This window comes from Lolium perenne, chromosome 1, assembly GCF_019359855.2.
Source record: "Lolium perenne isolate Kyuss_39 chromosome 1, Kyuss_2.0, whole genome shotgun sequence".
NCBI lineage: Eukaryota > Viridiplantae > Streptophyta > Magnoliopsida > Poales > Poaceae > Lolium > Lolium perenne.
In genome coordinates, this window is record NC_067244.2 from 71,434,050 (window position 1) to 71,505,642 (window position 71,593).

The window sequence follows — 71,593 nt, forward strand, 5'->3', positions numbered from 1 at the left end:
AGGACTTCTCGCGATTTCAGGAAATTGCAATCGTGGCTATCGTCAGCAGTAACGTCACTTTGGTAGGAGAAAAATTCGACTTCACAGCTTCATGAAAAAGGCGATAGTAAAAAAATATATTGGAGAGCCTTTGATCAAATATAAGTTCTTGATCAAATGCTCGGGGGCTACTTTGGAAAAATGAAAAATTTGAGAAAGACAAAATAGAAATGGCGAGAGCCTATGATCAAATACAAGTATTTGCTCATAGCCTCGGGGGCTACTCCCATCGGGAGCGGCTGTTCGCGCACCCGAGAGATTTTGACAAAATATGTGACAGGAAAAAATATAGCAATATAAGGCGTGGAGCCTACACCCAAGCACAAGTCCTTGGCTGTAGCCTCGGGGGCTACTCCCATCGGGAACGCTGTTCGCGTGCCCGATGAAATTATAAAAAAAAAAGATGGAGAAAAAGAAGAAGAAAAAGTGAGCATATTTCGAGTTATATACATAACTCTACATATACTCCCATCGGGAGAGCAATATAAGTCATCCGTTGACTCAATAAAATGTGCCATTCCAACAGCCGAATAAGCACTCGACAATATATTCTCAGAACGCCAAAATTGCGAACAATTTCTGAATGCCGCAAATTTGCGAAGGTAAGACCCTAGATCCGTTATGTGTGGCGTGGCGCCGTCTCTGACGTCGGTTTGCTACTTTTATCCGTATCAACAGATACGAAGAAAAATCCTAACGGACGCGTTAGGTACCCGATAAATATGACTGGGACTCGACAGAATGGTAAGACCTTAAGCGGCACCTGTCGAAGTTTACACCAGTATCCCGAGATCATGTCCAGGGACGTGATCTTGAAGTAGGTTTTTGCGGATTGCCACTAGAGCAGTTAACTAGTACCTGATCCGTCAGATGAACTAGCCCCAACTACCATTATCCCTGTACAATATAGAAATTCATAAGAAGAAATATAGAGAAGTTTTAAGTTGTCGAGTAAAAATAAACAATGGAGATTTTCCCTGACTCTACGATTCAAGCAAAATCTCGGGGGCTACTGACATAGGCATCCCCAATGGGCCTGCTGAAGATAGTACCCTGGGTTTACTGAAGGCCCACGACCCGAAGAATATGAAGATTCGGAAGCCCAAGTTGATATTAAGGAAAGTTAGAATTGTAATAGAGATGATGTTTGTAATCTTGCGGGATGAATTGTAAACCCTCTCGGACTCTGTAACTTGTACAATACGAATCCCTCGGCTCCACCTCTTATATAAAGGGGAGTCGAGGGACAAAGAAAGCACCGAATCATCGTCTCTCAAACCCTAGTTTTCATAATCGTCGAGTACTTTTCGGCTGAAACCTTCGAGATCTACTTGCCCTCTACTTCCAACTAAACCCTAGTCTACAACCCGTAGGCATTGACAAGTTAATCCCTTGTCACTACGCTCCCGCTTGATTGTGCCTCTGATCACCCAGGTCAACCCTCCCCCCTCCACGTGTGTTTTCCCAATCCAGATCCCATCCCTGATATGTTCAATAATGGAGTGCAATGCTAAGTAAATTTTCAGGATTGTTTTGCAAAGTGTGTTGTCCGACTGCTTATTTTAGGATCGGAGGGAGTAGCAAGTTGAGAGATAAACTTAATAAATTTCTTGACTTAGCCACGGGTTTAAACGCGAGAAAAATGGTGTATTTCACATCCATCAACAAGATGTGCTAGTGCCAAGGCTGTGGCGAAGATACAGCCTACCTTCAAGGGCTTGGCGAAGGCTAGCAGGACAACGCCTTCTCGTCGGCAGCGACCATCCGTTTATTCTCATGGCGGGCCTTTCTTCTCCTCGAACGGAGGCTCTTTCTTCTCTGCAACGAACGACAAAAGTTTCTTCTTCATGGCAGACGGTGGTGTGAGGAAGAGGCGGGACCGTCAGACCAGCCCGCACCGAACCGTCCAAACCAGACCAATCCAAACAAAACTGCGGCACACGATGTGGTTTAAGGAACGGGCAGAACTCGGCTGAGATTTGTCCACATTCCTTCCGTGTCATAGAGAAAGCACATTGACACACACGACCACGTATGCAAAACGTTTATTTTAGAACAAGAACTAGCCAGTTTCCTTACAAGTGATGTGTGCTTTGTTTGACTCTCTGGCCAAGGATTTCCTTAAAGGTATGTTGTTCTTATTTTTGACAAAGAAATATCTTTTTTTTTCATCAATCAACTAACATGACGTTCATAGTCATTCAAGCCAAAAACATCCCAAGCGAGAAAAAGAATCCGACTATGAAAGAGAAAAATGGTACTCCATAAAACTTGAGCAATCTCAGCATGAAAAATCTCGATCATCCAGGGTTAAGAGACGAGCCTCTATTTTTGTACATAGATAGCATAGGAGCCCATACTAAAAGTTCAATTGAGTTTTTTTTAGAAAACATCTTTGCTAGTTGCCACAATAGGCTAGATATTCTAGTAGAGAGAAGTTCAAATTAGGCTCCTAAACTTGTCTCAAAAATTGAATTTACAACCCTAATTTCAAATTCGGTTCATATTTCACTCTTAAACTTTAAAAACCGTTTAGAATTACCCCCTCGAGTGTTTTGACTTGGTTTTTCTCGCCACGTCCCCTTTGTATGCACCAACTCATCATACTAGCAAAATTAACTTACAACATGTGGTGACGTGGGCACTACCCTTTGAGTAACCGACGTTGCCCTATCCTGTATTGACTAATTGGAGGCCCATGAAGACACCCGAAGGCTAGATGGGCCACCTGGACAGCGCACCGGAGGAAACCTTGGCGGGCAAGACAAGGAAGCAGTCAGCAAGGAAAGATTAGATCTAAAAAGTACTGTAAACCTAGTCGTACTCGGTTAGGACCCTTGAGACCCGGCCTCCTATATAAAGGCCAGGAGAGGGGCTGCCGAGGGATAGGAACAATCTTAGCAATCTTAGCCCGGAAAAGCTTATAGCTAGGCAACCCTAGCAATAGCAATCTCGACTAGATCTCAGCTGAAGTATTCGGCACCCCATTGTAACCCATTGTCATCATAATCAAAGAACAGACAGGCAGGACGTAAGGGTTTTACCTCATCGAGGGCCCCGAACCTGGGTAAATTGCTCTCCCCGCTTGTCTGTGAACCGATGTCTCGTGTCAGCCTACAAGATTCCATCAACCCTAAGCCCCTATCGGAGGGCATTGGCGAGGAGTACCCTCGACAATTGGCGCCGTCTGTGGGAACCCTGTCGGCACAAGATCGGACATCGGCTGAACCCGTCATGTCATCAGCAGCTTCATCAGCACCATCATCGCCTCATCTGGGAAGCCCGATCCGTTTTGGCTCCTACGAATTCACCCCGCACAGCGAATCATCTCGCTTCACCTTCTCTGGTCTGCAAGGCAACATGGAGATGGCGTTCGGGAGCGTCCACTACAACGTCAACTCAGAAGGAATCCTCCGGCTGCTGGAATCTCCTATCTCCAGATCAACAAGCCCAAGCGCATCATCGACACCCGACCTTTCGGCTGGTCTGACAAACCCGTCGAGTCCGTCCGCGCCATCGACTCCTCGTTCGGCATCTTCCATGTCGGTCGGATCTGATGACCCCGTGCCCTCGGAGATGACCTCGTACTACTGCGTGAACTGCGACACCAGGCATGGACTAGGGTCAAGCGACACGCCATTCATCTGCAACGCCTACTATTCGTCGGGAGAGGACAGCATCGATAGCGTCGCCCGAGGAGACACCCGAAGAGTGGCGCCCCTCCAAGTCTACGTCGCTAATAGGGGAGACGGAGAACGCACCCCCCGCTCCGGCAGGCGGGCTAGTTTTGGGGATAGCGCCAGCAATGACAATAGCGACCACACCATTACAGAAGAAGAGTTGGCAGCAGCCAAGGCAGCCGTGCTCAACAACACACCGCTTTCGGCGGGAACCACGGTTGGCACACTCAACGCTTACCGCTCCATATTGGAGAAAAATCGGGAGCGCCTGTCTAAGGAGCAAGCCACCCTCGAGAAACGCCAATCTGCGGCAGACCGGTCCAGCGAGCGACGAAGGGGCTCGCAGGGGAGTGCCTCTCGAAGTACCCACGGAGGAGGCAAACATCGATCGAGGATGTCCAGGCTTTCGGAAGATGACGCAAGGGAGATAACATCAAACCTGACCAAGTCTTTTATGACCACGGACACCGCGGGCATGCCACGGCCAAAAACCGTCGCAGGAGCAACAGCCAATCTTGCAGCATACCTCATTAACCAGCGTCCTGAAGGATCCATGGCTCAGGCCCACCGTGGCGCTTTGGAGAGTCTTGCGATACTAGGACATAATCTAGTTCCACCGAAAGAGAAGACCCTGCAGGCCAACGGGTCAAAACATCGCGCAAAAGACGCTCGGGACGAAATCACACAGAGCAGGATCGACAAAGCAAGGCGACGACGCGCCATCAGAGAAGAACTTGATACTGATTCTTCGGACGAGACCCAGGAGAACGACGGCGAGCTTAGAGGAGTCGATTGTTTGAGCTACAAAATTTGGGAGGCGATGCCACCCAAGAAGTTCAAACCTACACCTACCGACGCCGCCAAATATGATGGGCAGCAGGAACCGAGGTCCTGGATAGAGGACTATCTGCAGACAGTAATTCTGCAAAAAGGGAATCAGATAGCAGCAATGCAATGCCTGCAGCTTTACCTAAAGGACTCAACACGAGCTTGGCTCAGAGGGCTGCCGAAGGGTTCCATCAAGTCATGGGATGACCTAGTAGAAGCCTTTGTCGCTAACTTTCAAGCAACCTACAAAAGGCCCGTCGGGATCGAGGAGTTACGGCACTGTCAGCAAAAGCAGAAAGAATCGATGCGCGCATATATCGGGAAGTTCACCAAACTCCTGAATGCTGCGGAAGACGTATCCGTCGACAGAGCAATCGACGCTTTTAGTGATGGCATCCGACGTGAAAGCTATATAGAAGAACTTGGGCGCAAGAAGCCGAAAACCATAACCAAGTTAATGGAAATCGCCAACAGCTGGGCCGATGGTGAAGACAACGTCCGAAAGCCACGACAAATACAGTTGACGATGAAGAGGATGACCAGCCGAAAAATGATTCGGGTGGCCGAAGGGATCGGAACAAGAGAAGGAAGAACCGCAGTTACGATGACAATAACTTGGTGGCCGCAGGTTACTCTGATCGGCAGGATGATCGGTACGACAACAGGCGAGACGATCGGCAGGACGGTAATCGGAACGACTCTGGGAACCGTGGCAACTATAAGCCACGACCTCAGAGAACCCCCAAATTGCCTTACGCTGAACAGATCAACGCCCCTTGCTACCTACATTCTTATACCGATTCTAAGGATGGAAAAGTAAAATCTAGCCACCTGCTCAGGGATTGTCGGCAGTTCCTCGATATGCATGAACTCATCCAAAGAGCAGGCCGAAACAGCTACCACCAGCACCACCGCCACCCCGTCACAAAGATCAAGTACAGCAAGCTCAACCTCATCAACCCAATGAGGCATTTCCACCGCCACGTGGGCAAATGAATATGATCCACAGGACAGGTGTTTCAAGGAGAGAGATGAAGAAGCTCACCCGAGAAATCAACCTGGCAGAAAACGTCATGGCTAACATTCCTGAATATGTCGAATGGTCGTCTCAGGAAATCACGTTCAGTCGAATGGACCACCCGATGACTATACCAAAGCCAGGGCACGCCGCCCTAGTGGTCGAAGCACAGATAGGAGGGTTCAAGATGAGCAAAGTCTTCATGGATGGAGGAAGTGGACTCAACCTGATATTCCTCGACACAATTCAAAGTATGGGGATCACCATGAGAATGTTGGAAGACTCAAATACCCGCTTCCATGGGATACTCCCTACTTCACCAGCGTACTCTCTTGGCAAAGCATACCTGAACGTCGTTTTCGGCAAACCTGACAACTTCAGGAAGGAGAAGATCGAGTTTGAAGTCGTGAATTGGGAATCGCAGTATCACGCCATACTCGGGAGACCAGCTTATGCCAAGTTCATGGCTGTACCGCACTATGCATACCTCAAGCTGAAGATGCCAGGGAACAATGGGACAAACATCACAGTCTACGGAAGCTTCTCGCGCTCGGACAATTGTGATCGTGACTTCCAAAGGATTGCTGCAAAGTTTGGGCCACGGCAAGGGACTGTCGACCCCCCGCCAAAATTGACGATACAAGAAATCAAGGAGGAAAAACTCGACAGGGAGATCAAGAAGAAGCCAACTCCTGAAGCACCAGCAGCAAAAGCATCGGCGGAAAAAGTTTCGGCAGTGGCCAAAGCAGAAGAGATAGGAGGCGGCAAGATGCTAACAATCACTGCCCAAGCACCTGACGAAATCAATAGCGCTGCAGCAACCATCAGCATGGCAAAGAAATCGGAAGATGCCTCTGAAGAAGAGAAGAACCCCTTCCTTGATAAAACTCTTCCTTAGTTTTTAAATTTTTCCTTTACTTTACACAGGGCCTCTTGTTTTTCGCCCTCTAGTTTCGTATTTACCTTATCAATAAGCACTTAAGTTTCGATTCTTCTTAAAGTATTGCAGTAATCTAAAGCATCTATGACCGTGCTACCGCCAAGTAACGGCATAACTTAACGCGCGGCGGAAGATAGCGCCCAGGGCAAAAGCCTCTACGAGCACTGCAAAGAAGAATAAGGACATTAATCCTCCCCTCTGCTTCAGATGCCTCTACGAGTGCCGTACAAAGTAAGAGTTTGGAAAACTTACACACAACCCACGCTCGATATTTCACTTATGGAAATATCAGAGAGCAACGGGCTCATCGGCAGAAACATTACACCCGAAAAATTCGGGAATAACTGTCAAAATTTACAAACGGTTGAAAGCAAAGTTGCGCATACAACAGGTTTAGCAAAACCTGCAACACGAGCTGATCACTCATAATGATTTGCTAACCAACTAGTACACATACATCCAACGGGCAATTAAGCTTCGCTCCTTTGAATATTTGCCAACGGCATGGTAAAAGTACATATTCATGTATTAATCAGATAAAAAGTTTTGGCTCAAAAATCCGAACACTCGGATGGACTAGCCAATACAATTTACAAAAGTAATTTTACACCTTTACATCACCCTTGCGGAGTTTCCCTTTCCTCAGGTACCTTTGACATCTCCTCAAGCCTGTCGACAATTATATGGGCAGGTGCTAAAACCTTCGGGTACAGCTCCTCGAAATCACCAGTTGCATTGGCGATAGATAACAAGCAAGCTGAAGGATAACAAGCAAGCACAAGGGCAAGCGTGCACTTGGCCCCTGCAAAGACTTGAGATCTTACTAGCTCCCGAACCTTCTTGGCATTTCCAAACTCAGACATCAAAGTCAAGAGAGTAGGAGGAACTGCATTCAAAGGAAACATCGTCTTCCAAACTACCCTCATAGCCTTGTAGCACTTGTCGAAGAACTGGTGGACCTGTTGCACTCGATCCTGAAATTTGACGACAGCCGAGGCCCTCGAGTGTTCCCGCCAGAAAATCTCTTCGGATGAGGAAAGCTGAGTCAAAGCATGCACTCTCTCGTATATCTGCTTGTTCTCTTCCGCATGGTTCAAAGCTATGACTGTCAAAAGAATTAGTAAAGACTCAGACAAGAAGTTGCTAGCAAACAGGCAAAGGGATCAGGAAACTTACAGTTTAAACTTTCGGTGGCCTTATGCAGCTCGCTAAGAACGTATCGCTCCACGTCGGCTGCAATCTCGCTCTTTTTATTTATGATGGCAGCCAAGGCATAAGTGCTGCATAAGTCCTTTTCCATCTGCGTGACCCGGTCCTTCATGCGCTGGATCCGGTCGCTTTCAGGAAGGGCACCCGACGAGTCGTCTGCAAACGAGGGTACTGGGAAGACCTGCAGAAAATACTGATTATAAAGGGGTGATGGATATGGTACAGCCGAACATCCAAAATAACTCCCATCGGGAGAAGTGCAAGAAAGTAATATCATAACAAAAGTGTGCTAACAACACTGCTAGCACGGAGTTTATTACAAAGCATGAGTTTTGCGGCAGAGCAATGTTTCGCATCAGCTCAAGGCACAAGTTTGTTACAAGAATCAAGGGAGCTGAGTTTGAGTCGATAAACTGGGGCCAGTCGACGACTTCCTTGATGAAACTAGTTCAAGGAGCTGACGGGCACAAGTAAGAGCAGACGCCTTAAAGGTGCTCAAATCAACAGGCTGCCCGTCTTGCTCTTTTGGAAGCCCCTTAGTCATTTCCTCGATGTCACCCTTAAAGCCGTAACCCATCATAAGTTGGAAGGCAAGGACAGCACCAAAAGTGCGCGATGTACGCTTGAATACCTCGATGACCTCCTTGGTGTCAACCGCGAAGGTATCGATCAGCTGTCCCAGGGTCTTCTCTTGCTTGATCTTGGGGAAGATCATCGAGTGCATCCGCGCCAGGGCACCCTTCCCCTTCACAAGAAGCTCTTGTGTAAGCTGGTGAGAAGCAAGAATCGATGATACAGCATTCGCTGGGGAGTTATTTGGAACTCTCTCCAGGGCATCGACCGGGATGTTTGCTGCCTCTGCAGTGGAAAGGAAGGGAAAAATTCAGTCATTAACAAAAAGTTTGAATCCATAAGTACGTCATTCGATAGAAGTATGTTAGAAATTACCAAGCAAGGCCAAAGAAGATTGACGAAGGACTTCATCCTTTTCGGCTGCTCGAGCCTCAGCCACCAGCCTGGATGCTTTCTCCTCCTCCAGCTTCTCTTTCAGTCTGGCCAGTTCCTCCTTCAGAGAATCAATCTCTTGGCGAGCCGCGGCAGCTATCTTGACTGCGCCATCCAGTTTCGAGGAAGAAGATTCGACTTCCTCTTGCAGCCGAACTTTGTCAGCCTCTAGGGAAGTGAATCGGGAGGCGAAAACCTCCAGAGAAGAAATAACGCCTCGCAGGTCCTTAAGAGAGAAAGAAAAACAATTAACCAAGGCACGCTCCAAGAAATTTGTATTGCGATCAGAAGAGGACTTACAGAAAAAGGAGCCGCAGTACCAGTAGTTGGAGAAATATCCTTCCCTTTGGAAAGGGAAGAAGCAGTCGATGCTTGAGCCATGGGGGCAACCTTGGGAGCCGAAGCTTCGGAAGCCACCACGACCGGCGAGACAGCATCAGATTTGGCCTTTTTAGGCGGAGGCTCGATAAAGCCCTCGTCACTACAAAGGAGAATGGTCGACTATGATTATAAAAAGGGTGTGAAAAGTAAAGAAGGCAAAGCATAACTTTCAGAAAAAAGAACTACTTACATGTCGAAGAGATCATCTTCATCGGCAAAGCCGCCGGTTGATCTCTTCGCAGGAGAAGCCCTGGCCCCTTCCGCAGCTGCATCAATAGAAGTATCACGATCAGTGTCGATGTTACGCACTGATCCATCTGCGACACAAGTGTTATCGGCTGAGGAGGGAAAGTCAGCTGGGGCAACTTTAAGATCCATCGGACCATTATATTCATCCTTTAGACCTGTTTGCTCGGTGGTGTGAAAATCTACGGGGATTGAGGAGCCTCTCCCCTCAGAAGTATCATCCGGTGAATCACGTGTATTTTCAGAAGCCATGGGGATCTGGCGAAGAAAAATGATAAGTAAGAACAAAGGTAATTATGTCGGCTAAGCAAGAAGGCATAATAGAGATGTGAAGAAAGGAAAATACCCCTGATGGTGGATGGTCAACGTCAAGGGGAGCATAAGAAGAGATCAGCGGAATCGAATCTTCCTGGTTGAAGGAAGTAAGGCGACGGACTTCATCAAGCAACTCTTTCTCTGATAGATCGGCAGCATTAATCCTGGTCTCATCCTTTGGACCTGAGTACAACCACATCGGGTGAACTCTGGCCATGACTGGCTGGATTCGGCGCTTCAGGAATACTGCTGCCACCTCCGTACCAATCATAGTTTGGCCGTCAGCCTCTTTGATTCGAAGGAATTTGGCAAACAATTCTTCGGCTGAGGCCCTTTCGTCGGCTGAGAGAATTTTCTTCCAAGAGTCCTTGGGCTTGGCTTCAGAAACATCGGCATAGCGGGGGAGTCGACACTCGGGTGACAAGGAATCCTTGACGTAAAACCATTTCAGCCTCCATCCTTGCACGGACTCTCTCATTGGTAAATTAAAGTAATTGACTTCTGAGCGAGCAACAAAACCTACTCCTCCGGTGACAAAGTACCCATTACTACTGCTGTATCTCTTCACATAGAAGATCTTCTTCCACAGCCCGAAATGAGGTTCAATACCCAAAAATGCCTCGCAAAGGGTGATGAACACAGCAACATGGAGGATAGAGTTGGGGGTAAGTTGCCATAATTGGATTTCGTACGTCCGCAAGAGATGGAGGAGGAATCCATGAGTGGGGAGCGAAAGGCCTCGGTGAAGGAAAGATAAGAACATCACAGAAAATCCAGCAGGAGGATCAGGCCGAGAAATCGCACCTGGAAGGATCACATCTCCCGCGTCGGAGGATATCAATCCTAAGCTTCGGGACCTCTTCTCGTCACGCTTGGTGACAGTTGAAGCTACCCAGTCCCCAGGTTTGACCATAGAGCTTGATGGCGCTGGCGGCACCGGAACTGGGGGAGGGGCGTTCGGAGCGCTCCCCTTCGGAAGAGAAGAGGAGGACTTGGCGGCGGCACCTCCGCTGGTGGAGCTAGCGGCGGCGGTAGGATTCCTCTTCTTCACCATCGTGGGATCTGAGGAAGATTGGGAAAGCTATGGTGGCGGCACGGCAATGGCGAAAGAAGGAAGAAGGGGGAGAATGAGGAGATACTGCGGGAACCGTGGAGAAAATTGGGAATTTTTTGCCCTTTGGAGATTTTGAGGAGAAGTTAAGAGTTAAGTAAGCACGTGACGCTTGAGGAAGGGGAGGAACTGACGGCCCGCTACGCCCACGATTGCGCGAAAATCGAGGAGCCACCTCGATCGTTACGTGTATAGTGGTCAAGCCCTAAAAAAACTGATTGCACAGAGCTAGTTCTAGCCCGTCATGTCAGGACCCGTCAAATCAGCCCGCAACAGTTTGATGTCTACGGGTGCTTCTATTCTTGTAGACAGTGTTGGGCCTCCAAGAGCAGAGGTTTGTAGAACAGCAGCAAGTTTCCTTTAAGTGGATCACCCAAGGTTTATCGATCTCAGGGAGGAAGAGGTCAAAGATATCCCTCTCATGCAACCCTGCAACCACAAAGCAAGAAGTCTCTTGTGTCCCCAACACACCTAATAGGTGCACTAGTTCGACGAAGAGATAGTGAAATACAGGTGGTATGAATAAGTATGAGCAGTAGTAACAGCGCCAGAAAAGTGCTTGCTGGCGTGTAGTTGGTGGTGGTGATATAGCAGGCAGTAGTAAAACAGTAAAACAGTAAACAAGCAGCGATAGCAGTATTTAGGAACAAGGCCTAGGGATTAGACTTTCACTAGTGGACACTCTCAACTTTGATCACATAACAGAATAAATAGATAGATACCTAGACTCTACACTCTTTTGTTGGATGATGAACACCACTAATTGCGTAGGATTACACGAACCCTCAATGCCGGAGTTAACAAGCTCCACAATATTCAATGTTCATATTTAAATAACCTTAGAGTGCATGAAAGATCAACACGACTAAACCAAGTACTAACGTAGCATGCACACTGTCTCCTTCACGCTACGAAAGGAGGCATAGATCACATCAATACCATCATAGCAATAGTTAACTTCATAATCTACAAGAGATCACAATCATAGCCTACGCCAAGTACTAACACGGATGCACACACTGTCACCATTACACCGTGCAGGAGGAATAAACTACTTTAATAACATCACTAGAGTATCACATAGATAAATTGTGATACAAAACACATTGCAATCATAAAGAGATATAAATAAGCACTTCACTATGCCATTCATAACTGTGAATAAGTATTCTGTGAAATATAGCCTAAGAGACCCACACGGTGCACACACTGTCACTTTTACACACGTGGGACAAGGAGTCTCCGGAGATCACATAAGTAAAATTCACTTGACTAGCATAACGACATCTAGATTACAAGCATCATCATATGAATCTCAATCATGTAAGGCAGCTCATGAGATTATTGTATTGAAGTACATAGGAGAGAGATGAACCACATAGCTACCGGTACAGCCCCGAGACTCGATGGAGAACTACTCCCTCCTCATGGGAGACAGCAGCGGTCATGAAGATGGCGGTGGTGTCGATGGAGGAGCCTTCCGGGGGCACTTCCCCGTCCCGGCGGCGTGCCGGAACAGAGAGTCCTGTCCCCCAGATCTTGGCTTCGCGATGGCGGTGGCTCTGGATGGTTTCTCGTACCGTGGCTTTTCCGTATCGAAGTTTTAGGTCGAGGACCCTTAAATAGGTGAAGAGGCGGCGTCAGAAGGTCAACGGGGCGACGACACCATAGGGGGGCGCGGGCCACCCCCAGGCCGCGCCGGCCTATGGTCTGGTGGGCCTGTGGCCCCCCACTGACGACTCTCGGGTGTTCTGGATGCTTCCGGGGATTCTAAGGTGCTGGGCGTTGATTTCGTCCAATTCCGAGAATATTTCCTTACTAGGATTTCTGAAACCAAATACAGCAGAAAACAGCAACTGGCCTTTCGGCATCTCGTCAATAGGTTAGTTCCGGAAAACGCATGAATATGACATAAAGTGTGCATAAAACATGTAGATATCATCAATAATGTGGCATGGAACATAAGAAATTATCGATACGTTGGAGACGTATCAGCATCCCCAAGCTTAGTTTCTGCTCGTCCCGAGCAGGTAAACGATAACAAAGATAATTTCTGGAGTGACATGCCATCATAACCTTGATCATACTATTGTAAACACATGTAATGAATGCAGCAATCAAAGACAATGGTAAATGACATGAGTAAACAAATGAATCATAAAGCAAAGACTTTTCATGAATAGTACTTTCAATACAAGCATCAATAAGTCTTGCATAGAGTTAACTCATAAAGCAATATTTTCATAGTAAAGATATTGAAGCAACACAATGGAAGATTAAGTTTCAGCGGTTGCTTTCAACTTGTAACATGTATATCTCATGGATAATTGTCAATGCAAAGCAATATAACAAATGCAATAAGCAAGTATGTAAGAATCAATGCACAGTTCACACAAGTGTTTGCTTCTTGAGGTGGAGAGAAATAGGTGAACTGACTCAACATAAAAGTAAAAGAAAGGCCCTTCGCAGAGGGGAGCATTGATTGCTATATTTGTGCTAGAGCTTTTATTTTTAACACATAAAGAGAGCATAAAAATAAAGTTTTGAGAGGTGTATGTTGTTGTCAACGAATGGTAGCGGGTACTCTAACCCCCTTGCCAGACAAACCTTCAAAGAGCGGCTCCCATTTTATTTTATTTTTGGGTGGCACTCCTTCCAACCTTTCTTTCACAAACCATGGCTAACCGAATCCTCGGGTGCCTGCCAACAATCTCATACCATGAAGGAGTGCCTTTTTATTTTAGTTTTATTATGATGACACTCCTCCCAACCTTTGCTTACACAAGCCATGGCTAACCGAATCCTTCGGGTGCCGTCCAACAATCACATACCATGGAGGAGTGTCTATTTAGGTTAATTAATTTGGGACTGGGAATCCCATTGCCAGCTCTTTTTGCAAAATTATTGGATAAGCGGATGAAGCCACTAGTCCATTGGTGAAAGTTGCCCAACAAGATTGAAAGATAAACACCACATACTTCCTCATGAGCTATAAAACATTGACACAAATTGAGAAGCATTTTGAATTGTTTAAAGGTAGCACTCAAGCAATTTACTTTGGAATGGCGGAGAAATACCATGTAGTAGGTAGGTATGGTGGACACAAATGGCATAGTGGTTGGCTCAAGGATTTTGGATGCATGAGAAGTATTCCCTCTCGATACAAGGCTTAGGCTAGCAAGGTTATTTGAAACAAACACAAGGATGAACCGGTGCAGCAAAACTCACATAAAAGACATATTGTAAACATTATAAGACTCTACACCGTCTTCCTTGTTGTTCAAACTCAATACTAGAAATTATCTAGACCTTAGAGAGACCAATTATGCAAACCAAATTTTAGCAAGCTCTATGTATTTCTTCATTAATAGGTGCAAAGTATATGATGCAAGAGCTTAAACATGAGCACAACAATTACCAAGTATCACATTACCCAAGACATTTTAGCAATTACTACATGTATCATTTTCCGTTTCCAACCATATAACAATTAACGAAGCAGTTTCAACCTTCGCCATGAAAATTAAAGGCTAAGAACACATGTGTTCATACGAACCAGCGGAGCATGTCTCTCTCCCACACAAGCATTTATTCAAACAAAAACAAAAACAAAAGCACACAGACGCTCCAAGTAAAGTACATAAGATGTGACCGAATAAAAATATAGTTTCAAGAGAAGGAACCTGATAATTTATCGATGAAGAAGGGGATGCCTTGGGCACCCCCAAGCTTAGATGCTTGAGCCTTCTTGATATATGCAGGGATGAACCACTGGGGCATCCCCAAGCTTAGACTTTTCACTCTTCTTGATCGTAGTATATCATCCTCCTCTCTTGACCCTTGAAAACTTCCTCCACACCAAACTCAAAACAACTCATTAGAGGGTTAGTGCATAATCAAAAACTCACATGTTCAGAGGTGACACAATCATTCTTAACACTTCTGGACATTGCCTAAAGCTACTGGAAGTCAATGGAACAAAGAAATCCATCCCACATAGCAAAAGAAGCAATGCAAAATAAAAGGCAGAATCTGTCAAAACAGAACAGTCCGTAAAGACGAATTTTATTGAGGCACCAGACTTGCTCAAATGAAAATGATCAAATTGAATGAAAGTTTCGTACATATCTGAGGATCACTCACGTAAATTGGCATAATTTTCTGAGTTACCTACAGAGAATTTTACCAAGATTCGTGACAGCAAAGAAATCTGTTTCTGCGCAGTAATCCAAATCTAGTATGAACCTTACTATCAACGACTTTACTTGGCACAACAAAACAAAAAACTAAGATAAGGAGAGGTTGCTACAGTAGTAACAACTTCCAAGGCACAAATATAAAATATAGTTACTGTAGCAAAATAACACATGGGTTATCTCCCAAGAAGTTCTTTCTTTATAGCCGTTAAGATGGGCTCAACAGTTTTAATGACGCACTCGCAAGAAATAGTATTTGAAGCAAAAGAGAGCATCAAGAAGCAAATTCAAAACACATTTAAGCCTAACATGCTTCCTATGCATAGGAATCTTGTAAATAAACAAGTTCATGAAGAGCAAAGTAACAAGCATAGGAAGATAGAACAAGTGTAGCTTCAAAAATTTCAGCACATAGAGAGGTGTTTTAGTAACATGAAAATTTCTACAACCATATTTTCCTCTCTCATAATAATTTTCAGTAGTTTCATGAGCAAACTCAACAATATAACTATCACATAAAGCATTCTTATCATGAGTCTCATGCATAAAATTATTACTCTCCACATAAGCATAATCAATTTTATTAGTTGTAGTGGGAGCAAATTCAACAAAGTAGCTATCATTATTATTCTCATCATCAAATATAGGAGGCATATTGTATTCATAATCAAATTTACTCTCCATAGTAGGTGGTACCAAAAGGCTACTATCATTATAATCATCATAAATATGAGGTAAAGTATCATCAAAGTAAATTTCCTCCTCAATGCTTGGGGGACTAAAAAGATCATGCTCATCAAAACCAGCTTCCCCAAGCTTAGAATTTTCCATAGCATTAGCAACAATAGTGTTCAAAGCATTCATATTAATAACATTCCCATTAGCATGCATATAAAGTTCCATGGGTTTTTTAATTCTCTCTTCAAACACATCATGTCCTAATTCAAGATAAAGTTCATAAAGATCTCTCATATTTTTGTTGTTTTCCATTATGCCTAACTAGTGTAAACAAGAAACAAAAAGATGCAATTGCAGGATCTAAAGGAAATAGCTTCGAGCACAAACACAATGGCGCCAGAAAAGTACTTTACCTGGAACCGGAGTATGAGTGCCTTTTACCTTTCCTCCCCGGCAACGGCGCCAGAAAAGTGCTTGATGTCTACGGGTGCTTCTATTCTTGTAGACAGTGTTGGGCCTCCAAGAGCAGAGGTTTGTAGAACAGCAGCAAGTTTCCCTTAAGTGGATCACCCAAGGTTTATCGATCTCAGGGAGGAAGAGGTCAAAGATATCCCTCTCATGCAACCCTGCAACCACAAAGCAAGAAGTCTCTTGTGTCCCCAACACACCTAATAGGTGCACTAGTTCGGCGAAGAGATAGTGAAATACAGGTGGTATGAATAAGTATGAGCAGTAGTAACGGCGCCAGAAAAGTGCTTGCTGGCGTGTAGTTGGTGGTGGTGATATAGCAGGCAGTAGTAAAACAGTAAAACAGTAAACAAGCAGCGATAGCAGTATTTAGGAACAAGGCCTAGGGATTAGACTTTCACTAGTGGACACTCTCAACTTTGATCACATAACAGAATAAATAGATAGATACCTAGACTCTACACTCTTTTGTTGGATGATGAACACCACTAATTGCGTAGGATTACACGAACCCTCAATGCCGGAGTTAACAAGCTCCACAATATTCAATGTTCATATTTAAATAACCTTAGAGTGCATGAAAGATCAACACGACTAAACCAAGTACTAACGTAGCATGCACACTGTCTCCTTCACGCTACGAAAGGAGGCATAGATCACATCAATACCATCATAGCAATAGTTAACTTCATAATCTACAAGAGATCACAATCATAGCCTACGCCAAGTACTAACACGGATGCACACACTGTCACCATTACACCGTGCAGGAGGAATAAACTACTTTAATAACATCACTAGAGTAGCACATAGATAAATTGTGATACAAAACACATTGCAATCATAAAGAGATATAAATAAGCACTTCACTATGCCATTCATAACTGTGAATAAGTATTCTGTGAAATATAGCCTAAGAGACCCACACGGTGCACACACTGTCACCTTTACACACGTGGGACAAGGAGTCTCCGGAGATCACATAAGTAAAATTCACTTGACTAGCATAACGACATCTAGATTACAAGCATCATCATATGAATCTCAATCATGTAAGGCAGCTCATGAGATTATTGTATTGAAGTACATAGGAGAGAGATGAACCACATAGCTACCGGTACAGCCCCGAGCCTCGATGGAGAACTACTCCCTCCTCATGGGAGACAGCAGCGGTGATGAAGATGGCGGTGGTGTCGATGGAGGAGCCTTCCGGGGGCACTTCCCCGTCCCGGCGGCGTGCCGGAACAGAGAGTCCTGTCCCCCAGATCTTGGCTTCGCGATGGCGGCGGCTCTGGATGGTTTCTCGTACCGTGGCTTTTCCGTATCGAAGTTTTAGGTCGAGGACCCTTAAATAGGCGAAGAGGCGGCGTCAGAAGGTCAACGGGGCGACGACACCATAGGGGGGCGCGGGCCACCCCCAGGCCGCGCCGGCCTATGGTCTGGTGGGCCTGTGGCCCCCCTCTGACGACTCTCGGGTGTTTTGGATGCTTCCGGGGATTCTAAGGTGCTGGGCGTTGATTTCGTCCAATTCCGAGAATATTTCCTTACTAGGATTTCTGAAACCAAAAACAGCAGAAAACAGCAACTGGCCTTTCGGCATCTCGTCAATAGGTTAGTTCCGGAAAACGCATGAATATGACATAAAGTGTGCATAAAACATGTAGATATCATCAATAATGTGGCATGGAACATAAGAAATTATCGATACGTCGGAGACGTATCACAGTTACACGTCAACAATGACGTCATAAATTGGAAGCATTCGAAGGAAACATAAAAAGTCATCGGATGAAGGACTTGAGTCCACGCACGGATTGCAAGAATCCGAACCTGGACTCGGGGGCTACTCCCATCGGGAGCGCTGACGCGCACTCGATAAAAGAAGACTCGACAGAATAAGCAGTCGAAGGAATAAGGTTTGAGTCTCTATCCAGACTCGACGTTTACTCCCATCGGGAGGACGCGGTGCACACCCGTTGAAAGTTTTTTGCACTCCAGGATCATGCCCGGGGACTTGATTCTGTGTAGGGTAACGTTGTTTTGCCATCGGCAGTTACCAAAACAAAAGTTGGGCACGTTGCTCATTATCCTTTGCGTAAAGAAAATGTATCGGATGACCCATGAAGACCTGCGAGAAAACTCGGCAGAGGAAAGTATTCGAGTAGTACAACTTGAGTCTACGCACGGATTGCAAGCATCCGTACCTAGACTCGGGGGCTACTCCCATCGGGAGCGCTGACGCGCACCCGATAAAAAGAAGATGAAGCAGAATCAAGATGAACAAGAACAATGAAGGAGAAGAATATCATGAGAAGACATGCATTAGTCTCTACCCGAATTAACTTCGGCTAGACACTCGGGGGCTACTGACGTGGGCACTACCCTTCGAGTAACCGACGTTGCCCTATCCTGTATTGACTAATTGGAGGCCCATGAAGACACCCGAAGGCTAGATGGGCCACCTGGACAGCGCACCGGAGGAAACCTTGGCGGGCAAGACAAGGAAGCAGTCAGCAAGGAAAGATTAGATCTAAAAAGTACTGTAAACCTAGTCGTACTCGGTTAGGACCCTTGAGACCCGGCCTCCTATATAAAGGCCAGGAGAGGGGCTGCCGAGGGATAGGAACAATCATAGCAATCTTAGCCCGGAAAAGCTTATAGCTAGGTAACCCTAGCAATAGCAATCTCGACTAGATCTCAGCCGAAGTATTCGGCACCCCATTGTAACCCATTGTCATCATAATCAAAGAACAGACAGGCAGGACGTAAGGGTTTTACCTCATCGAGGGCCCCGAACCTGGGTAAATCGCTCTCCCCGCTTGTCTGTGAACCGATGTCTCGTGTCAGCCTACAGGATTCCATCAACCCTAAGCCCCTATCGGAGGGCATTGGCGAGGAGTACCCTCGACATGTGGTGTACATGTACTCTCTACCTAGAGCACATGCTCCCCTTATACATGCATACGTGCCAAGCTAGAGTATGGAAGCCATGATCTAAGGAGAAGGGCGATGCCCTGGGAAGGACATCGACGAATGCTTGGGAATAGGCACAACAACATGCTGGCAGGGGAACATCATCGGCGACCTATGATGTAACACGACTAAGGCTTAGGTTGAAACACGATGGCGGTCTGTGTAGTGGCACGACGGCGAGCAAGGATGCAGCTATTTGGCTCGAGGCGCTGCCTATCCGTGAGGCACCTGAAAGCAAGCAAGTAGAGAATTAATTGGTAAACTCCATCCGTTTCAAAATAAGTGTCACAACTTTATTTAGATACGAATGTATCTAGATAGATTTTAGTGTGTATATACATCTGTATCAAGAAAAAATCATGACACTTATTTTGAAACGGAGGGTTATGATTTGAATGCATGTACACATGGATTGTACAATTCAATCGTTGAACTAGGAGAACTCATCTAGGAGAAGAGCAGACGAGAGTAGCATAAATCTAGAAAACTGACATAGCCGTGCACAACTAACATCCACAAAGGAGCATCTCCCCAGTAACCCTTCGATGGGGACACCACTATATGGTTTTCTGTGCGTCTTGTCGGCGTTGCCGCTAATCTGCCTTGCCTCTTATGGTTTTAGGGTCATGATCCCGATTCTTGACAACAGGAAGGCTCCGTTTCTTCACGTTTCTTGCACTTTGGTTAGGATTTGTGTCCTACTCAGAAAGGCGTGGCGGTGGCTGCTTCTCGAAGATGGAATAACTTCCTCCCGTCTATCTCCCATCCCGACGATGCGTCTAGCATTGTCGGAGGGCGTGTGAAGATGTATCTCTAGCGGATATCGATTTTGTTTGTGTTCCTTCTGATCTACAATTTCTCTTCATCGGCGACGGTTGTTGCTTTCATGCGTTGGTTTTTTGGTGTCGTGCACTACGACTTCCCGTTTGTCTACTAAAAGAGATCTACTATGACAAGCTTTGCTCGGATCCAGTGAGACAGGAGCAACGATGGTGCGCCTTCGGCTCGTTCAAGTGCTTGTAGTCATCTCTAGGTGGTCCAAGGTGTAATTTTATTACCTTTGGGAGTTCTTGTGCTCATGTTGAAGATTATGAATAGATCGGTGGATTTAAAAAAAACATCCATGAAGGAGATCAACACTAACAAGGACGGCAATCAGGAGACCACCATTGCTGATATGTAGGTGCCGGCCATGCATCAGTGTCACGGTGCAAGGGAATCCCAACCCTAGCGAGTATCTAGGCATGGCAGGAACATCGTGGAGGCCAGACTGGGCCTGCACTAGGCTCCTGCCCAGTCTTTTGAAAGTGCAAAAAAATATTACTAGGGCCTATGGCCAAGCCCATCCTCCCATCTGGCCACCACTACGACCGACTAACTTAGTCGTGTTCTCACACGCATTGCCACATACATGTGTTTTCCTCTCACTCCGCTCTAGCTCTCCCGTCCCCCAAACCTCATGTTCTTCCCTCAAAACCTCATGGCCTAGCTGGTTAACTCTCAATCCTTCTCCTGCTAGTTGAACTGGCCCAAACCAAAGCAAGTTGTATCTACAATTTCAGATCGTGTTGGACTTGGTTGACTGGCCGTAGCAATGACATCGTCTGCTGCTGTGGATTAGTGAAACATAGAATCGATCAAGCTATGCACGAAATCAAGTTATGTATTATTTAATCCTCTTGCTATATAGTCGATCTGAAATTAGAAAATCATCCTACTTTATTGGATTCGGTGCGTGGTCAGATTGCACATACCGATTGTGAGATTTGGAATTTTTTTTATTTTGGCTACACATAACACATACATATTAATTGAGATGTTTTGGTTTTCGTAAACTCATCTACCATTTTTTTTTTGGTAATTCCATTAGGTGGGTTCACTTGGTTCAAGTTTACAAGATAAAGCCATGGAGAAATATTTCAAAAGAAAAAGAGATGATGCATTTTGCTCATGAAGCTTCCAGTAGTGGAGATTTGAAGAAAAACCTGCATTTTGTCGATGCCTTGTTGTGATAGGACGTCACATGATTTACAATTTACTTGCTAGATTGCTTTGCTTGCTCGTTACTCTCTCGGTTTCAACAATTAATGATGAGCTGGCATTCTCTATTGGCTCATTTACATTTTCTTTTTTTGCAAGAACTGCATGTGATTTGTGTAGCATTATAGGCAATTAGCCTTCCCTTTTGTTTTGTGTCACCCTCCGCCACTGCATCGTAGGGCAACGACCTGGGTAGGTGTCGTGCTCAACAACAACGAGGGCTAGGTAACGCGAATAGCCTGGTTGTGGGCATGTCGACAGCGTAGGCATGTCCAGGATGCGACAACGACCAGGCACAACCTTAAAACAATTAAAGGGGTATTCCAACCTGTTGTTAGAGTTTAGGGGTGAAATTTGAACCAGAATAGATAAGGTTGTAAACTGAAGTACTCATACGAGACAAGTTGACAAGTTGAGGGGGGTAAATTGAACTTGTCTCATTCCAATGCCACAATTAGTCGTACTTCGCTTGTTCACTAATGTAAAACGTTTTAAATATTTCAAAGTGAATCTGATACAGACAACCTACACGCTAAAAGCGTATCTAAATATATTTATGAAAAACAATCCTAATTTATTTTTATATTAAAGGAAGGGTGTATCTAACTTTTACTACATGCATGGCTTCACGGAAAGGCTTTCTTCCAAAACAGGCGCAATCCCAGCGTGGCAAGCAAAGCCACCACCAACCAAGTCATACCGACCACGCCACACGTCCTGCTAGCGAGCGCCGCACACAGCCAACCACAGATCGTCGCCGCTCAGAACATCCGCGCGCGTGCTGAAAATCCGCACGCGGAGTTATTGGTAGGTAGAGCCAACCCCGTGAACCCCTTCCACTGACAGTGGGCCCGGCCTTGACTTGCCCGCGCGTGGGTGGCTCTTCCGGTAGACGTAGCCTACCAGTCCCGGTAGCAAATCTAGTCGTCGTCGTCACCGCGCGAAAGAAAATACGGTGTCACGTGCGGGCCTGACACACTGACAGGCGGGTCCAGCGCGGTAATCCCGATGCCAGCGGTCGGTGGCGGGGCCCACTCGCCAGCCGCCCCGGCACAGGACTTATGTCCCTGCTTCCGCCCCTGCGCATCGCTACGCGCACGCAGCCCCGGCCCTTGACTCGCACACCTCCTCCGACTCGCCGCCCGGCCGCCGCTCGCCGCCCATTGGCCGTCGCCATGGACGCCGCCGAGTGCGTCCCCCTCGCCGCTCCCGAGAACCGCCCGCGGATTCCGTCTCTACCGATTTCTCACCGGGTTTCTCGATCTGCCGCAGGTACCCGCTCGCGCAGGCGGGCGCGCCGTCGCCGTCGTCGTCCTGCCGCGCCGCCGACGCCGCCGCCTGGGACGCCGTGCAGAACCAGAAGCGCCAGCGCTGCCAGGTAACTCGTCGCCGCGCGCGCGCGGAATTTCCGCCCCCCTAACTCCCGCGCTATCTGGCTGGGGTTTGTTGCTATCCGGGCGGTTTCCGCGCGATCCGATGCCGTTGCGCTCGTTTGATTCCGTAGGGCGCCGATGCGGGCCGCCACGCCACGCGGCGGGTTTGTCGTGATCGAGATTTTTCGGGGGTTTTGGTTTTTATTGGGGATTTATTTAGGGGCGTGCTTTAGATTTTGATGAGGCGGAACGGAAATTTCGTGACGCTCGCGGGGCAATTTGGCTTCGAGTTTCGTCAGATGGATTGATTGTTGGTGGAATTGGGGTTTTCTGACTCAGATATTGGGTGTGCTTTACTTTCGCAGTCAAATTTGTTTACTGACCGGAATTGGACGCTATGGTCTGCGTCTGCCTGCCTGCCTGCAGAGTGTCTAATAGTATTCGTTATAGTTTCGCCGTGTTTATAGAATTGGGCTCTGTATATGTTGTTTGCCATGAGGAAGATTTCATCTATCTGCTTCATGTGGATTCAAGGATGATCTATCTGCTTGTGGATTCAAGGGAGCTCCTCGTGCACATTGAATCACATTCAAGGAGATACAAGCATATTGCTACAGCTGTTAGTCTTGAAGCCGCGGTTTTCATTATGGGGGGCGCTTGCGTCTTGAGAATCTCATAATTTGCAATCTCAACTCTACAGTTGTTGCTTCTTCGCCTTGCCAAAGTTTGCTCTAACATGTCCATAGTTTTATCTTACGTTTGTGCTTGTGATTAGTGATTTGGGCTTGGCGCTATGTTAAATCTTGATGCTCCATTGGTAAGCTGCTGGTGGTGGTTTGAGCAATAATACACGTGAATTGCTAGTAGAGCATACAAGAGTGTCAGAGCTACATAAGTATTGCTTACTATGCCCCCCATGTTTGAACTGTTTCTCCTATTATTTATTTACTAGTTAATAGGTGCAGACACAGATAGACATTTCTTAGTTTGATGTGGGTGAGGGTCGTTGTATGTGCTTATTTGCTTCTTGACCTTACTAGTTGGTACTCGAGGGAGAGGAACCAAATTGTTAGTTGATGATGCTTCAACTCTTGCACTTGTTTCTCCATTGGTCAATTAAGTAATCTCCTTATGGACCCTACGCAGGAGGATTTAGTATACTTCTGAACTTTGTTCTCTTTGAAAATTCTAGACACTGCCTTCTCTCTGGCAGAGCTTAAGCTTCTTGCGGGTTTAAATTGAAGATTATGCCCAGACAGGGTGTTTTGTTGATAAACTAAAGTATCTACATGCTTACTACTTACTAGTGATGTTCTAGCTGTACTTCCTTGCATTATTGTTTTATCTTTTTTCCTTGATTCAACTAGAACCGTTAATTTAACTTTAGGTCATATATTAGAATGCCAAAGCCAATTTTACACGGCTGTTTCTATCAATCTACATTAGGCATTCACTGGGACCAGAGAGTAGGGCCAGAATGTTGTTTCTGGAGACTTCGTTACAAAAATCTTGTGGATTACTCAGGCAATATACTTCATGCCGTATGTTGGCTGTGAAGAGCAATCTTGTCATGATCTGTGTGGCTATATTTAGAAGAAATTTATGGTTGACTTACGTTTACTGTTGAAAGGCTGTCTTTGTTTACTACTATGTTGACATATTTTACAGGGATCCTCATCCAGTGATAAAGTTGGATCCTGTAGAGAAAACAATTCCATCCAAGCATCTGAAGCTGAGTTGCAGAATGTTGACTCTAGTGAAATTGAGGACGAAGATTATTATGTAGATGATGATGATGAAGGCTGCTATGATGAGGACGAAGGGTCTGACTATGAATTTGATGACACTGACTTCAATCAGCATCTGGCTGATAAATTTGATGATTTAGATCTGCCTCCAGGTGTGGAGGCTACTGTACCTTGGTTGCAGAAACCTGATGATGGACCTGGCAATTTTAAGACCATGGAAGAAATAGAGGATGAAATTGGTAAGAGATACAAGTTTTTCAAGCAGTTTGACACTGTTGAGGATTTCTCTGACCATAAATATGCTGATAAACCAGTTGGAAAGGTAACATCTTGTGCATATAAGCATATTGCTTCAGTTAAACCCTTTCTCCACTCAGATGCTTACTTCTTCCGAAACTTAACTCCAGACAGGGAAAGACTGGACAAAAAGAATCCAGCATGACTGGAAACTCCTGGAGAACGATTTACCAGGTCAGCTATTTCCAAAAGAAATTGTAACTAAGATTTGTTTAGATGCTCCCCTCAAAATGAAAGATACAAATTTTGAAGCACACTGAGGACCGGATTTGAACCACCCAGTTCTCCAGTTTTCAGTGCTGCTTCAAAGATTGTGCAATTTAGTTTTTTCTGATGGCATAGGTAGTTGTTGAAGAAAGCACTTTTAGTATTGTTTTTTTGCTACTTTTAAATTCATCATCCTGTTACTACTTCGATACTTTCATGGTGTCACTTGCACGGTTTAGAAAGCCTGCAGCTCATTGCTGAATCTCCTGGGTTACATTTGCTAAAGCTTAAAATGCACTTTGCTGTACAATGTACATGATCGGTTATTCTGTTGTGCAGGGTCCATATATGTCCGTGTAGCAGAAAATCGAATTGATCTTCTTAGGGCGGTGATGGTTGGGCCTCAGGGAACACCCTACCATGATGGCCTCTTCTTCTTTGATGCTCAATTTCCTGCTACTTATCCTTCCACTCCTCCAGTATGTACTGTCATATTGATAACTTCATATATAATTCATTTTCATATTTTGATTGAAATACCTGTTCTGGTGCTTTTGCAGGTGGTACACTATCACTCGGGAGGACTTCGGCTTAATCCGAATTTGTATGCTTGTGGAAAAGTTTGCCTTAGTCTCCTAGGCACCTGGGAAGGTCATGGCTGTGAGAAGTGGAACTCAGCTCACTCAACCATGCTACAAGTGCTAGTATCCATTCAAGCTCTTGTATTGAATGAACAGCCATATTTCAATGAACCAGGATATGAAATGTATGCTGACAAGGCTGTTGGACAGAGGAGTTCCTTGGAGTATAATGATACAACATTTGAGTACTCCTGCAGGACAATGTTGTACTCGCTTCGTAGGGCTCCACAGGTAACATACTGCTAATTATCATGCTTTGCAGTTCCCCTACGGGAATGCAAGGATGCTCATAGTTGTGAAGATTAACTTGCTGAAATTAACGCTCGTGATGTTATTTTATCTGTAGGGAAAATGATAGAAAAGAAAAAATTCACTTTTTCAACCCTTAATTGTAGAGTTTCAGTTTTCAATCTTGAACTGCAACCTCTAGCTACAGAATACCACATGTTTGCCATGTCGCAGCAAGGAGCAAACAAGAACTAAAAGATAATCTAAAACAAACACCATAATTCAAATAAAATCTTCCAGCAAAAGCTAGGAACCATGGAAATTTTGGTAGAAACGGATCAGTAAACAGACCATGGTGGCATGGTAGTGATTCGGTGGGCATGGGGCATCCCTGTCATCTAGAAACGACTGTGAAACTACCCAAGGTTGTGAATCAAATGATTTTTGAGTTTAGGGTTGAGAAGTGCACTTGTTAGAGAGAGCGTCATCAATTGTACTCCCTCCATCCACAAAAGGATGTCTCAACTTTGTATAATTTGCATGTATGTACACACTAACACTTCTAGACATGCATATTTTGACAAAGTTGAGACATTTTTGTGGACGGAGGAAGTAGGAACCTTGAAATATCTCAACATGATGGATTCATATTGGTTGGGGTTTCATTTGTGTTCTCTAAGGGTAGAAGGTACAACACATGGGCATTAGCTTGGACTCATCATCCTGAATCCATGCCAGTGAAAATCACTAAGAAGGATGGACACTGATAACCAAGTATCCACAGCACAATTTTTAATATTAAGGGTTGAAAAGTGGACCTATGCCAGAGTTCACAGTTTGAAAAGCTGTTTTCTTCCTCTTTTGGATTATTGTACTGTAGTAATTTTTACTAGTCGAGACTCGAAAGTATAAATTTTGGTGCGATAACAGCGAAATCTTCTAGCATCTGTAAAGGTTGATAGATTCCGACCACTTTGCACTGTGTAACACAGCATAGCAACCACAAGGTCACACTTAATTTGTTGTATTATGGTAATTGTTATCTTACAGTGATGTGTAGTGCACCGAGAAGCTTAGATCATATACTCTGATGGTATACCAGACTGACGTATAACCTTTATTGCTGGTTACTGCTTGTTTCAGCACTTTGAAGATCTTGTAGCCGGCCACTTTCGTGAACGTGGCCGTGCCATTCTGGCTGCATGCAAATACTACATGGAGGGTAATAAAGTTGGGTGCGTAGTTCCTGAAGAAGACGATGAGGGCAAGGAACTAGAGAGTTCAAATGCAGAAGGATCCTGCAGCAGCAGCAGCAGTTTAGTGAAACCACATAGTAATAAGGTAGAGCTAGCTGCAGCTGCAGGTCGCGCCGTAACCTTCAAGGCACACATGGAGGTTCTGTTTGAAGAGCTCCTGATGGAATTTAATGTGAAGGGTGCTGACACCAAGAAGTTTTGTGCTGAGAAGCTGAAGAAGAGCCAGCCGACTTCTTCTTGAAGATATCTGAGGTTCCGTGATGAAGTGAAATCCATAAGATGATGTTGATTTCGCTTCTTGCCTTAACTATAGGAACGATATCTCTTTTCCGCCTTTTGCGGTACAGATGGTGTGGTGACTTGAACTATAATGACTGATGTTTTGTATGCCGGTTGAAGTATCCACCCCCTTACTGTGGTGTGATCTTAAAACGGACATCTACATAAGGGCGTGTACAATTGTAAACGCTTGTGTGGGCGCCTAGGGAGGAAAAGAAAAGGAATGTTACCACGCAAGAGTTTGTTGCTCCACTGGGAATAGCTAATTGGGGTGCTTAATCAGATTTGTTCCTGTACAATAGCGGAGCGTCGACGCAAGATCTAGCTCCTGGTTTTTGAATCACATAGAAGCATACGCTAATCTTTTTCTGAGGAGAACCTACATGAATACCAGTTCTCCTGTGCTGGGTTTGGGCTATCATCTCACCCCAAGTAACGGCTGGAACTGGCTCCTCTAACGGGAACGAGAGAAGTCAGAGAATGACTTTGTTTCTCCAAACCACCGGTATCTTTGCTTCAGAAAAAATAGGAGTAGAAAAGAAAGCTCCAGAGCCCATCAGCGCACGGCTTTGCGGGCGGGCGTCGACTTGGTCCGACGGCTCACTCGCATCTGTGATTCGCGCCTGGGCACGCTTTTGCCACAACACCAAAAAACCAAACCATGCTCCGCCGCGCGGTCTCCTTGCTAAGTGGGCGCGCAGCCTGGCTCCGCCGCCAGCCGGTGACTGCCGCGGCAACATTGATCCGCCGCCACCCGGAGACCCGTCTCGGCGCCGTCGACGCTCGTGGCTACCGGCGCATGGCGCGGCGGATCCCACCCGCGAGGCCTGACGGCTACTCCACCTCTGACGGCGAGGACGACGAGGTCCTTGAGCCGGCCGCCGCCGCCGCGGACGGCGAGGAGGAGGAGGACGAAGACGACGAGGAGTTGGAGGGGTTCACGCTGGACCTCAAAACCGGAACTATCGAGGACGCTTTCGAGGACGATGAGGAGGAGGAGGAGGGCCATAAGTAGCGCGAGGAAGGTGTTCGTGGAAATGACTAAGAGGAGAAGCTGTCCCTGCACAGGCTCGTTTACATGCTCGCTGCTTTCATAGTTTGATTCTCGTTCGCACTGAATGTTAATTTCTTTGTAGCATGCCCCGTACTTTTGGTGGTATTTGTAGCTTTGATGAGCCTTTGGCAATTGACATCGTGGTAGACTGGTACTAGTACTTTTGGTTCTATTGTGGTATTGAACTGATTTTAAGAGCTTCACTATTTTGTCATACTACGCTATTTTAAGGACCGATGCTACCATAAGAAGAAGAAACATCCGCTTCTTTGACGCAATCTCGCCATCGTCCGAGGAAGCAACCAGATAGAGGATGGCCACGGCGGGCCTTGTTCTAGCTCTAGACTCAGTTTTGCAATGCTCGCCGATGTTGCTGGCGACATTTGATGACATGTTCTAGCAAGCGAGGGTGGTGTCTGTGGCGTTAGATTCACGTCTGGTGACTATTTGAGGTCACAAGTAATTTGAGGAGTTTATTCCTTGGGTTCGCCTTGTCTGGTCGTTGTATGGACCTGGAGCTCCTCGTGCTCAATCATCTAGAGGGTGATTCTGGTGGCGAGATATCTTCAGTTTTGTTCATTCATAACAAGGATTGCGAGTCGACGAGTCGACAGGTCGTTCTGGGGCAGCGACTCAGAGACTAGTCAAGACTAGTCTTGACTCAGCAAGACTCATGTTTAACACTAAATTACTAATGTGTTTAATGTAGGATAGAATATAAGGCTAGGGATAGAGGAGTGGGGGAAAACCTGGGCAATTCCTTCCAATGGCCAAGGCCTTCCTCTTGTCCATGAACCAGCAGCCTACAGGTTGGGGACAGGGGAGTGGGGGAAAACCTGGGCAATTCCTTCCAATGGCCAAGGCCTTCCTCCTGTCCATGAACCAGCAGCCTACAGGTTGGGGACAGGGGAGTGGGGGAAAACCTGGGCAATTCCTTCCAATGGCCGGCAGGTTCTTGCAGAGGCGGCGGCCAAGGGAGAGAACACCAAGATGTGTTCTGGCTTTTGGGTTTGAGCGGGGGAAACTGTCTCTCGATCTTGGTTTCACGGGGGGGCATGGGGAAAATGGTAATGGGAGGAAAGAATGGAAAAAATTATAACATGTGGGGTCATTTTTTTAGTCGATAGACTCACAAACCTGGACTAGTCGAGACTAGTTAAGACTAGTCGATCGACTCGATCGACTCATCAAATGAGTCGAGTCGACTGGCCGAGTCGACCTTGCAAATGCGACTCGTAGGCTAGTCGTCGACTAGTCTCGACTAGTCTTTCGACTTGCAATCCATGATTCATATAGAAGCATCACCACTTGTAAAATTGGCAATGGAAGATCGGTTCTATTTTGGAAAGATTTCCGGGTCCAAAGTCAAAATCTGTGTGATGTGTACCCTCAGATCTTCTCTTATGCTCTAGATGAGGACATTACCATATAATCATTCATCTCTGCGCCCTCGTTGGAATCAGTCTTTACTCTACCATTGTCAAATCAGCTTTCGAAGAGTTACAGCAAGTTCAGTCTATCTCCGCTGATCTTCAATTATCGGATGAGGATCAGGACGTGAGGTCCTTCCCTTGGGGTTCATCTCAGTTCATGGCTTCCAGGTTTTACAAATTTATTTTCCAGCGTCTACCAAAGGATCCGGCTATCAATTCTATTTGGAATTCTAGAGCGCTCCCGAAAATGAAAGTGTTTGATTGGCTTTTGTTTATGGACCGTTTAAATACAAAGGATATGATGCTTAGGCGTTATTGGCATGTGGAAGGTGGCCCGAATTGGGTGCTGTGCTGAGACGAGGGATCATTTATTTTTTGACTGCCCCTTTGCCAAATCTTGCTGGGATCTGCTGAAAATAAATTGAGACATAACTTTTGGCATGTCTCAGCGTATTTTGAGAGCTTCGGAAAATTTCGCCGGTCCTTGCTTTATGGAGATCATCTCATATGCAGCTTGGAATATGTGGAAAGAGCGCAATGAAATCATTTTTAAAGGGCTACGCCTTCCTTCACTAGATGGAAAGTTACGTTGCAAAGTGATATCTCGGTTCATCAATATAGGATCAAGCCAGCCTTTGTTCAAAATCTTTTTGATTGGCTGTTGAGTACTTTTGCATAGTTTTTTTTTTCTCCTTCCTTTAACCCTGTTGGTTAGCCTAGCTTCCTGTCTCATGTAATTTTTTGACACTCCTCTTTTGGAGTCTAAACAGATTGTTTGGGGCTGAACTAAAAGCTAAACAGATTGTTGTGATAATTGTGATGACGTGGGAGCTAGCTTAGAAGAAGGTAAAACAAATTGTTGTGATAATTATGATGAGTGTGGCTGCATAAAATTGTAGAGGATTCTTTTTTTACTTTCCTTTTTCCCTTTTATGTTATATATTCCCCTTGTTGTACCCCTTTTAAATCTCGATGTTTACATTGCAGGGGTCTAGAACACATGTAGCCTGTCCAATGACTACCCTTAAGGGAAGTCATGGTCATGGTGTTACATGTTTGTAGGTTGTTTGGCTCACGCTTGTTTACCGTGCAATGTGAAAATTCGGGTGAAGGAGATTTTTTTTTTTGGGTGATGCCTAAAAAAAAATCACATGAAACATTATACTAATAGGAATCCAGAATGTACTTGCGAATTATAAACTAGTCTGTCCGTTCTGAATTATAACATGAAACATGGTGTGGACGTGTACTACATATAGACTAAAATAAAATGTGTGTAGATACAGAAAGACCTACTCAAACGTTTTACGATTCCGAAGGGACTGATAGTACAAAATACTAAAGGAGGAGAAAGATATTCTGAAAATAACATAAAAGAAAGCCCATGTCGACGTGCCAGCGAGTGATGCGGGCTTGTACATGTCTGCAGCTATGGCATATCAAAACTCAGTCCATTCACCACAACCCAACATGGGCCCAAGAACGAGGCACCAGACCAGGGTTAGGGCGACTTCTTTTGGGCTCCTGCTTCTGCATAAGCTGGCTTATGCGAAATTGTGGGGAGAAACTGTGGTGGGAAGAAGCTCCTAGAAACTGGTTCCTCCTATTCTTTCGGGCTTCTAAAAATTTGGCTTATTCATGTGTTGAGTTGTAATATGTCTATAATGCCCCTAAATAATTTATGTGCCCCAAATAAACAATGATATCATATGTATGATAGTTTTTAGTATAAAATGAGTTAGAAAAGGATCACGAAAATTATATAAAAATTTCCATTAAGCTGAGCTCATTATTATGTACCAAATTTTATACCAAAACCTCCCACATAGCATATATAAAAAAAGTCCATGCCCAATTCATATCACAAAAATTACGTTAGTATTCACAACAATAGAAATTTAAACTTCTTATGTCTATAAACTTGGACGGATTCAAGCTAATTGCAAACATTACCGAGCTAATTGGAAAAAATTGAGCAAATTACAAGGAAGGGGAGCTACTGTTCACGGTTGTGAGGAGGACATCACGCAGACGAGGAAGGAATCGAGCGGTGGACTGGAACGGCAACCGTGGTCGCCGAGATGGACGTCTCCTGCGGGGTAGAGCTTGGCCGCCGGCGTGGAGTGCTTGGTCGTCGGCCACGGTCTCCTGATGCGGGTGGGCGGCAGCTGCGGGTGAGCGGCGGCTGCAGGTGAGCGGCGGAAGAGGAGCAGCGCCTGCAGGGAAGCGGCGGAGGCGCGGTTGCGGCGTGGGGTAGCGGCGGCGGCGCGGCCAATGGGTAATGGCGGCGGCGGCGGCGGTGGGTAGCGGCGGCGGCGGTGAGTAGCTGTGGCGGCGGTGGAAGGAACCTTGCGTTGTCCTGGAACGGATCGATTCGGCTCGCCTAGTTTTTTCTTTTTTTTGACTTTGACCGAACCCTTTTTTTAGGGAAGTGGCATTCCGTTGTAATTAGAACTGAAATGGGGGGCAAATTCCTATACCGTTTCGGGTTTCTATCCAGAAGCTCGGGAAACTGCCTCTCATCAGTTTCTGGATTTACACACGATGGGAGCTTCTCTGTGAAAATAAGCAAGTCACCAGCCGGAGACTTCTTTTAGGCTTTAGCTGTCCACAACCTAGAAGCCAGCCCAGAAGCTAAAAAGAAGTGCCCCTTAGCAGGTCACCACGACACCGACCCGCGTGCACCCGGCCCACAGAGCCTATGTTCTCCTCACGCGGTGTGGCCCGCACGCCAGAGACAATCCGGCGCGACCGGTGCACGGACTCGGTCCATACAATCCCTCCAGGCTCCAGCCCGTTTTTGGCGCCAAGAATTGGCGCCAAGCCGCCACCATATTCCCGCCAACAACACCCCCAGCGCCGCCTCCCCTTCTTCCCCAAACCCAGCAAACCCTGGCTGCCTCTCATCCGGGCGAGCACTCGCACTCGCACTCGCACTCAGACTCCCAATCCCTGAACCCGCCTCCAGATCCGGAAGGTTCTAGAAGACTCGCCCGCCATGGAGGCCTTCGGCGGGTTCTTCGTGGACGAGAAGGCGGCGCGGGTGGAGAACATCTTCCTCGAGTTCCTCAAGCGGTGAGACGACCGCCGCCGCCGCCCCTCCCCTCCTCCCTCCATCCTAGGGTTCCCCGGGGCGCGGTTTGTTTGATGCGTCGTCCGATTTCATTCCCCCCAGGTTCAAGGAGACGGAGGATGCGGCGGAGCCGTTCTACGACGTCGAGATGGAGGCCATGCGGTCGCGGGAGTCCACCACCATGTACGTCGACTTCGCGCACGTCATGCGCTTCAACGACGTCCTCCAGAAGGCCATCTCCGAGGAGTACCTCAGGTGAGATTTACTTTTGTGTCTTTGCGAGCCAGATTTGTGATGAGGTCCGGGTCTGAATGCAAGTTTTGTGGTTTTTTTACGGTTGGAATGGGGACGGAAAGGCGACAGCTTTAGTGAGTTAGCTCGAATTGACAGCAAATTAGTGCGGATTTTAGATTTTCGGCTGGATGGAATAACTATGTAAAGGGTGGGGATGTGAGCTTTTTAGAATTCTTGGTTGCTTTATCTGTCAATAGATTCCAACTGTCGAAATATCCAGCTTTGTTTGCAGTACTGTTTAGTATCTAGTTAGTAACACAATTGGTTCGTTTATCTGTTGCAAGGAGGAAGGGGATGCTGATATGATACATTTGATTGCACCAGGTTTGAGCCATACCTTCGGAATGCGTGCAAAAGGTTTGTGATGGAGCAGAGGGCTGGTGAGAACCGTGCACCAATTATCTCTGATGATAGCCCCAACAAGGATATCAATATTGCCTTCTACAACATCCCCATGCTCAAAAGGTCTGCACTTACTCCTCTAGATGTATGTGTTAGCCATCAAACTAATAAATTGTGTGATGTTATATGGGTAGACTACAAAAGAGATTCTAATGGCTGAGAACTTAATAATGGTTCTGTTCCCTTATGCTGGAGTCTAGAATTTACTTCCTTTAGCAGCAGCTTGCTGGTGCACCTTGAAAAGCTCCTGCACGAGTTTATCCTGGTGTAATCTACAACTTCGTTTAGGTTTAAGTTTCCTCGTTTATTTTTATTCTCCAAAATTGATGGTTCTTAGAACCTAGCTGAACTTTGTTATGGTTTCGTTTCTTCAAATGGAGCCGGGGAGTGATCCCTGATATTCTATTTTTTTTTACTTCAGACTGCCATCATAGATACTAAATGAATTCTGATGGACGACATTGTTTGCAGAATTTAAGTTTCGATTAATCTGGTTCTGTTGGTAGATAGCGCAGTCCAAGACTCATGCCATTTTACAGTCCTCTGTTAGATCTTAGGTGTAATATAAATTTCTTAATGATTGCCAAAATATGAATTGACTGAAAATTTTCTGCTCTGGTAGGTTGAGAGAGCTTGGGACAGCGGAGATAGGTAAGCTCACATCTGTAATGGGGGTAGTTACAAGGACGAGTGAGGTCCGACCTGAGTTACTGCAAGGTACCTTCAAGTGCCTTGATTGTGGAAATGTGGTAAAGAATGTAGACCAGCAGTTCAAGTATACTGAGGTTGTGACTCTGAACCATATCCTGTGTAAATTTCATTTCTCACGTCATGTACCTAATACTTGTTCATGTACCTTACCTCCAGCCAATAATATGCGTTAATGCAACATGTCAAAACCGATCAAGATGGGCCCTTCTCCGTCAAGATAGCAAGTTCACAGATTGGCAGCGGGTCAGGATGCAGGAGACATCAAAAGAGATACCTGCTGGGTCACTGCCTCGTTCCTTGGATGTCATTCTGCGTCATGAGATTGTTGAGAAGGCTAGAGCTGGAGACACGTGAGTGGTTGAAGCAATTTTCAGCATTACTGCATACTGATCTGGTTGACTTCGTTTAAACGTTTTGTTTTGACCTTTTCAGGGTTATATTTACTGGGACGGTTGTTGCTGTTCCAGATGTTATGGCATTAACTTCACCTGGTGATAGAGCAGAGTGTCGCCGGGAAGGTCCTCAGCGGAAGAATGGGTCAGGTGTCCAAGAAGGTGTTAAGGGCTTGAAGTCACTTGGAGTGAGAGATCTCTCATATCGCCTTGCTTTTGTGGCCAACTCAGTGCAGGTATGAACTTTTTTTTTGCAATAAAGTTTTGGTTTGACTAAAGTCTAATTTTGTATGCCTTTCTTTAAGTTTTCCTTTATCTCTTCAATGCTGTTAGGTGGCAGATGGAAGGAGAGATGTGGACATTAGGGACCGTGACATAGATGGTGATGGCAGTGAGAGACAGAAATTCACTGTAAGTTCTGTTTACAGTCCAAGATACTGCTCTTTTTACAAAATGGAAAATGTGTCCTTAAAAAATGACATACAATTCAAACAGGGCCTTGCCCTTTTCAATAAGAAAAAGCATGTATTGAAATTACTTTTCTGTCATGTTGGTTCAATCACAGCTGTTTGCTGTTTTTCTTTTGAGCATGCATAGCAATCAAGCGCCTCTTAATAATTGTATCTCCTGAAGTGTTGTTTGAACCTATTACATAATTAACTTTGTGATTTCATGCAAACACAATAGATGTTAGATTACAAGATGGGTCTTATTGAGCAGCAATGCAAGTTCCTGTTTTGTGGGGTATCACCTAAACCATTAATTGTCTCTTTAACAGGATGAGGAGGAGGATGAGGTTGTTAGGATGAGAAACACTCCTGATTTTTTCAATAAGATAGTTGATAGCATATGTCCTACTGTCTTTGGTCATCAAGAAATAAAGAGGGCACTCCTCCTTATGCTTTTGGGTGGTGTTCACAAGATAACACATGAAGGGATAAACCTTAGAGGTGACATCAATGTCTGCATTGTTGGCGACCCAAGTTGTGCAAAGTCGCAGTTCTTAAAGTAAGCTTTCTTCTATGTTCTCATTGCCACGTTTGTTATCTCCTGATTCTCTAATGAACCAATCTAATGTCCATTATCTCTTTTCTATCAATGCATCAACACTAAATGCCTTTTGCGTTTTCATGAAAAAAGTAAGCTGTCAATACTTACATAAGTTGCATATATGATACCATGACCAGTGATAAGAAGGATGGTTCGGCACAGTATCACAACTTCATTTAGTGTGCCATACCATTGGTGTATATTGCCCGAACATGTTTTGTCAAATAATGATTTCGCTTTTCTGATGGTATATTCTACTACTGGAGAAACAGTACAAATCAAATATGGCCATTTGTAGCTTGGGGTGTAATAGACCTTTCCTTCAGATATATTGTTCTGTTCTGCTTGTAATATTAATCCCTCTGTCCTTGGATTGGACTTCTCTTGTTTCTTAAGTTCTTGCTTCTTCAATGATAATGGAACTGAAATGTTCCTTTTTAATCCAATCTTCAGATATACTGCTGGTATTGTTCCACGATCTGTTTACACATCTGGGAAGTCCTCATCTGCTGCTGGTTTGACAGCAACTGTTGCGAAAGAACCTGAGACTGGTGAATTTTGTATCGAGGTAATATCAGTTTTTGGTAACTTAGTCCATTTTTTGTCATTAGAACAAATAATTTGGATGCAGGCAAGACCTTTAGAAGTCAGCTGGTGAAACCATTATATTTATCATTGTTTGATAGAGCTCTGCTTTGGTGAAATAATTTTTGTCTTTTCAGAACTTCTATTAATAGAAGCATACAACATGTGTACAACAACTATTAGCTTCTGTTGAAGCATTTCAACATATTTGTTTTTTACTGTAATCTGCTGGCTAGGTGTTTCTTGCTAGTTCTGATGTCTTCTCTTTCTATCTCCTGCAGGCAGGAGCACTCATGCTTGCTGACAATGGTATATGTTGCATCGATGAATTTGATAAGATGGATATTAAGGATCAGGCAGGCCTACTGAATTTTTAGCTATTATTCCAAACCTCTTTTCTCATTGTGATGTGAAAACTTGAGTTCCAATTTTATTTGTCCATTGAAGGTTGCTATACATGAAGCAATGGAACAGCAAACAATTAGCATAACAAAAGCTGGGATACAAGCAACTTTGAATGCACGGACTTCAATATTAGCAGCAGCAAATCCCACAGGAGGACGTTATGACAAGTCAAAACCACTTAAGGTATGTCGGACAACTAAAAGTTAATTCATCTTGTATTTCTGAAAGTTTGCATGCCCTATTGCCTTATTCATGAGATCTTTTGAGGTGAAATTTGAAGTTAAATCTAATATTTTTTCTGTGATCCTTGCCAGTACAATGTGGCATTGCCACCAGCTATTCTTTCAAGATTTGATCTGGTATACATCATGATTGATGAACCTGATGAAAATACTGACTACCACATTGCTCATCACATTGTGAGGGTCCATCAAAAAAAGGAAGAAGCACTTTCCCCTGCATTTAGCACTGCAGAACTGAAGCGCTACTTTGCTTTTGCAAAGTCTTTGAAACCTCAGGTTTGCCTCTTCATGATCTTCAAAAATTGAGTTATGCTTTTCATCAACTTATCATGATGGTCTGTCATTGCAGCTGAGTTCAGAAGCAAAGAAAGTTCTAGTTGAGTCGTATGTTGCCCTCCGTAGAGGTGACAGTACTCCTGGTACCAGGGTTGCTTACAGGATGACAGTTAGGCAACTAGAGGCATTAATTAGGCTGTCTGAAGCTATTGCCAGAAGCCACTTGGAAAGAATTGTAAGTAATCTTCATGCATATGTGTGTAGTAGATTATTAAATTATCTGTAGGTTTTTTTGTGAAGGGCCCAACTTCTGTGTGTGTAAAAGTAAATGAGCTTTGCATCCAGAGTCACTTAGTGTGATAATTTATAATCTGCCTTTATTTACCTCAAATTATTTATTCACCTCCACATAATGTTTTTCTGTCAACTTACCTTTGGTATTAATATCTTTAGGTTCTCCCAGCACATGTCCGCTTGGCATGTAAATTGCTCAAGACATCCATAATAAGGTGAGTTTGTTGACTATTGTATCTTTTCATGCACTGATATTTTCATGACAATGTCACTAAGAAGCCTATTGATTTTTGTAGCGTGGAATCAAGTGAAATTGATCTCTCTGATTTCCATGATAATGAAGATGCAAATACACCTGCTAATGATCCTGCACCGCCAGGAGAAACAGGTGTGTTTTTTTATCATTTCTAAAATGTCTTTCTGTTTTTTTCTTATGTTCTTTGTTTTGTTCTAATAATTGGTGACCCTTATTTTAAATGTCAAAACTCTTGAAGATGACGAACCAGCAGATGCTGGTAAGAAGAAACTGGTTATCACTGAAGAACATTTCCAGAGAGTCACACAAGCTTTGGTTATGAAACTGCGGCAACATGAAGAATCACTCAAGAAAGATGGTACAATACATACTTATGTTCTTGATTTTGCATTACTTTCTAGCTTTGGTTCTATTTTTGTATTGGTAATCACAGTGCCAACTTCACATCAAGAATGGAAGTATGCTCTAGTTTCAATTAAGAAAACAATTCCAAATTCCATCACCCATCTCAACTTAACATGATATAGCTGACCCAGGAATTCAATCTGACATGTTTGGATGTTGTCTCACTTTTGTGCTGCAGGGGATGGTCTGGCTGGCATGAAGCAAGGGGATCTAATAATCTGGTACGTTGAGCAGCAGAATGCCCAAGGTGCATATAGTTCAACAGATGAGGTGAAGGAAGAAGTGAAGTGCATCAAGGCCATCATAGAGGTAAAACCTTCTGCAATCATCATATAGGCTGTACATCACCGGGGTCCTTGTGGTGTTTACTGAAACCTGTCGATGGGTTTGCATCTGCAGAGGCTGATACAGAGGGAGGGCCATCTTATAGTGATCGACGAAGGATCAGCGGTAGCAGACGACGGTGCTGCTGCTGTGCGGAAAGTAGAGCACAGGATCTTGGCAGTTAACCCAAACTATGTCATCGATTAGTCATATGAAGATGCAACTAACTCAAGGATCCATTTTATGTGGTTAACCACCGGAGCTGAGATTCTAGTGGAACCCCTGGTGTGCAATTTTATCTAGAAATGTTGTACCATCACCGTCTCTGCTGTACCTGCAGGGAAACACATGATCTGCAGAGTTCAGAACCATGGCACTGCGTTAGCGCCTGTAGTGTAGTCTGATTGTGTAATTTTCACTGCTTCAGGGTTTATGTGAATTGTAAGAGAAGAGCACCTTAATTTTCCGAGCTTCTGAATTCATTCTGTCTAAGCATTGGTTTTGCCGGTCCTGATTGTTTGCCAGTTCATGAGTAGTGCGATGTTTCTTGTGTATTTCCTTTTCTCGTTTAACCATGCTGTATCGACCCCTCTGTATTTTGTGTTCGTGGTTCTCCATCTTCTGGTAGAAGAGGCAGCGGTTTCTACTTGCTGGCTGATTTCTCTGGAATGAGAAGGGCGTGCTTGTGCCGTTTGGTGCAGGGTGGCACAATCAAGCCACGATGATAGCTCGAGAAAATCAACAAGCTAACGGGCATTCGGGCTGGCAGGGTGGAAAGGTAATCCTAGTGCGGTTGGTGCTCTCGGCAGCCCCCTTTAGCTATGTAACTAGCATTGGGATAGTCTGCATTTAGCATGTGATGCGTACAACCATATTAGTTATCTATGGTACTTGGAGGCTAGCCTAGTAAGCACACCTTCCTTTGTAGCCCGCTCTAGGAGATGATGCAATGTATCCATCACCATGTCGATAAGCAAGGGGGAGAGGCCCCCATGCCTCAGTCCACGTGGCCGTCTGATCCACTTGGAACTAGATACTGATTCAATGGGCACATGTATAAATAAACTACAAATAAGAAGAAAAATCTTTTCGTAAAAATACATTTAAGAAATTTTGAACGGTCCAGCAAATAAACGAATGCATAACTCCAACGAAATTTCAGCTGCGCCTCTAGGCAGACAGATCCATAAACTCGGATAAGCCATATTATTAAACCATAAGAAACAACAAGTGATAAAATCAAAGATGGATAAAACGAGAGTTGTTCCTATAAAATGAGATTAGATTCCGCAAGTGAGATGTCCAAGTCTCAAAAATGAAAATTTACTATTTTTCATATGTTTGTAAGAAAGGGTGAAAAGAACGGAGAGACTTGAATTAGCATACATTCCGTTCTAAGCATGATGTGATAACTAAGCTTTGTATGTATAAACCTCCAAGGAGGATAAAAATTAGAAGCAACCCAAACGATAAACCATACAAAACAAGTGGATTTGTATTAAGAAAAGAAATGTCCAATTGTCTTAAAATGATAACAAAAACGACATTGTTTACTCAGGCCCCATAGTCACCTAGTGTTGGCTTGGACCTAAAAAGTCTTCGTATTGAAATTGAAATTACTTTAAGAAAAAAGTACAAGAATTATTATATCATTAAAAAATTACGAATATCTTTTCCATCACAGATGTCAAAATTACCATGCAATTAAGGTGAATTACCTGCTACCCAAAGAACACTTTGTCAGACTCCATCCATGGCCTCCCTCTTCGCTTTCAAAGGGACGAGGGCTTGACTCCCTCAGACTTCATGCTATAAGATTCACTGAAAGTTGGAATTATATGTCTTGGAATTATATGTCTTAGTTGACGAGAACCAATCTAAGGCTGGGTGGCTAGTAGGGTGGTTGTACCCTCAGCCCACCAGAGTTCAAACCTCAGGTTTGGCATATGTTTGTCTCATAAAGACGGAACATTCATTCAGTGGAAGGTGATGTTCCCGTCGACAGCGAGGCGTCCGAAGATGCTCATAGGGATATGGTGTGCCGCTTAGGCCCCCAACTCACGCACACGTGCCATTCTCTTTGTTCTTCTCTTTGACTTTGCACCAGCGTAGTTTGAATGTCCCACTTTCTCCGTTCTTATTTACAATCATAATATCAAATATATATTCCTATTCCGCGAGGTCCACCGCCTCAGCGACCACCGCCCCTGATTCACTGTCGCTTTTTTTTTGTTGCTTCGCACAGGGCCTCCGTTTTCTCGGGTACAACACTGTGTGCATTCATAGGGGTGAGTGTATGCACGGATATGTGAGCGTTTACGTTTGTATTGTGTTTCTAAAAAACAAGAATATTTGAAAGCCTTACATTTTAGATTATTTTGCATTTTCATCTGTTTCTTATTAGTGGGAGTATGTCAGCATTGCTATCTCGGCGAAAGTAAGGCCATACTGAAAATATGTTGTAAATTAGGTTACGGTTTGATAGCCAAGACATTTTAAAATCTAAGTTAAAACGAATTTATCGATGATGTCATCAGTTTTTGTCCTTCTACACACAAGTTTTTGTCCTTTTATACGATTAATGCAAATAATCAAGGAAAAGAGGCTGGGGCGGATGTGGATCAAACGTGGCCTCTGTCAAGAAAACATCGCTCCCGTGTCACTCTCGGGCGGCACCGGAGCACCCCCTTCACCGTGCCGCTGGTTCCCCCGCACCCTTCCCTTCCCATCCTTGCAGTTGACGACGCCCCCCTCTGTGCAACCTCATCACCATGATGCATGAGCACCATACTGCGAGGGTCCCCGTTGCCTCGCTGCGCTACCCGGCATGCGCCCTACTTGCGGGTAGGACGCCTAGATCCTCAGGTGGATCTGACGAGCGGTCTGGGTCAGGGCTCCTGATTTCGTGGGTATGGATCTCTCTACCGCGGCTGTCGTTCTGGGTAGTGTGGTTGCATGGTCGCACTGCTGGTAGTGTGATCTCTGTGGTGCCGCCAGATCTAGCGTCGTGGTGGCAGTGTTTGGATCTAGGTCGGGCCGGGCGGCCGGGCTAGCCTCGATGGCATGGATTCCCAGATCCGGTGTGCGTCTTGCGAGTGACCTAGTTGGGGCTAGGTCACAACGTTTCTCGGGTTGGTGGATCAACAGTGGTGTTTACTCTGCATTTTTCGCGTCCTCGCGGCGATGGTCGGATTCTTGATTTAGTTGGGTCTCGGCCAAAGCTTCGCATGGCTTTGGCCATTGTGATGACGATGTCACCTACATGTGTCGTTCCCTTGTTGAAGGTGACTCGATGGTGATCCTTTGCTTCTAGATTGATGGGCTCCACCCCTCCGCTTCATTCTACCCCTCTCGATGTCCTCATGTGGGCTAAGCTCTTCTTGTTGTGTCATGTGAATCACCCTTTTATCTCGCTCCATTGTCGCGGTCCTCTTGTGACGCCAACCTCGTTGCTTATTCACGATGTCGCTTTTGGTTGCTAAAGGCCTGCCTAGTGTCTTGGAGGGCTTGCTAAGTCGTGTTAGATTGTAGTTGATGTTGGTGATTTGTTCCTAATGCTAATGGTTGATGTCCGATGTTGGGACTAGACCAAGCTCTAGGGTCGGTGGTTTGGGGTCTGGCAAAATCTTTGCAAGACCTTGGTCTCTGCCGGCGTTGATGACACACTTTAGCATCACACACCTTCTTGGAGGCATCGTGCAAGCCGTCAAGCTCCCACCTGCTTTGGACTCTCAAGTCCTACTAGGTTGCCAGCCTGTCGTCAAGTTTCCTGTGAACAACAAGGTTGGTGCAGTGGAGGTCTGTTGGTTCGTACAATTTTGATGTCGCACCCACTCAGCTGGACTCAAAATTGTACAAACCAAAAGACCTCCACTGAACCAACCGAGTTGCTGGAGACAGTGCGCCCTCAACTTGGATCAAGCTGTCTAAGTGCAATTCTGCTTGGCAACGCGGTGTAATCTTCGGTTGTTTTTCTCTTTACTTTTTGTATAATTAGTAACCCAACATGTGTAAATTTGTTGTAACTTCTTGTAGGTTAATAACTTGGTTAATTCATATTCAGGCTCACTTCAAGCCTTCCGGTTTAAAAGCAAAAGAGACGAACATCAAACTCAAATACCATCATCCAACATAAGTCCGCCCAATATTTCTGTCTTGTTTGACTTTCTCAAAATAGCTAATTCATTGAGAAATTCCATACTCCGTATAAATTTCATACGATACCCACAACCTCGACCAAACATGTTTCTTCAGAGAAAGTTTCTACATAACTTGAAATCGTACAAAATTGCTGTAAAATATTTATCCGAAATATCCAAGGGTCCCTCGGTAAAAATGTACCAAAACCTCCTCAGGCCCCCGCTTCCCTCCCGTGCAGGTGCAGCCCGAACCGCTCTCTCTCAGTTTGAACTGCGAAGCACGCCGAAAGCCCCCGTCGCCTCCACTCGCCACCGCCCAAAGCCCTAGCCCTAGCGTCTCGCCGCGACGTTCCCTCCTCATCTCCGGCGAGCTCAGCCCTTCCACACCCGCGCGCGGCCGCCGCCTCCGATCAAATGTCGAGCCGGGTCTCCGGCCGCCGCTCGTCGGCGTCGGCCACGGCGGCGAGCACCGGCTCTAGAGCCCCCAAGGCGACATCCAAGGAGAAGAAGCGGGTCGCGCTCGGGAACCTCACCAACGTCGGCGGCGGGAAGGCCGGCGCGGCCGATGCGGTATGGCTCGTTACGAGATATGTTCGCGAGGGCGATTGCTTCGGTTTCTCGTTGGTTAGGAGGGGACGGCATGTAGAAACGTCTCCTCGATGCGATGCGTACCGCGTTTACTGAGCGATTCCCTTCATTGAATGACCCGCTCTGGCATTTCGGGGGATTTCTAACCTTTTTGAGCAATTTGATGCAGGATTCATTCGATTCCTCAGTATTTATTACTAGCCCATGTACGATTCCTCTATTACCCCCCGTCAATTCCGCAACGCCTGCCAAATTAGTTTGGATGGGGATCCATTTTTCACGAAATTTCCTTTCCCGAACAATTTCATTTGCTTATCCCGCCGGTCCTGATGCAATATTTCATTGGAATGTTCGGTTTCATCTGCTTCTCGAATGTTTTAAGGTTAGGTTTGTTGAAACAATTTTGGCGGCCAAGTGTTCTGAAACTTAGTAGATTGCCCTGGATGTCAGGCTATGCTCTTTAGGTTGGTGACTCGTTATGTATTACTTGTCTCTGATTCACTGAGTGTACATATTGCAGGAATTGAGGTCTTCCAACTCAGTAGCGTATGTGAAGAAGGGGAGTATTGCGAGCCTTCCCAGTGTGAACAAGGAATGGGGTTCTGTCACAAAACCAACTTCAAGCCAGTTTGATCGAGCAATAGCACACCACGGCAGTGCTCTTCCGAAGGAGAATGCTTGTTGCCCTTATGCACCTGACATTGTGCCAACGTCGGTGCCCCCTGGCAGCTTGCCTGGTCTGTCTGATGATTCTGTTTCTATGGAGGTGGAAAACCCTGAACTTAAATACCTTGATAATCCTGAATCTTCAGCGGCAGATTCCTTGCAGCGTCGTGCGAATGATAAGCTCCATATATCTGACAATAGGGATTTCACAGGTTTGTTTTCTTCAAAGTGGGTAATCTAGTTAGGATGTTTAGTCCATTGTGTTGTATGGTTGTTGATTGTTCTTCTTTGTTTACTGTACAGTATCCAGCTGGAGTTGCCCCACCCCAATGGAAAATGACAACACCTTTGACATTGACGCAAACTACGAGGATCCACAACTGTGTGAACCTCTTGCTTGTGATATTTACAAGCACTTGCGGGAAGCTGAGGTGATTGGTTCTTGTTCATACGACAGTTCTTGTATATGCCAGCAAAGTAAATGCATATTGATATTGCTGTGTAACCCAAGATGTTACTTGGTATGTTTAAAGTGCATACTTCACCTGGGGGTTGGAGAGAATGGAATGTTGCATCTAATGCAGCGAACCAATAGCACTCACATCTTTTCATTTTTCTTGTCTCTGAACAAGAAATTACAGTAACTTAACAGATGTTTCATGTCTGATTCACCCATATCAGTATGGAACATACCTATATGTGTTTGCTTTCTTCCTAAAGTAGTTGCTTACTTTCTATCTATATATGTTTCTTACTGTAATGTTATTTTTGCCTTTTGGCAGACCAAGAAAAGGCCTTCACCAGATTTTGTGGAAACCACCCAGAAGGATATTGACACAAGCATGAGGGCAATACTCATAGACTGGCTTGTGGAAGTAAGCATATCTACTTAAAAAAATTCTGGAAGCAAAAGTTACAGAAACGATTCTTCTAACCCATTGCCTTCTTTCCCTTTATCAATTAGGTCACAGACGAGTATCGTCTTGTTCCTGAAACCTTATACCTCACAGTCAGTTACATCGATCGGTACCTTTCTCACAAAGAGATCAGTCGGCACAAGCTGCAGTTACTTGGTGTTTCCTGCTTGCTTATAGCTGCGTAAGATCCATTGAGTTCATATTTACGTCTTACTTTATATTGAAGTTTTTTTTGTCGTGGTTCTTTATCTGATATGCTGTAAATTTTCAAATTTCAGTAAACATGAAGAGATATGTCCACCCCAAGTAGAGGAGCTCTGCTACATTACTGACAATACATACATGAAGGATGAGGTCCATGGCTCTGTCCAGATTGACTTTCTTTCCTCTTCGTTTTATATTCTTGTTTTCTAACACAGTTAAACAGGTTTTGCAAATGGAAGCTTCTATCCTGAGTTGCTTGAAGTTTGAGATGACTGCACCTACAGCAAAATGTTTTTTGAGGTAGTATTATCTTTTTTTTTGTGATGTTTATTAAAATAACCATATGCACTGACAAAAAAAATCTTCTTCTCTTTGACAACAGGAGATTTTTACTAGTTTCTCAAGTATGCCATGAGGTACTTGCTTCTCGATGAATTACAGTTACTGCCAGTTCTGTGTGCAAGGTGCTGTACTAGCTTATTCAACCTTTTCTTTCTTCAGGGCTCAGCTTTGCATCTTGAGTTCCTAGCCAGCTACATTTCCGAGTTATCACTTCTGGAGTACAGCTTACTTTGCTATGTACCTTCACTGATAGCTGCCTCTTCTATTTTCTTGGCAAACTTTATCCTTAAGCCAACCAAGAATCCTTGGGTATATGCTTTCAACCTTCTAGGTTTTTAAGGATCTTCTTTGCAGTGAACTTATGTCTTAATTAGCTAAGACTTGATTCTTTTTCAAATTGAAAGCAGAACACCACTCTTTCTTATCACACTCAATACGAGCCATCCGAGTTACATGATTGTGTAAAGGTACTGCACCGGCTTTTTCGTGTTGGCCCTGGAAGCAAGCTCCCTGCAATTAGAGAAAAGTACAGCCAACACAAGGTGATTGTTGTCAACTTCAACTGGAAGCATTTGCTTTATTTTATATTTTGATGCTAAATTTGTACTGCACCTCTCTCTATATGATCTGCCAGTACAAATTCGTAGCGAAGAAGTACTGCCCACCATCAATTCCAGTCGAGTTCTTCCAAGATGCTAGCAATTAGAAGCCCAGATTGGTTCTGGTTACTCACTGAAGTCTTCCCATGGCCGGTGGCCCCAAGTTGCTAGACTGATATGTACAGATTGCTGTGCATGCAGGACATACATACACACTTGTTGTTAGCTGATCGGTAATGTTGTACATTGTAGGCGAAATGTGCAACTGTGTTCATTTGCTTGAGAGGTGGCAATGTTCGTGTTGGGGTTTGTGCCTTGTCCCAACATATAATGCTTAGCTGCTGTTCCGTTTTGAAAAAAAAAAACTTAGCTGGTGTAGTCTTTTTTGTATGTAATGTACATCATAGTTCAGTCATATCTGATAACACCTTGCTTGTTTGATATGTTTCTTGTAGTGTTACTTCAAAATTAAGATGCATATGTTGGGTAAAGAAAATGGCCTAATAATCTATTTTGATGGTTGTTATTCTGAATACCTTATATTGTGATGTGAAAATTTAACATTCCAATGAACACCGTCAGTGTTTGAATCATCTTTGTTTTTCTAAGACATCAGCTTAACTGTAGCATCTAATGCCTCTCCGGCCTTCCGCAGTTTGCTATGAGCCTCTACCTGCTCTTTGATAGCACTCATAAGGCCATGGACAAACCGCGGTGCCGCTTCTTCTGGGAAGGAGTGGGCAACAAACGCAAGTACCACATGATAGACTGGGCTACGGTGTGTAAGCCTAAAGCGTTTGGAGGATTGGGAATCCTCAACACCAAACTCATGAACATCGCTCTGATGCTCAAATGGATTTGGAAACTTTACCAAGACGTCGAGGGTCTCTAGGCGGACATCATTCGTGCTAAGTACCTGTAATAACCCAGAACATAGGAACAACGAAGGGTAGATTTAGAAATGGGATGTGCATTTCATCGCAAAACGGGGGAAATTTTCGCGCCTTATTGCAACTAAACCTAAGAGGGATCGAGGTTCTCTCTCATTTTGCACTTAGGGTTAGGCAATGTGAGTTAGGGAAATTTCGACATGATCTCTTTTGTATCTTGTTACTTTGGGGGAATGATTGCATTCGATAAGTGTTAACACATTTAACAATAAACATCACATAATATAAACACTGAATTCATAATTCAAACACAAGATATAAATTCAAATCACTTTGAATTTCAAAGTGAATATCAAATACAATATTTAATCAAGAATATAAACATTACATAATACAAAAGCTCATAAACAAAACTTGAGCTTTATTGATATACAACACAAATTACAAAGTCTTTACAATATTCTTGATACAAGAATTGAGAAATAATGAACAGAAATAAAAAGAGGAAAATTACAAGTTTATTCTAAACTAAAACCTAGACTAAGTGGCTTGAGGATGATCTTCTGGCCATAATTCAAACCTGCAAAACAAAGAACAAGAACTAGCCAGAATGTAAGTGTTAGAAATTCAGTTTGGACAGTTAGCAAAATAACACAGAAATTCAGTTTGGACAGTGAAACTGTCACTGCACACTTGTGCTTGTCCAAATTCTTGGACAGCACAAGATAGGCATAGGCAGACCAGAACTGAGCAAGCCACAGGGGCTCAAGTTTCAGCATATGAGGGCTGTTGCTAACCAAGCAACAGCAAGGCAATGCAAGGGGTGAGTCATAAAGTAACCAGGCTTGTGTGTCATGGCCAGGGTAGAAGTAGAGACCATATAAATAGCACACAAACCCTAGAACCATGACAGTCGACCAGATAGAGAATTCACCAGGTAAGGGTGAAGCCAGAACTAACCCAAGTTCATCCAGTTCATACTCAAGAACAGAAACCAACACACAACCACTTAGCCCCAGGAATCATGGTGACCTAAGAAGCTCAACCAGAATCTGGAGGTGAAGGGCTGTGCACAAAACCCCAAGTCTGCAACAACCAAATATTTCAATCTAGGAGCTGGAACAAGGTATACCAAGTTCCTGGACAGATCCAATGGATCTGATCCATACAATATGCATGATACAAGCATGGGAATGAGCAGATGCTCAAGTGGGTAGATCATCACTTGGTTTTCACCAAGGATTACTGCCAGTCTAAAAGCCACTAAAAATGGAAAGCATCTAGATACAGATCTTGTACACAGAAGCTAGCAAACATGCACAGATGCACACACTAGCCAGATCAGATGCACAGATAGCACCAGTAGATGTATTGCAAGGATTAGCAGCTAATACAGACTACACATTAAACCCTAAGCTAGTAACCATCAGTAAACCCTAGATTTCATCAGGCAAGCATATTGGCATTCATAGCTAGTATGATCCCCAAATATGCAAGCAAAGGTTGAGTAGCCACAAGATCCAACTAAATAGGTGAGCAACCAATCAGTAGCAAGGCTACTCAGGTCACATCACACTTAGCACCATCTAAAAGAAAGCCAAATATAGCACATCATTATCCAGGAATGGATTCAGATTCATTTGCTTGCTAAACAATCATGAATATCCAAATCATTTGCAAGCAAGTCATTTAAATCATTACTGCATAAGCAGTTCATCATAACTTAATTAATACAAGCATGAATTTATCACAGATCCATGTTTAGTACTGACAGTAGCATAATATAAGGCAACCCAGTTTAATCACTGCACAATAGCTACTGGATCTAGCCCAGTTAGTTTGAATGAGCAACAGCACAAGTAAGCAGCAGCATAGTGATGCTTGAGCATCAGCATCAACAGGGAAAGTGAATCACTTAGCCACAGAATTAATCAGTAAGCCATCACTGACATTTAATTGATCAAATGGATCAATTGAATCAAGTCAAGCTACACAGGGAAGCTAGCCAACAAGCAAAGGATGATCCAATGGATCATTAGCTTGCATAGGAAGCACAGAGGCATTTCACAAACACCACTGGCACACACAAGTGTCACAAATGCACCACAGTACACCTAGACAAGCAAGTATGACATGCCAGTAAGCACAAGCAAGCCATACGCAAATACAGCATGGGATAGCAATCTTTTAAGCAAGCACAGCAGAGCATATCAAGAACAGAGCATGCTAGGAGCAACAGATAAGCAAGCAAATCATGAATCGCAAGCAAAGCAACACTGGCCAGTACCAGAAACTGGTAATTTGGCCATGAGCTTGCAGTAGATAGAAGCACTGGAAGATTAAGCAACTATGGCATAGCTCTGTGTGATCACAGGATCACCAGAGAGCAACAGAACATGAGGAGGAAGAAGAACAGTAGCAAGGGAGGCGCACAGACATGGAGAAGAGAAGGAGGAGGTGAAGCAACTTACACGCGCCTGGAAGCAGAAGCTAGGGCATGGCGAGGCAGTGCTCGCGCGGCCATAGCAGCTGCAAATCCAGGGTAGGCGCCGACGTTACGCCGGCGAACACGAACACCACCGTAGCAGAGCACCTGAGGCGACGGCACGAGTACTGCGAGCAGCACCCGCGCCAGGTCAACCTCAGGGGCGCACCCATCGTCAGCGAGGACGCGAGCTCGTCGGAGTTCGTCAATCGCCAGAGGCGATTCTCCACGAGATCCAGAGCGGAGGTGATTCGCCAAGAGAGGAAGAGAAGGGGGAAACCACGCGGACAGATCGATAGATCTGCATGCGGCGGTCCCAATTTGGTAGGTGGCTATGGCAGAGGAGCACGGAGCTGGCCGGAGCGCGGCGGCGGCCATGGCGGCGACGCCATCGCCACAGGCGTCACGGGAGGATTAGGGTTAGAGACGAACGAGTGAGAGAGGGCCGAGTGAGTGAGTGAGGTGGGCCGTTCAGCGCCACCGACCCATAAGGGACAAGCCTTAATGGGCTGTCCCTGGGCCTTAGTTAAATGGGCTGGCCCAATAGGGGCCAGGGGGCATTTTGGTCTTTTAACAATTTAGAAAAGGCCAGAATTTCACCAATTTTTAATAAATAAAATACAACTCTGAAAATCCATTAAAAATTGGATTAATGAATGAAAAATAAATCTTAACAAGAATAAAATATGAAATAGAATTTATGAAACAAATTCAAAATTATGAATTTTAAGAATTTAAATAATAACTTGGAATTTTAAACTATTATTTCCTTGTATTTAAAATTCAAGGAAAATCTCAAATAAGTTCAAATACTTATTTTCAAACATTTCAAAATGAAATTCTACTATTCCAAGTCATTTCTATTAAAAAGGGTATTTTTCCAAGAAAAATACTATATTCCTTTATTTCCAAAAACTATAGAGATAACTCTATGATTTCAAAATTTTTTTTGAATGATTAAGGGAATCACCAAGTAAAGTAGTTTTACTTTGAAATATGTTACTGTATGTGAATTAAAATGGTTTATACTTTTAAATCAATTGCAAGTTACTGTCAAAGACATAAATCTTAAACGCAACCCTAAATTGCTATAACTCAGTGGGGTAAAGGGATTCAACATAAAATAATACATCCATGATTGCATTATTTGGATTTTATAACATTGTCCTTACCGGACAATGATGCTTCTTACATAAACCGAGGTCCAGGTTCCATAAACTGCATTGAACTGCACTATCTCGCACTACGTGCAAGTTCACCCTTGCTCATGTCAACTTGATTATTTTCTACTACTTTAATGCAAAGCTATATACTTATCATTCCTGCATCGCAAATAAAATGTTACTTTCCAACTATGAATATGACTATGTGGTTGGCAATGGAACCATGGTATGTGTTGATATGGTGGAGGTTCCATTACATGGGTTATATCACCCTAGGATTAATTACCAATGCCGTCCAGTGATTCTAGCGCCGTACAAACCGCGTTGACCATGAGATCTATAATGGCTCTGGGGAAGCCAGCCGGATCTTTTCCCTTCTGCACGCCAACGGATTGGTAGAGCCGGTGGGGTGTTGGAGGCACTGCCGCAATAGGTTGGGATATCCTTTTAAATCCCCATCCATTAGTGATGTTAAGCTCTACCATCTATGAGGGATTGTCCGGAGTACACCGTGAGTAAAGCCGTATTATCGGGGGAAGTCTACTGGGGGTGTACGGTTGGACAAAAGGGTGGGTTTGCAGTTGCGGAGAAGGCGGTGTGGGCTTGGATCTTTATACCTGGCCTCACACCAAAGGAAGTGTGAACGGGGGCAAGTCCCTGCGGATGGCAAAAAGGGTGAGATCTCTTGTAGGAAAAGTAACGCACCTCTGCAGAGTGTATCAAATTGTGGCTGTCACTCCCTGTTCCGGGAAGGGAACTGTGAACGCGGCAGGAAAGGAACTCCACGAAGTTCTAGTCAACCTGTGAAGACTGACGGGCATAGTTTTCATAATAAAAGCAACCTTTTGAAGAAATGATTTCAAAACATGCATTGACCTGCGATTTCCTGATCAATGGTCGTAGCTAGTGCATCAAACACCTTTTTACTCTTTTAGAACTTGCTGAGTACCCCTGTACTCACTTTCTTTCGACACCCTTGCTAGACTGTGATCCGGAAGTGGAGGCCATCAACGATGGAGCACCAGAAGGAAGTTACGAGCTGATCTACGAAGAACCTGATCTTACTGGCGGAGTGGAAGGAGTAGACTATGGGATAGTCTACGGACCAGATGACACGGAGGTGGAGGAGTAGTGACATACCCTAGCATCATAGAGCCGAGCAACGTAGAACTTACCTAAATAAGTTGTTGAGCTCTCTTTATATTTGTTATGAGTTGTAATCATACTTAAGTAGTATCTTAGGGTGTTCTCATAGGACCTGTGAGAATACCAACTTGTTAAGACAATGTTTGTAATAAAGTATGGAGTGTTATGACCTGCAATGTTTCTGTTGTACCACTCTGAGGGATATGGCAAATTGTGAGGAAGTCCCTTCACAAAGATCATATCAACGACTTGTATACTACAACATGCAGTGGTATGCTGGGTCACCGCAGCTGGTATCAGAGCAAATGTTGCGACCTTAGGTTGGAAAAACCTAGTATAGGGAAGAAACTTGTAGGAGTCTAGTAGAAATAGTAAAGGATTCTCTAGAAATATGGTGATTATTCACATGAGAATAGCAAAACCATATATTTTAGTGCGATAATTCTTTATTATAGCTATTATGATGCATTATCACTACTAATATTCTGCTTTCGTATACAGCCATAATGGCGAACACTTTTCCTAAGAGGACTTTGAGGAAGGTTGAGGGATGGCTCGGTGATTATGATGGACCAATCATAGCTCTCCTGTGTGGGATGCTGAAGGAACTTCATTGTGACCCACGGATACCTGTTATCAAGTATACCTACTATGATGGGGAAATCCTAGCCAAGTGCAGAGTATCGGTCCAACTACCGACAAAACTGCTGATGAGTCGTGTAATGCCATACGGAGAAGCCAAAACCATCACCACAGCCTACCACATGGGCCTATTCAAGGCAATCCTTGAGATAAAAGGCAGCACAAGTCAGTAGAACTGCTATGTTCAGAGTTTTCTCATATACCTCATGCCGAGGAAGATGAGGATCCCACTCTGAATCATTTGGTGTTAGCACACAGAAGTCCTGAAGCCGCAAAGACAAAGACATGGATAGCTGTAAGTCTTTATTGACCACGATGTACCTTTTACACATGAAGATGAGGGGTGAGATTGACCACATGCTAGCTGAGTTCACGGACCCTGATAAAGTCCAAACTCGGATGCGTGATCTGAGGGCACAACCACAACATACTACACCTTTCTTTAGCCTAGACAGCTATGTAGATTTGAGTGACTAGTTGTCCCATAAAGATCCACTCACACCCAATTTTGTTCCACACTATCCACATGTGTCAGCATCATATGAGTCTGGATATGGGGGAGATGATTCCAGGAACCTAAACTGCTCGGAGTCACCAATCGAGAATTCGACTGGTTGGCGTTTCGGGGAACCATTTGGAGATGAAGGAGAACCCATCACATGTGAATCAGAGGATGAAGGAGGCGCGGTTAACCAGAATGTTAACCAAAGCTTTGGGCAGGAAGAGAAAGACACCAACTCCATTTCTTTAGATCTGGAGATGGGATTACCCAAAACATCCCAGTACGTTGTAGGTGAGAGTTCTGGAACCAAGAAAAAGAAGAAGAAGATGAGAGGTCAAGTGAGTAGGAATCCTCCATGGATGGCAGAAGAAGGTGAGCTGTATTCCACTGGGGATACATATGAGTCTTTATCCAGCTACTTTGGCATGACAGATCTCTGTCTCGGCACTTCGTCCGATTCAGACTACATACCTACTGGAAGGACCTTCATTCCGGACGGGGTTCGGAAGACAAACCGCTGTACCGGATGGACCCCAGGGATGTACGCGGAGGCGAGCTATGATGACGAGGAGTAGAGCTCCAAGGAAGAATAAAGTAATCTAGGTGGTATTGTAATAGAACGTATTTTAAATTCCCGTTGGCTTGGGCTTTGAGCCAAATAAGTGGTTTATATATACCACATGTAATATAAGTTTGTGTGTGTGTTATGTATTATACAAAGTATATGCATAATAAATGTTTGTTTTGTATTTGCTTCTTGATTTCATTGTGTGACTAGTTCTGGGCATTGAGTTGAGCTCAGAAAGCATTTGCATGGTGTAATTATGAGTAATCGCTCTTTGTTACAGGACTAGGGGGAAATGGCGTTAGTAGAAACCGAAGAGGCTCGCAGAGAGCGGGAGGCAAGAGAAAAAGAGGAGGCAGATGCAGCAGCTAGAGCAGAGAATGCACCACCACCACCACACCCAATGATGCACCCAGACTTCCAACAGTATATGAGGGCAATGGAGGAAGATAGGAGGCGTTACTGTGAAAGCGAGCAAGAACATGCAAGATTTCTTTACCCACGTCATCAATGATAGGGGTAATGAAGGCAAGGGAGTAACTCTATCAGACTTCCAAAATGCAAGACCACTACCTTTTACATCAGCTCCAGAACCAATGGACGCTGAAGATTGGCTTATGGATACGGAACGGAAGCTGAAGACCGTTGGTTGCAACGATGAGGAGAAGATTAGATACACAACTTATCTGTTGTCAGGACCAGCAGCGTCATGGTGGGAGAACCTTGTAGCTATACACCCTCCAGATAAGGTGTTCACCTGGGAGGAGTTCAAGAAGAAGTTCTGGGATGCTCATGTTCCGGACAGCGTGGTGGAGCTGAAGAAGAGGGAGTTTGAAGAACTACGACAGAATACTGCACCTATCATGCAGTATGTTCGGGATTTCAACCGGCTATCCAGGTATGCACCTGAGGATGTTGATACGGAGGAGAAAAGGAAGAAGTGGTTCATGAAAGGCATGAATCCATACATGAAGATGCAACTAAGGTTGGCACGGACTACCGAATTCCAGGAACTGATTGACTCGGCAATCACTTTCGAGGATGATTACAGGCAAGTCCAGGAGGACAGGAGGAAGAGGGCTCGTATCGAGCCAAGGAAGTACCCAATTAGTAAACCAACACCTGATCGGAGTTTCAAACCCCGATACCGACCTACTACTGGTAATCAATACAACCGGGGAGGTCAGAGTTAGAATCCAATCAACCAGATCATCTGCAACAATTGTGGCCTAAGAGGTCATCTGCAGAAAGATTGTCAGAAACCCAGGATCATTTGTTATGGTTGTGGGAAGGAAGGACACATCAAGCCGGATTGTCCAAACAAGGCGTCTTGGAGCGGACAGAGCTCTGCAGGACGAGGTGGAAACAACAACAACAACAACCGCAACAACAACAACAACAACCGCAATTACAACAACAACAACAACAACAAGAGGGGAAAGCCTTATGGAAAGCTGAATTGCACATCTTTGGAACAAGCGGAAGAGTCGGATCAAACAGTCTTAGGTACGCTAAGCATTCTTACTCATCCTGGCAAAGTATTATTTGATACTGGAGCAACCACATCATTTCTTGCATTGGAGTTTGTGGAAAAATTTGGGCTTAGATGTTCTAAGTTAGAAACTCCTATAACTGTTCTATCCGCGGGGGGAACGATCTTAGTAACCCACGTGAAAGAAGCACAAGTCCTAACCATATGTGACTGTGTGTATTTCGCGGACCTATTCATCATACCCATGAAGGACATATCTGTCATCCTAGGGATGGATTGGTTGACAGAGAATGGAGCGGTGATTAACTGTGGAGACAAAACAGTATCACTTCGCAACTCCATCGGAGGTCGAATAGTGTTCCAAGGAGATAAGTACAGTGAGTTGGAGATCGGATTGGAACTCAATAGTCTGAAGGAGGTGAGAATTGAAGATATTCCTGTAGTGAATGAGTTTCAAGATGTATTTCCTAAGGAACTACCGGGGATGCCACCCGATAGGGAGATTGAATTCACAATCGATCTGATTCCAGGCACTGCACCAATAGCTCAACCACCATAAAAGATGGGGCCAAAGGAATTAGTGGAACTGAAAGCTCAGATTGATGAGTTAGAACAGAAGGGATTCATTCAAGAAAGTGTGTCACCATGGGGTACACCAGTTATTTTCGTGGATAAAAGAGATGGAGGAAAGAGAATGTGTGGAGATTACAGAAATTTGAACAATGTAACTATCAAGAACAAGTATCCTTTACCTAGAATCCAAGACCTTTTTGATCAAGTTCAAGGAGCTGGATTCTTCTCGAAGATAGATTTAAGGTCAGGATACCATCAAATCAAGATCAAGAAGGAGGATGTACCAAAAACAGCGTTCGTATCAAGGTATGGACACCATGAATATTTGGTTGTACCATTTGGACTAACAAATGCACCAGCAATTTTCATGAATTTGATGAACAAGATATTCATGAAGTACTTGGACAAGTTTGTGATAGTGTTCATAGATGATATTCTAATCTATTCCAAAGATAAAGAAGAACATGCCAAGCATTTGAAGATAGTTCTGCAAATTTTGAGAGAACATCAGCTATATGCAAAGTTTAGTAAGTGCAAATTTTGGTTAGATAGTGTTGAATTTCTTGGACATGTCATAACCAAAGAAGGCATAGCGGTGAATCCAAGCAAGGTTCAGTCCGTGTTGGAATGGAAATCACGTAAAAATGCTAAGGAGATACGAGGATTTCTTGGTATGGCAGGCTATTATCGGAGATTCATAGAGGGATTTTCGAAGATTGCAGGACCAATGACCAAGTTACTCAAGAAAAATACTCCATTTGAGTGGACCGATGAGTGTGAAGCCAGCTTCCAAACACTCAAAGATAAGTTAACCACAGCAACGGTGTTAGCAGTTCCTGAACCTGGAAAGGATTACACGGTGTATTGTGATGCTTCCAAGAATGGACTTGGATGTGTTCTTATGCAAGATCGGAAGGTAATAGCTTATGGATCAAGGCAGTTGAAACCACATGAACACAACTACCCAGTACATGATCTAGAGTTAGCGGCAGTTGTGTATGCTTTGAAGAGTTGGAGACAATTTTTGTATGGATCTAAGTGTGAGTTATACACCGATCACAAAAGTTTGAAATATTTCTTCACTCAGAAGGAATTAAACATGAGACAAAAGAGATGGTTAGAGTTGATTAAGGATTACGACCTTACAATCAACTATACACCAGGCAAGGCTAATGTAGTAGCAGATGCTTTAAGTAGGAAGAGTACGGAGAATCAACCTACGGAATGGGAGATTCCAAAGGAACTTCGGAAAGAGCTAGAGGATGCTCAGATTTTGTTTATTCAAGGTGATGTTAAGGGAAGTATAGCAACCATGAGGATTATGGATGAGATGTATTCAGATTTGAAGTATGAGATTATCCGAAAACAAGCGGATGATTTGTTCATACAAGAAGAAATCAAGAGGATTGGAGAAGGAAGACCATCGGAATTCCATCTAGGGGATTTTGATTCATTATACTTCCAGAAAAGGATATGTGTACCGGATGATCCAGAAGTGAAGTCAATCATATTAAAGGAAGCACATGAAACCCCTTATTCAATACATCCGGGAAGTACTAAGATGTATATGGATTTGAAGGAGATGTTCTGGTGGAACAACATGAAAAGAGAAATAGCACAATATGTCTCGGAATGTCATACATGTCAACGAGTGAAGGCAGAACATCAGAGTCCTGCGGGATTACTCAAACCACTAGAGATACCGGAGTGGAAATGGGATGAAATCGGAATGGATTTTGTTACTGGTCTACCAATGACTAGTAAGAAGAAGGATATGATATGGGTAATAGTGGACAGGCTTACCAAGAGTGCTCATTTCATTGCCGTAAATACAAAGGATACTGCAGAGAAGCTTGTGGATATATATGTGAAGGAGATTGTGAGTAAGCATGGAGTACCCAAGAAAATAGTCTCAGATAGAGGTTCAATTTTCACATCAGCATTTTGGAAACAACTCCAAGAAGCTTTGGGATCCAAGTTGGATTTCAGTACCGCTTATCATCCACAAACCGGAGGACAAACCGAAAGAACCAATCAGATACTTGAGGACATGCTTAGAGCTTGTGCTCTGAACTTTGGAGGCTCATGGGAGGACCATTTACCTTTAGCGGAATTCTCATATAACAATAGTTATCAGAGTAGCATCCAGATGGCACCGTACGAAGCATTGTACGGAAGGAAGTGTTGATCACCAATTTGTTGGTTTGAAACCGGAGAAAACAAGGAGTTTACACCGGACTACATCAAGGAGAGACAAGAAGTCATCGAGGTGATCCGGGATAGACTCAAAATAGCTCAGAGTCGTCAGAAGAGTTATGCCGACCTGAAAAGAAGAGATTGGGAACCGAAAGTGGGAGATATGGTTTATTTAAAGGTTAGCCCAATGAAAGGACTTAAGAGGTTCGGAGTGAAAGGAAAGTTAAGTCCTCGATATATAGGACCATTTAGGATACTCAGTCAGAATCGAGGAACATCTTTTGAGTTGGAGTTACCAGCACAACTAAGTCAAGTTCACAATGTGTTTCATATTTCACAACTCAGAAAGTGTTTGAAGGCACCGGATGATCCTATCACATATGAAGAAATGGAATTGCAATCTGACCTAACTTATGTAGAAAGACCGGAAAAGATCTTAGAAGTACAGTGGAAGAAGTTAAGAAACAGAGCAATCAAATACTGCAAAGTTCAATGGCAACATCATCCTGAGCGAGAAGCAACTTGGGAGACGGAAGAAGAATTAAGGAAGTCTTACCCCGAGATGTTCAGGTACCAATCTTAACTTCGGGACGAAGTTTCTGTTAAGGGGGAGAGGCTGTAATAACCTTAACATAGGAACAACGAAGGGTAGATTTAGAAATGGGAAGTGCATTTCATCGCAAAACGGGGGAAATTTTCGCGCCTTATTGCAACTAAACCTAAGAGGGATCGAGGTTCTCTCTCATTTTGCACTTAGGGTTAGGCAATGTGAGTTAGGGAAATTTCAACATGATCTCTTTTGTATCTTGTTACTTTGGGGGAATGATTACATTCGATAAGTGTTAACACATTTAACAATAAACATCACATAATATAAACACTGAATTCATAATTCAAACACAAGATATAAATTCAAATCACTTTGAATTTCAAAGTGAATATCAAATACAATATTTAATCAAGAATATAAACATTACATAATACAAAAGCTCATAAACAAAACTTGAGCTTTATTGATATACAACACAAATTACAAAGTCTTTACAATATTCTTGATACAAGAATTGAGAAATAATGAACAGAAATAAAAAGAGGAAAATTACAAGTTTATTCTAAACTAAAACCTAGACTAAGTGGCTTGAGGATGATCTTCTGGCCATAATTCAAACCTGCAAAACAAAGAACAAGAACTAGCCAGAATGTAAGTGTTAGAAATTCAGTTTGGACAGTTAGCAAAATAACACAGAAATTCAGTTTGGACAGTGAAACTGTCACTGCACACTTGTGCTTGTCCAAATTCTTGGACATCACAAGATAGGCATAGGCAGACCAGAACTGAGCAAGCCACAGGGGCTCAAGTTTCAGCATATGAGGGCTGTTGCTAACCAAGCAACAGCAAGGCAATGCAAGGGGTGAGTCATAAAGTAACCAGGCTTGTGTGTCATGGCCAGGGTAGAAGTAGAGACCATATAAATAGCACACAAACCCTAGAACCATGACAGTCGACCAGATAGAGAATTCACCAGGTAAGGGTGAAGCCAGAACTAACCCAAGTTCATCCAGTTCATACTCAAGAACAGAAACCAACACACAACCACTTAGCCCCAGGAATCATGGTGACCTGAGAAGCTCAACCAGAATCTGGAGGTGAAGGGCTGTGCACAAAACCCCAAGTCTGCAACAACCAAATATTTCAATCTAGGAGCTGGAACAAGGTATACCAAGTTCCTGGACAGATCCAATGGATCTGATCCATACAATATGCATGATACAAGCATGGGAATGAGCAGATGCTCAAGTGGGTAGATCATCACTTGGTTTTCACCAAGGATTACTGCCAGTCTAAAATCCACTAAAAATGGAAAGCATCTAGATACAGATCTTGTACACAGAAGCTAGCAAACATGCACAGATGCACACACTAGCCAGATCAGATGCACATATAGCACCAGTAGATGTATTACAAGGATTAGCAGCTAATACAGACTACACAGTAAACCTTAAGCTAGTAACCATCAGTAAACCCTAGATTTCATCAGGCAAGCATATTGGCATTCATAGCTAGTATGATCCCCAAATATGCAAGCAAAGGTTGAGTAGCCACAAGATCCAACTAAATAGGTGAGCAACCAATCAGTAGCAAGGCTACTGAGGTCACATCACACTTAGCACCATCTAAAAGAAAGCCAAATATAACACATCATTATCCAGGAATGGATTCAGATTCATTTGCTTGCTAAAAAATCATGAATAGCCAAATCATTTGCAAGCAAGTCATTTAAATCATTACTGCATAAGCAATTCATCATAACTTAATTAATACAAGCATGAATTTATCACAGATCCATGCTTAGTACTGACAGTAGCATAATATAAGGCAACCCAGTTTAATCACTGCACAATAGCTACTGGTGAAGGAGATATGCCCAAGAGGCAATAATAAAAGTGGTTATTATATATCTTTATGTTTATGATAAATGTTTATATATCATGCTATAATTGTATTAAGCGAAACATTAGTACATGTGTGATATGTAGACAACAAAGAGTCCCTAGTATGCCTCTTAACTAGCTTGTTGATTAATGGATGATTAGTTTCATAATCATGAACATTGGATGTTATTAATAACAAGGTTATATCATTATATGAATGATGTAATGGACACACCCAATTAAGCATAGCATAAGATCACGTCATTGAGTTATTTGCTGTAAGCTTTCGATACATAGTTACCTAGTCCTTATGACCATGAGATCATGTAAATCACTTATACCGGAAAGGTACTTTGATTACACCAAACGCCACTGCGTAAATGGGTGGTTATAAAGGTGGGATTAAGTATCCGGAAAGTATGAGTTGAGGCATATGGATCAACAGTGGGATTTGTCCATCCCGATGACGGATAGATATACTCTGGGCCCTCTCGGTGGAATGTCGTCTAATGTCTTGCAAGCATATGAATAAGTTCATAAGAGACCACATACCACGGTACGAGTGTCGAGGGTACTCCTCGCCAATGCCCTCCGATAGGGGCTTAGGGTTGATGGAATCCTGTAGGCTGACACGAGACATCGGTTCACAGACAAGCGGGGAGAGCGATTTACCCAGGTTCGGGGCCCTCGATGAGGTAAAACCCTTACATCCTGCCTGTCTGTTCTTTGATTATGAAGACAATCGGTTACAATGGGGTGCCGAATAGTTCGGCTGAGATCTAGTCGAAATTGCTGTTGCTAGGGTTACCTAGCTCTAAGCTTTTCCTGGCTAAGATTGCTAAGATTGTTCGGGGTCCCTCGGCAGCCCCTCTCCTGGCCTTTATATAGGAGACCAGGTCTCAAGAGGTCTAACCGAATACGACTAGATTTACAATAGTTTAGATCCAATCTTTCCTTGTTTGTTCGCTTCCTTGTCTTGCCCGTCAAGGAATCTTCTGGTGCGCCGACCTAGTGGCCCATCTAGCCTTCGGGTGTCTTCATGGGCCTCCAGTTGGTCAATACAAGATAGGGCAACATCAGTTACTTGAAGGGTAGTGCCCACGTCAGTAGCCCCCGAGTGTCTAGCCGAAGATAATTCGGGTAGAGACTAATGCATGTCTTCTTATGATATTCTTCTCCTTCATTGTTCTTGTTCATCTTGATTCTGCTCCATCTTCTTCTTATCGGGTGCGCGTCAGCGCTCCCGATGGGAGTAGCCCCCGAGTCTAGGTACGGATGCTTGCAATCCGTGCGTAGACTCAAGTTGTACTACTCGAATACTTTCCTCTGCCGAGTTTTTTTTTCCGCAAGTCTTCGTAGGCCATCCGATACATTTTCTTTACGCAAAGGATAATGAGTTACGTGCCCAACTTTTGTTGGTTAACTGCCGATGGCAAAACAACGTTACTCTACACAGAATCAAGTCCCCGGACATGATCCTGGAGTGCAAAAAACTTTTAACGGGTGTGCATCACATCCTCCCGATGGGAGTAATTAACGAGTCTGGGTACAGACTTCAAACTTTTTCCTTCGACTGCTTATTCCGTCGAATCTTCTTTTTATCGGATGCGCGTCAGCGCTCCCGATGGGAGTAGCCCCCGAGTCTAGGTGCGGATGCTTGTAATCCGTGCGTAGACTCAAGTTCGTCATCCGATGACTTTTCCTGTTTCCTTCGAGTGCCTCTAGTTTTTTTTATGACGTCATAGTTGTGGGCCGATTGACGGGATTTGACTTGACGTATAACTACTGTGGGCCAACTGATAGGACTTGACCTGACGGGCCCACCCTAGTCCTGCGCAGGCAGTTTTTAGGTCTTAACTAGTGCACGCGCGGCGATCGAGGCGTCTCCTCATTTTTCGCGCGATGTGGGAATAATGGGCCGCCGGTTCCACTCCTTCTTCTAGCGCCACGTGTACAGTCAGATCCGCTTCTCTCCCCACGACGCTTTGTGGAGTTATGGCCACGTCTGGGCTCAAATTTTTATGGGATAAATAGGGAGCCTCCTTTCTTTTTACCTTTTACCCCGTTCACCTCTCATCTTCTCCTTCAAGCCTCCTGTTCCTCTGCCTCTCCATCAGAAGCTTCGTTCACCATGGGCAAAAAGAAGAGTGGCAGCGCATCGGAGGCGGCCAAAGTTAGCCGCGACTGGAGCGCCTCTGCCATTACCAACCGCGACATCAACAAACTTCACGCCCTCGGCTTCATCTCTGCATCTGAGGATGACGTTCGTCTCCCAGGTCAGGTTTCTCGCCCGAGTCCCCCAAAGGGCTTCACCGTCATGTTCGTCGCTTTTCTGTTCCGTGGCCTCTCTCTTCCGGCGCACGAGTTCCTTCGCTCCCTCCTTTTCTTCTATGGGATTCAGCTCTGGCAGCTGACCCCAAATTCCATCCTCCACCTTTCCATTTTTATCACCGTCTGCGAAACCTTCCTCGGCATTGAGCCTCACTGGGGCCTTTGGAGGAAGATTTTCTATGTGAAGCGTCATAATGATAGCAACGGCCCCCCCGTTGTTGGCGGCGTTGGCTTCGTTGTCAGAAAGGAGGTCGACTACTTCGATTATCCGATGAAGGAATCCGTCCAGGGCTGGCGCAACAAGTGGTTCTACCTTCGGGACCCTGCTGTTCCTGGGCGGCATTCGAATCTCCCTATTTTTGACGATGTCTTGATAGCTCATAAGAAGAAGTCTTGGAACAACGCCCTTTCTCCCGAAGAAAAGGCGACAGCCGACGAGCTATTCAAGCAAATTGTCACTTTGAAGAATTCAGGAGGCCTGACGATGTGCGGTACTGAAGTAGTTTCAGTGTTCCTACAACGTCGAGTGCAGCCGCTAATGTCTCGCCCTCACCAGCTGTGGCTTTTCACTGGCAAGAACGACAAGTTGAGGGTCAACTCCGCTGACCTGTCGGCAGAGGAGCTCCAGAACGAGGTTCGTCGCTTGACATGCCTCAGCACCAAGGACACTATTGTCTTGACATCGGCGCGCCCTCCTTATGATTTCAAGCATCTTCCGTCCGAGGTAACCTTGTCGTTCTTCGTTTACGGCCATTAGTTCTTCTTTCTTTTTGTGCCTTACATGTTTTCTATCCTTCTGCAGGTCCCCGCTGTTGCCCAATGCTATCCTCCCTCGCCCGAGAGCGGCGCGGTATTAGAGGATGATGACGACGATTCTGAGGGAACCGAGGATGCCCAACACACCCTTGAGGACAGCGATGTCCAAGAAGAGGAAGCTACTGAAGATGACGCCTTTCTCAAGAGCAGACGTCGCAAGCAGGTACATGATGATCTTATCACTTCGGCTGAATCAAGTCCCAAAGGAGGAGATAATGATGCCGACGAAGCTTCTTCGCCTCCTCCTGCTAAGAAGGGTTCAACAAGCTTCTTCGTGGACGAAGATGATCTGGACCTGTGAGCGTTTACACTCTTGTTACTTATACTTCTTGTCACCTTGTATGCTAACCGCGCGCTGTTTTTTTTTTCAAAAGCTCTGCCGATGATGATGACGATGTTCCTCTCGCAAAGAGGGCTAAACTAGCTTCTAAGAGAGCAGCATCGGCTAAAGAATCGAACCCTTCTCCTGCCAAGTCAACACCTCCATCCCGAACGGGTGTAGAGAAGGTCCCAGTGTCGAGAGTTATTCCTTCCGATGATGCTCCCACCCCGCCGGCTGGCCGTGATCACGTAAGTACTTTAATCTGTCAAGCTTTGCTGAATTTCCATCACCTGACTCCTCTTGACTTTTTCCTGGCTGCAGCCAATTTATGCTACAGTCGATGCTGTGGCGGATTTTGCTGAACAATTTACCCGCCTCGAAGCCGAAAACTCTCAACTTCGGAAGGCCGTCAAATCTTCGGCTGATCAGGTGGTTGAAGCCAACAGGCTTGCTGCCGATGCCAAAAGTGAGAATGCCTCGTTGAAGGAAGAAGTAAATCGGCTGAAGCGTCAAATGGAGGATGACCAAGATGCCAGGCGTGCAGCGGCGGCTGCGATTGATGAGAAGGAGGGTGTCCTTCGTGAATCCATCAAGGATTTACTGGGTAAAAATCCTTACGGTGCTCCGCCCCTTTCTTGATGCTTTCTCCATTGATTACTAATACTCTCTTTTTTAGAGGCCGCCAATTTAACTGTCAGCCGACGCCATCAGCTTCGGGAGGATTCTACGGCCGATGCCTTGTCACTTGCTGCTGAGTCAAATGTCCAGATCCTCAGATTACTGCAGAAGTCCAAGGGAGCGCTGTCGAAGTTATACTCGATGATCTTCCCTAAGGCGAAGCTGGATAAGACTCTCGACGAGATGGCAGAAGCTTTCCTTGTCGATCCCTCCGAACTTTGTAGAGAGTGCGAAACGTCGCAGCCGCTTGATTGGTGCGGTTCTTACTTTCCAGTTGCTTATGGGCCACGGGATGGGGTCGGAATTGGAAGAGTTCTCTAAGGCGCTGCCTGTTGATGATGAAAATCATCTAGTCAACCTTGAGCCTTTCAAGAGATCGGCAATAACTTGCGCCAACCGGCTTCTGAAGTTGGTGGATGAAGCACAAGCCGAGCCTGCTCCTGAGTCAGCCCCTGGTTCAACGTCGGCTAATCCTTGAACCGTTATTTGATTTGTTGTACATAATATTTTCGTAACACTTTTAAATTTGGCTCTGTTGCCAAACATCCTTTTGCCTGTATGATGTGCACTCAACGCTCCCGATGGGAGTTTTTATATTAATGCTTGGTCTGAAGTGAGGACGTGCTGCAGATTCCTTCATCTTCTTCCCGTGCCGAGCTCTTTCCGAATTCTTCGGGTAACGATGAATCAGGCCTTGTTCGTCAGTTACGTGACCAGGTGTCTAGTCTAAATAAAGACATTACTTCCCTTCGTGCGATGGCTGCCTTGGTGAAGAAGAAGGGAGAAATAGCGACTGCCATTGAACAATACGCTCTTGATGGTCTTCATGTTGCTACCGAAAGTTTGAACTGTGAGTATTAGCCTTCCTTCTGGTTCCAGGTATAGCTTGAATGTTCTAACATTCGTTCCTTTTCTAGTCGTGGCTTCGGATGCAGTTGAAGAAGACAGGAAGATTCATGAAGAGGTTGAGGCGATGACCGACGTTGCGCACCCAACACATGGTTTATGGCTGCATCGTCCGAAGGCCGTCATCATGGCGAAGTTCAAGTACCGGGTGATGAAGGCACATTATTATTTTGATAAATACTATGCCCTTCTTACGATGGTTTGGCACACCTTGTTTCCTCTGGATCAGGCACCCGAAACTTTGTCTGGCTTGTTCACCCGATTCAAGTCTCCAGAAAGGATTCGGCTGCTAGTGCGGAAAGAGCTTCTAGCTGGTGCTGAACTTGCCTTTGCTTCAATATTGGCATGCCATCCATCTTTGGATTTAAGAGCCGTGGCGAATACTGAAAGGGATTTAGGCCAGTACTATGATGTTGCTAGAGGTCCTGCTCACACCATTGTTTCTCGGATGGAATCATGCCTCGAAAAGGAACTGAAGGCCCACTGGGACCGGGGATCCCGATTATGAATGTAATAGCCTTGTATTTCGCATAAGACTGTTTACTGCGTACGCTGCACGCTTATGCTAATTTGATTGATATTTTATTGTCGAGTGCGGCTGAGTGATCAGTTCAACCTGCTTACTCGACGACTTCGTTGTACTTTATGCAATGTTATTGCAAAGTCGATATGTAATTTGTGTGAAAGTTCGGCTTCGTCACACGGTGCACCTGTTTGAGCCTTATCTTAATGTAACCATCGACTGCAGCACTCGCGTATTTTTCGAGGCTTGGATTGGTTGTTTTTGTATGTCATTAATCTTAGCTCTCGCTGAGAGTATTTAATTAATGTCATCGTGTAAACACGTTTTTTCTGGGCCAATGCTCCCGATGGGAGTTAGAGCCGATGGAAACGGTTCCGAACGTTTCGTTCGGGTGCCAAAGCCTGAAGCAAGAAAAAGGTTAACAGAAATCTGATTAGATCTTTATTCATAATGCAAAGCAACCTTGTAGGCCGTTGAATGAAAAAAAACAATCGTATCCTATGTATAAAACCGTCGCAATTGCGCGATGTTCCACGGATTCTCGACATCTTTTCCTGAGGCTGGATTTTTGAGCCGATAGGCTCCTCCTGGTATCACTTCAGTGATGATGTATGGTCCTTCCCATGGGGATTCTAGCTTCAAGGGTCTTTTTTGCTTCAACCGAAGTACCATATCTCCAACACTGAAATTTCGACTGCGTATTCATCGGCTGTGATAATTTCTCAGTGCTTGTTGGTAGACCGTTGTTCTTGCAAGGCAATATCTCGTGCTTCGTCAAGGAGGTCGACAGCATCTTGTAACGCGATATTGGAGGAGGACTCTGTGTACGCTGTTACTCGAGGCTCTTCAAATCGGACGTCGGCTGGCAGGACTGCTTCGGCTCCGTACACCAAGAAGAACGGAGTGTATTGAGTCGACCTGTTGGGGGTGGTACGCAAACTCCATAGCACAGATGGTAATTCTTCAACCCATGCTCCAGCTGCGCCTTTAAGGCGTTTCTTTAAGCCATCTCCTATTAAACCATTGATCCTTTCCACATGGCCGTTGGTCTGAGGGTGAGAGACTGATGCGAATTTCAATTTGATTCCTCCATCATCGCAAAATTTCCTGAACTCCTCAGAATCAAAGTTGGAGCCGTTGTCTGTGACGATGCTGTGGGGCATACCGAATCGACAGGTTATTCCTTTAAAGAATTGAACCGCCGTTTCAGCCTTTTGGTTTCGCACTGGTACTGCCTCAATCCACTTAGTAAATTTGTCGACTGCGACCAGTAAGTACGTGTGTCCTCCGGGTGACGATCTTGGCAACGGTCCAACTTGATCGAGTCCCCATTGAGCGAACGGCCATGCCAAGGGTATTGTCATTAAATCCGTTGCAGGAGCGTGTGGTTTCGACGAGAAACGTTGGCACGCATCGCACTTCATGACTAGATCCCTAGCATCCGACGCTGCCGTTGGCCAATAAAATCCCGCCCTAAAGGCTTTTGCCATAAGGGCTCTGCTCCCTGCGTGATGCCCACAGGTTCCTTCATGTATCTCGCGCAACAGTGCTTTTCCATCGTCAATGGCGATGCACCTTTGAAAGATTCCTGAGATGCTGCGCTTGTAAAGCTCACCATTTATCACTGTGAAGGCCTTTGATCGTCTGACGATTCGCTTAGCTTCCACAGAGTCTTCTGGCAGCTCTTGTTTCGACAGGTACGCTAGGAATGGTTCGGTCCACAGTGGCTCGAGGAGGAGAACTTGTTCGGCAGAAAGGACTGGAGATTCTTCACCCGATGGTTTTGCAGACGGCTTTTCTTTAATTGATCTTTGAGCGATCACTTCGTAGAAAACTCCATCTGGGATGGGGGAGCATTGATACGTCTCCGACGTATCGATAATTTCTTATGTTCCATGCCACATTATTGATGTTATCTACATGTTTTATGCACACTTTATGTCATATTCGTGCATTTTCTGGAACTAACCTATTAACAAGATGCCGAAGTGCCAGTTGCTATTTTCTGCTGTTTTTGGTTTTAGAAATCCTAGTAAGGAAATATTCTCGGAATTGGACGAAATCAACGCCCAGGGGCCTATTTTGCCACGAAGCTTCCAGAAGTCCGAAGACGAAACGAAGTGGGGCCACAGGGTGCCCAAACCCTAGGGCGGCGCGGCCCCCCCCTTGGCCGCGCCGGCCTATGGTGTGGGGCCCCTGTGCCCCCTCCTGACTTGCCCTTCCGCCTACTTAAAGCCTCCGTGACGAAACCCCCGGTGCGAGAGCCACGATACGGAAAACCTTCCAGAGACGCCGCCAACGCCGATCCCATCTCGGGGGATCCAGGAGATCGCCTCCGGCACCCTGCCGGAGAGGGGAATCATCTCCCGGAGGACTCTACGCCGCCATGGTCGCCTCCGGTGTGATGTGTGAGTAGTCTACCCCTGGACTATGGGTCCATAGCAGTAGCTAGATGGTTGTTTTCTCCCCATTGTGCTATCATTGTCGGATCTTGTGAGCTGCCTAACATGATCAAGATCATCTATCTGTAATTCTATATGTTGCGTTTGTTGGGATCCGATGAATAGAGAATACTTGTTATGTTGATTATCAAAGTTATATCTATGTGTTGTTTATGATCTTGCATGCTTTCCGTTACTAGTAGATGCTCTGGCCAAGTAGATGCTTGTAACTCCAAGAGGGAGTATTTATGCTCGATAGTGGGTTCATGCCTGCATTGACACACAGGACGATGTGAGAAAGTTCTAAGGTTGTGTTGTGCTGTTGCCACTAGGGATAAAACATTGATGCTATGTCTAAGGATGTAGTTGTTGATTACATTACGCACCATACTTAATGCAATTGTCTCGTTGCTTTGCAACTTAATACTTTGGAGGGGGTTCGGATGATAACTTTGAAGGTGGACTTTTTAGGCATAGATGCAGTTGGATGGCGGTCTATGTACTTTGTCGTAATGCCCAATTAAATCTCACTATACTCATCATGATATGTATGTGCATGGTCATGCCCTCTTTATTTGTCAATTGCCCAACTGTAATTTGTTCACCCAACATGCTGTTTGTCTTATGGGAGAGACACCTCTAGTGAACTGTGGACCCCGGTCCAATTCTCTTTACTGAAATACAATCTACTGCAATACTGTTCTACTGTTTTATGCAAATAATCATCTTCCACACAATACGGTTAATCCTTTGTTACAGCAAGCCGGTGAGATTGACAACCTCACTGTTTCGTTGGGGCAAAGTACTTTGGTTGTGTTGTGCAGGTTCCACGTTGGCGCCGGAATCCCTGGTGTTGTGCTGCACTACATCCCGCCGCCATCAACCTTCAACGTGCTTCTTGGCTCCTACTGGTTCGATAAACCTTGGTTTCTTACTGAGGGAAACTTGCTGCTGTACGCATCACACCTACCACATGGGGGTCCCAACGAGCGTGTGCTTTACGCGTCATCAAGCTAAATTTCGGCGCCGTTGCGGGGAGATCAAGACACGCTGCAAGGGGAGTCTCCACTTCTCAATCTCTTTACTTTGTTTTTGTCTTGCTTAGTTTTATTTACTACTTTGTTTGCTGCACTAAATCAAAATACAAAAAAAATTAGTTGCTAGTTTTACCTTATTTGCTATCTTGTTTGCTATATCAAAAACACAAAAAAATTAGTTACTTGTTTTACTTTACTTAATATCATGCATGTTTTTATTACACTAGTTTGGCATAATGGACAAGAATGATCTTCTTATTCTATTTCCTGATTTAAAACATGGATTGTTTGATGCGAAAATTAAAAAACCTATGGAACCTTATTTGCATGCTGGTAGTAATATTAGTATGAACGCTTTGAACACCATTGTTGATAATAATATAGAAAGTTCTAAGCTTGGGGAAGCTGGTTTTCATGATCTTTTTATTCCCCCAAGCATTGAGGAGAAAATTTACTTTGATGATACTTTGCCTCCTATTTATGATAATGATATTGGTCTTTTATTACCGCCTGTTATGGAGGATAAATTTGATTATGATTACAATATGCCTCCTATATTTGATAATGAGAATAATAATGATAGCTACTTTGTTGAATTTGCTCCCACTACCACTAATAAAATTGATTACGCTTATGTGGAGAGTAATAATTTTATGCATGAGACTCATGATAAGAATGCTTTATGTGATAGTTATATTGTTGAGTTTGCTCATGTTGCTACTGAAAGTTATTATGAGAGAGGAAAATATGGTTGTAGAAATTTTCATGTTACTAAAACACCTCTCTATGTGCTGAAATTTTTGAAGCTACACTTGTTTTATCTTCCTGATCTTGTCATTTTGCTCTTCATGAACTTGTTTATTTACAAGATTCCTATGCATAGGAAGCATGTTAGACTTAAATGTGTTTTGAATTTGCCTCTTGATGCTCTCTTTTGCTTCAAATATTATTTCTTGTGAGTGCATCATTAAAACTGCTGAGCCCATCTTAATGGCTATAAAGAAAGAACTTCTTGGGAGATAACCCATGTTTTTACCTACAGTACTTTGTTTTTATTTTGTGTCTTGGAAGTTGTTTACTACTGTAGCAACCTCTCCTTATCTTAGTTTTGTGTTTTGTTGTGCCAAGTTAAGCCGTTGATAGAAAAGTAAGTACTAGATTTGGATTACTGCGCAGTTCCAGATTTCTTTGCTGTCACGAATCTGGGTCCACCTCCCTGTAGGTAACTCATAAAATTAAGCCAATTTACGTGCATGATCCTCAGATATGTACGCAACTTTCATTCAATTTGAGCATTTTCATTTGAGCAAGTCTGGTGCCATTTTAAAATTCGTCAATACGAACTGTTCTGTTTTGACAGATTCTGCCTTTTATTTCGCATTGCCTCTTTTGCTATGTTGGATGAATTTCTTTGATCCACTAATGTCCAGTAGCAATATGCAATGTCCAGAAGTGTTAAGAATGATTGTGTCACCTCTGAATATGTTAATTTTTATTGTGCACTAACCCTCTAATAAGTTGTTTCGAGTTTGGTGTGGAGGAAGTTTTCAAGGATCAAGAGAGGAGTATGATGCAACATGATCAAGGAGAGTGAAAGCTCTAAGTTTGGGGATGCCCCGGTGGTTCACCCCTGCATATTCTAAGAAGACTCAAGCGTCTAAGCTTGGGGATGCCCAAGGCATCCCCTTCTTCATCGACAACATTATCAGGTTCCTCCCCTGAAACTATATTTTTATTCCATCACATCTTATGTGCTTTTCTTGGAGCGTCGGTTTGTTTTTGTTTTTGTTTTGTTTGAATAAAATGGATCCTAGCATTCACTTTATGGGAGAGAGACACGCTCCGCTGTAGCATATGGACAAGTATGTCCTTGGTTTCTACTCATAGTATTCATGGCGAAGTTTCTCCTTCGTTAAATTGTTATATGGTTGGAATTGGAAAATGATACATGTAGTAATTGCTATAAATGTCTTGGGTAATGTGATACTTGGCAATTGTTGTGCTCATGTTTAAGCTCTTGCATCATATGCTTTGCACCCATTAATGAAGAAATACATAGAGCATGCTAAAATTTGGTTTGCATATTTGGTTTCTCTAAGGTCTAGATAATTTCTAGTATTGAGTTTGAACAACAAGGAAGACGGTGTAGAGTCTTATAATGTTTTCAATATGTCTTTTATGTGAGTTTTGCTGCACCGGTTCATCCTTGTGTTTGTTTCAAATAAGCCTTACTAGCCTAAACCTTGTATCGAGAGGGAATACTTCTCATGCATCCAAAATACTTAAGCCAACCACTATGCCATTTGTGTCCACCATACCTACCTACTACATGGTATTTTCCGCCATTCCAAAGTAAATTGCTTGAGTGCTACCTTTAAATTCCATCATTCACCTTTGCAATATATAGCTCATGGGACAAATAGCTTAAAAACTATTGTAGTATTGAATATGTAATTATGCACTTTATCTCTTATCAAGTTGCTTGTTGTGCGATAACCATGTTCACTGGGGACGCCATCAACTACTCTTTGTTGAATTTCATGTGAGTTGCTATGCATGTCCGTCTTGTCTGAAGTAAGAGAGATCTACCACCTTATGGTTAAGCATGCATATTGTTAGAGAAGAGCATTGGGCCGCTAACTAAA

General features: G+C 44.4%; 3 protein-coding genes across 4 annotated transcripts; all 3 read left to right on the plus strand.

The window, feature by feature from the left end:
* The first annotated feature begins 22,164 nt into the window (after positions 1-22,164).
* On the plus strand, positions 22,165-27,393 carry LOC127296822 (probable ubiquitin-conjugating enzyme E2 25). Its single transcript, XM_051327052.2, has 7 exons — positions 22,165-22,316; positions 22,400-22,505; positions 24,169-24,570; positions 24,656-24,719; positions 25,092-25,231; positions 25,313-25,624; positions 26,765-27,393. The coding sequence occupies exons 1-7, from the start codon at positions 22,189-22,191 to the stop codon at positions 27,116-27,118; spliced, it is 1,506 nt and encodes a 501-aa protein (XP_051183012.2). The 5' UTR covers positions 22,165-22,188; the 3' UTR covers positions 27,119-27,393.
* Positions 27,394-32,531: 5,138 nt separating this feature from the next.
* On the plus strand, positions 32,532-38,863 carry LOC127296841 (DNA replication licensing factor MCM6). The gene is made up of 18 exons (XM_051327066.2): positions 32,532-32,718; positions 32,819-32,971; positions 33,335-33,475; positions 34,035-34,197; positions 34,280-34,473; positions 34,556-34,751; positions 34,849-34,926; positions 35,294-35,523; positions 36,019-36,133; positions 36,432-36,506; positions 36,598-36,738; positions 36,870-37,073; positions 37,147-37,308; positions 37,527-37,582; positions 37,664-37,755; positions 37,862-37,981; positions 38,207-38,337; positions 38,428-38,863. Exons 1-18 carry the CDS (start codon positions 32,642-32,644, stop codon positions 38,557-38,559), a joined length of 2,460 nt encoding a protein of 819 aa, XP_051183026.1. The 5' UTR covers positions 32,532-32,641; the 3' UTR covers positions 38,560-38,863.
* Positions 38,864-42,725: 3,862 nt separating this feature from the next.
* On the plus strand, positions 42,726-46,248 carry LOC127296850 (cyclin-A1-4). 2 transcript variants are annotated; one of them, XM_071828092.1, is made up of 11 exons: positions 42,726-43,061; positions 43,600-43,957; positions 44,049-44,176; positions 44,528-44,620; positions 44,710-44,843; positions 44,941-45,016; positions 45,090-45,166; positions 45,249-45,282; positions 45,368-45,517; positions 45,613-45,750; positions 45,843-46,248. In XM_071828092.1, the coding sequence occupies exons 1-11, from the start codon at positions 42,906-42,908 to the stop codon at positions 45,912-45,914; spliced, it is 1,416 nt and encodes a 471-aa protein (XP_071684193.1). In that variant the 5' UTR covers positions 42,726-42,905; the 3' UTR covers positions 45,915-46,248. The 2 variants fall into 2 exon arrangements, with proteins under 2 accessions (XP_071684193.1, XP_051183032.1); XM_051327072.2 differs by having other exon boundaries at positions 45,616-45,750.
* The last annotated feature ends 25,345 nt before the right edge of the window (positions 46,249-71,593 follow it).

Coding starts and splice junctions, on each gene's coding strand:
- LOC127296841 (XM_051327066.2), top strand. CDS start 32,642: ATGGAGGCCTTCGGCGGGTTCTTCGTGGACGAGAAGGCGGCGCGGGTG. Junction 34,198..34,279: donor AGCAGTTCAAGTATACTGAG/GTTGTGACTCTG, acceptor CCTTACCTCCAG/CCAATAATATGCGTTAATGC. Junction 37,583..37,663: donor CTCAAGACATCCATAATAAG/GTGAGTTTGTTG, acceptor TGATTTTTGTAG/CGTGGAATCAAGTGAAATTG.
- LOC127296822 (XM_051327052.2), top strand. CDS start 22,189: ATGTCCCTGCTTCCGCCCCTGCGCATCGCTACGCGCACGCAGCCCCGG. Junction 24,720..25,091: donor CCTGGAGAACGATTTACCAG/GTCAGCTATTTC, acceptor TCTGTTGTGCAG/GGTCCATATATGTCCGTGTA. Junction 25,232..25,312: donor CTTATCCTTCCACTCCTCCA/GTATGTACTGTC, acceptor GTGCTTTTGCAG/GTGGTACACTATCACTCGGG.
- LOC127296850 (XM_071828092.1), top strand. CDS start 42,906: ATGTCGAGCCGGGTCTCCGGCCGCCGCTCGTCGGCGTCGGCCACGGCG. Junction 43,062..43,599: donor AGGCCGGCGCGGCCGATGCG/GTATGGCTCGTT, acceptor TACATATTGCAG/GAATTGAGGTCTTCCAACTC. Junction 45,283..45,367: donor TTTCTCAAGTATGCCATGAG/GTACTTGCTTCT, acceptor TTCTTTCTTCAG/GGCTCAGCTTTGCATCTTGA.